Source organism: Zeus faber (assembly GCF_960531495.2).
Source record: "Zeus faber genome assembly, chromosome: 22".
Classification (NCBI taxonomy): Eukaryota; Metazoa; Chordata; class Actinopteri; order Zeiformes; family Zeidae; genus Zeus; species Zeus faber.
The window spans coordinates 14,107,809-14,179,096 of record NC_137209.1 but is presented as its reverse complement, the minus strand read 5'-3'; the positions used below and the strand labels follow the sequence as shown (position 1 = coordinate 14,179,096).

Here is a 71,288-nt window from a genome sequence, read left to right as displayed (position 1 = left end):
AATAATAATAATACCAATGGCGGTGATCAGTGGCAACGATCGTCGCGGTCGATGGCGGCGGCGTCGTTGATCGTCGGTTTCCTGGAGCGTACGCCGACTCGTGCCGGTTCGCGCTGATCCCGCGGGCGAAGGCGCAGACCCAGGCTTCTGAGTAAACAGGGCCGTGCTCCGGTTATAACCTGGCGATGCGTTCTGCTCGTCCCGTCCGCCCTCGTAGGGGCTCGGGCGTGACAGTGAGGAGGCTCCTCTGATTGCTGTTGACTTCTCCGTTTATTGTGCATTGACGTTTTTTAATAGGATTTAATGGGGTTTTTTCAAGTTTTTTTTTTAAGATTTTTGTGTGCCATCGTGTATGTCGTTTTCCTTTTTTACGTTATTAATGTTATTGCCTATTATTATTGCTGCGATCTGTCTATCTATCTATCTATCTATCTATCTATCTATCTATCTATCTATCTATCTCTAACTGTCGATCTATCGCATATTTAAGTATATTCTGTATTTTAGATGTATCTAGACTATCTGTTTTGTATTTTGTACTTTTTCGTATTTGTATATATTGGACAATTTCGTGGTCTGTAGTGAAATGCACCATATCTATCTATCTATCTATCTATCTATCTGTCTATCTGTCTATCTATCTATCTATCTATCTATCTATCTATCTATCTATCTATCTATCTATCTATCTATCTATCTATCTATCTATCTCTAACTGTCGATCTATCGCATATTTAAGTATATTCTGTATTTTAGATATATCTAGACTATATCTGTTTTGTATTTTGTACTTTTTCGTATTTGAATATATTGGACAATTTCGTGGTCTGTAGTGAAATGCACCATATCTATCTATCTATCTATCTATCTATCTATCTGTCTATCTGTCTGTCTATCTGTCTGTCTGTCTGTCTGTCTATCTTTTGTATATTTTTATATGACTTTCTGTTTTGTCATTTTTTTATGTTCGTCTATTTGTACGTATTTGACAATTTGTATTTCTTATGTTATTCGCGTCACTTTTTATTCAATCTCTATTTGATCTGTTTATCTATCTTTTTAAATGCAAAAAAACCCACTACTAACAGTCACTCCTAATTGTCGTGTTTTTAGTAACACTTGTCACGTGGACTAGAAACGACTTACAAGGGCCATATCATTTAGTTTTGTTTTTCAGGCTGTTTTTATTTGTTGATCATATCTTCTCTAGGGTCCGCCGCCTTCGAGAGGTTCTGTGGGGCCCCCCGGCAAAAACAATTAAATTTCACTGTTAGTTCATTTATAATAGCACCATCGGCTGTTTTGATCCCGTTTTTCACTGTTCTCACTAGCATGACAGGCGTGGGAATTTGGACTTAATCATATCCAACAACAACAAAAAAATATATATATATGTGGGGGGGGGGCTGTGTGCCTCACTTGCATCAAATCCAGGGGTCCTCGGTGGCGTTGAGCCCAACACAAAGGCATCAAAGGGAACGTCCGCGCTCCACCGCTCTCCGCTCGGAGGCAGGAACCGGGCGTGTGGAGACTTGGGAAGTTGTCTTTGAGCACTTTTTTTGGGGGCGGGGGGGGGGTTTCTTCTCCCCCTTCGAACCAACACATCCTAATAGATCCCGCCTGGAGGTCTGACCGGCCAGGCGTGATCCTTATCACTCCCAACAAATCACAGACTTGGAACAGCCTGAAACTGGAACATCCGGGACGCTCTATTGAACAACTCTGCGCCCAGTGGGGGGAAAGGATAGGTTGTTTAACAATAAGGGGGTAACGTAACACCTGTATTACACCCTCTTACCCTATTGTTTACCGGGGTTTCATTCTCTCCCCTTTCTCCCTTGCGAGCTCGCCGGGCCATTTATGATGGGAAAGCTATATTTAGCATGGGAAGGCCCTTGTCCCTCTATTCCTTTATGACCTTTTTGGAAGCAACAATGTCCAGTAGCTTTCCATCGCCGGCGCAGCCACAGCCGGGAATTTTTTCCCCCGGCCACAAATATGTGCTGAAGCACGTTTATTTTTCCCCTCCGATCGGTTCCAGCTGTATCGAGCGGGCCCGTGGCGACGCGTATCAACACCTTGAAAAACACAACTGGAAAACTGTCAGTTTTCACTCTGATATTATATGTATTTTTTTTTTTCTCTTGTATCTGTAGGACACTATGCATGGGGGCAGACCTTGCTGAACCAAGGTGAGGAACACACTGTTTTGCCAAATGTATATTGAATACAACACAGAAAATGGTTTGTATTATATGATTATAGAACCCGGAATCGCGATCGTGGCGCCACCCATGGCGACCGCCCGCGCGGATTATGCACATTTTAGTATTTTTAGAGCTTATGTATTGTGCGTATTCACCGGGTGTCATGACATTTCACTGCATATATGTACAACCGTATGTACTGTATATATGTATGTGACAAATAACCACTTGAACTTGAACGTCATTACCATACAGCGGAGAGATTCTACACTTTTTTTTTGAAAGAGCATGACACAAAATATCACGGTGAGATATTGCATCACTTAATGAGTAAATATTTCGACATACCCTTGTAGTCATGAAAAAACTATGTTACAATGACACAGCAGCACCGGTTAGTTACAGTAGGTTTTTCCATTTTTGAACCGGTGCCTTGAAAACAACATTCACTTTGTGATTGAGAAACTTGAAGAAACAGGCAAAGAGTCAGACTGCCTATGCTATACTGGGGAAAGAAAGGTCAACCCATGCATTTTTCTTCTGGTTTTACCGGGTTTTATTGACTTTTGCACTTCCGCGAAAACCGAGACTAGAACCAAGAGGTGACACAGAAAAAGTCACACGAGTCTCAATATCATCACACTGTGCTGAAAGCCACTTTTCCCACTTGCCGCGCTGCCTCCAAAGAGTAACGATCGCTACAGTAGGAAGTGTCGCAACTTCCTGTTTCTAGTCTGTTGCACTGGCACGGATGTCGCCGAAAGAGCCGATTTACAGAAGCGCAGAAGTCCGTTAAATCCTCGAAATTGGATCAAATGCAGGGTTTGAAAACAATATGTTTTTTTCTTGATATAAGATTCAAGATTCAAGAGGTTTATTTGTCACATACATATACATACTTTCATACATACTATATGCAGTGAAATGTAATGCAACGCACCCGGTGATAACACACAATATGTCCTAGGAAAGATTTCTTTCTAATAGACCAACTAACTGACTCCTCAAACGTAATACAGTAAGTCGAATACTTATAAAATAATTTTTTTAGAATGAAATAAAATAAAATAAAATACAAATAAATACAAATAAAATAAATAAATACATACATAATATAACGTAAAAAGACTGTCTGACCATAATGTGAAAGGGAGGTTTGACGGTCTTTCTAAGGCTTAAACGTTTGCCCCACTGTTACTGCATTGACGCACGGTGAGAGGCTGCAGCAGAGCGGTACGTTTCTCAGCAGTAAAGCGTATGAAGTTATAAATGATTGGAAACCGACATTTCAATAAGGCCTGGGTTGCACAAAACCAATCCCTTAAATTTACACTGTCTATACAAACAGGACAACAGTTGCGACGCCGGTATAAGTGATTGATAATATGACTGTACCTTGAGTGCACCGCTATGCTGTTGACAGCAGAATGGCATTGTCAAGGTTCACTTGTGTATCAAATCAGTTTTTTATGCTCGGCATTTCATCAAAGTCAAACATGTAAATTGGGGCCAACTACATTACAGTTTTTCCCCGTAACATAAGCAAAATTTTATAGTTAACTGCAATACAACATCTTGGAATATGAGGGAAAAGGGCCGGAGGCAGGGTGGTCCTTCCGAAACCTATCGGGCAATTTTACAGTCAGGACCGAACTGCCTGTTATGCCTCCGAACATCATCCATGGCATTTTTGGGTTCATCTTCCAAAGTGGAACTTTTTTAGCACTCGACAACAAGCAACAAGAAAGTCTGTGACAGAGGGAGAGTTCTCTTCCGCCACAAAGAGGCCCTTCTCTCTCGCGCCAGGGGGGATCTTGAGACGTTACGAAACGAGACGCATGTGCAATTTCTTGTTTTCTCCCTCGCTTCGTTTTTCGACGTCCACTTTGCAAAGGGCTGTGTATCCCGGCACGTACTCGTTCCAGCCTTATCTTGCCCAATCGACACGTAGGCGCACACAGTGTCGATGCTCAGTCTCGCCGCTCTTGAGAAAACAACAAGCGGCCTTTTGACGGGTTTAAGCACGATATTGATTGACTGTCTCGCTCACGGTGTCCCGTCTGTTTCCCTGTGGGTTTGACCGCAGGCAAGCCCTTCATCGAGATCATCGAGCAGCCCAAGCAGAGGGGCATGCGCTTCAGGTACAAGTGTGAGGGCCGCTCGGCGGGCAGCATCCCGGGGGAGAAAAGCAACGACACCACCAAGACGCACCCCGCCGTCAAGGTGAGCCGAACGACAGATTCACCTGGATGTCTGAGTGGGCCCACCTGGATGTGGGTTGTCTTCTTCGCTATCCACGACGGGTGACGTTTTATTTTTAATCCCTCTTATGATTCAACTGGTTGCCGGTAGGAGGTGGAACGACTTCCTGTTTCTGGTCTTCTACATTATCAGATGTGGTCAAAGCAGCTGATTTATGAGAGTCAACAAAGCCTTGAAGACTGTGACTGTTCTGACAATTATATGAGCTTCCTGGTTTCGAAAAAGGGAATCGGACAGTCCTGCCTGCCGCGCCGCCCAAGTGGCGTTTTCAGGGACCTAAGGCACAGAGACACAGACGACGGCGTTGACACCAGTTTATTGTAGCGAGTGGGCTAGTTGGAATAAGCCCAGGAGCAGATGGACACACGTCATGACAAAGGCTCCTCTCTCCTGAGTGAGTGTGGGGATGGGGGTTTTAGCTGTTGCTCATTAGACCAACCAACGAGCAACAGGTATGCAGCCACCCTGATCCTGGGTCCCCAATTACCTAGACCCAGGACAGGTGTGGCTGCTCAAACCACACCATCCCCCCACCACACAAAGTTATTGTTTGTTTTTTTTTAAAGGCTAAAGCCTTAAACGTCTGCCCAGTTGGACTGCATTTAAGCACAGTGAGAAGTTGCAGAGTGCTAACTTTCTCAATAGTAAAGCGTTCAGTGAGGTTACGGTATTAAGTTAAAAATTATGGGAACCAACCTTTTAATTAGGCCTAGGTTGGAAACCAATCCTTAAAATGGCCACTATCTATCTAGAATAAATAGTTAGTCATTTATTCACTCTCGGTACTCCTTTTCCCGTAACCTCAGCCACCCTCCCAGTGTTTCCTACCAGGAACTGTTTTCCAGCCTTTATAACGGTGACATCATGAGATGGTTGGAATGAAAGAAAGAAAGAAAGAAAGAAAGAAAGAAAGAAAGAGAGAGAGAGAAAATAGCCATAAGTAAGCTTGTGCAGCCGCGTCGCGTTGTAGGTGTCCTTGCAGCGCAGTAAGTGTTCAGCGATTAGGGAGATAAGCACAGTCCAAAGAAAGGACTTCCTTGAGAAAACACTTCAATATTTGGATGGACCCCAACATTTGAGCATGGACACACCTATTCCGAAATGTATTACCGTTCATACAGGGAAGATTGTAAGGGTGAAATGGCTCTGGCAATGTACAACGACTGTCTGGCTGCATTGCACATGTTGGCAGGGAGGTTTTCTGTAAAGTTGTGATGCATCCCTATGATAAAGGAGCTTGTTTATCCCAATCACGCCTCCACAAGACATTTCTGATGATGATGATGATGATGATGATTATTTTTATAATTATTATTTCTTACAATCTAACGATCGTAAGTGAAGGTTGTGGTATTGATACGACTGCCGATACCAATTGCGAGAGATTCCAGAACATCCGAAACCCGACCCAGTTAAATCCTAGTTTAAGCGGTAACAATTTTACGACTGCATCCCCGGCATTCCGGGAAAGGTTTATTGATCCTATTTTGCATTTCATGCCGATCGCGTCCCCTCCGGCTTCGGAAAGGCTTCCAGATATCCAGAAATGTTGGAAAAAAAAATGACACGTCCAACGGCAAAGTCATAAGAACAAACCAAAGGGCGCCGTGTTGCTGTCGCTATGCAGTCACGGGTAGAACACTCAGTAACCGACGCCCTTACACTGCGCCAAAATGGCGCCAAACCACGGACAAGGGAGTTTTTTGAGTTTGCGACTAAGAACCCCTGTCCCGCCTCGCAGGTGCACAACTGCAACGGCCCGCTGCGCGTGCGAATCTCGCTGGTGACCAAGAACACGCCGCACAAGCCGCACCCCCACGAGTTGGTGGGGAAGGACTGCAAACACGGCTACTATGAAGCGGACCTGCAGGAGAGACGGATCCACAGGTAGACCAGATGACCGGTAGACCAGATGCACACACTACAAGACTGCAGACTTGTTGTGTGTGTGTGTGTGTGTGTGTGTGTGTGTGTGTGTGTGTGTGTGTGTGTGTGTGTGTGTGTGTGTGTGTGTGTGTGTGTGTGTGTGTGTGTGTGTGTGTGTGTGTGTGTGTGTGTGTGTGTGCGCGCGCGTGTGTTCCAGTGCAACGCTGGCACTGGGATAATAATGAGTAAGCGGACGGGTTTTCATTAGCCACGTTTTTATCGAAGAGTAGATGACGCATCACAATGGTATTGCATTTGTGGCCTCGAGCCAAGATTGGATTGGAGATTAAGAGGTTAATATTGGAAGAACTGGATTCCGGCGAAAGTATGAGCAAGTAAGATATGCACTGTAGCTGTAACCCAACTGTGTTAGAAACACAGTTGGGTTACTTTTTATTTCAGGATTTATGCATACATATACAGTATATTATATATATATATTTTCAAAAAAATAATATATAAATACGTTTGGCTCTGGTAATTACATTTTTTTTTGCCTGGCAAAATTTATAATAAAAAAAACAATTAATTATAAACTTACCAGTCAAAATGTCTGGGAATAATGCTCATAGAAAACGCAGCCCGACGGCACAGGCGAGATGGGACAGGGGTGCGCCTCGCACCTGCACCCCAGCCTGCGTGCACCTGTCCTCACTTTTTAAAACATTTTTCATTCATTTATTTTATTGTATTGTTTGTTTTGTATTATTTATTTAATGAATTATTGTAATTTATTTGTTTGTTGTTTATTTATTTGTTCATTTATTTTATTATTATTATACATCTTTATCGATTTATTTATTTATCTATTTATTTATTTATTTGTTTATTTATATTTTATCTTTTTATCATATATTTAGATTTTTTTCTATATTATATATTATATATGCCGGCCCTCACTCTCATTGCACCACAGGGTTTGTTTCACCCTCTGATCATCCGTGCGTGCCGATCTGCCAGGCTGAGCACATCCGGTACCTACACCGATAGCAGTGGGCTCCGTCCCTCCCTTCCCAGACTGTTATTTGAAACTTGACCGACAAATTGAAATTATTTTTGCAATTGCACTCAGAAACCATAGGGGCACCAAATCCCAAATATCATATTTATATTGCATATGTATTTATTTATTTATTTAAGTATATAAGTAAATATAACTAAGTAATGTATGTGCAAGTAAGCATTTTTTTGTAAATTGCAATTAGGTTATGCATGACCTTTTTCCTTTATACCGCATCATAGGCTCTATTTAAGACTGCTAGATACTAGATTGTTGCAGTGCTTTCACTTTCATGAGCGTTTTTGTCTGGGGATAGTTGTACGTTTACATTAAGTTGAAAGTCCGAGCACTTTTCCCACCACTGCCAAAATAGGAAACTCCTGGAGATGAGGGGCTGACATTTTGTGCTTTCAGTTTCCAGAACCTGGGCATCCAGTGTGTGAAAAAGAAGGACGTCATCGAGGCCATGAACTGCAGGCTGCAGACCAACAACAACCCCTTCAACAGTGAGTAGACACTAGGGCTAGGGCTGCAGGTATTCCTCTATAATTATATAGAGGATATTATATAATGGAGGATATATAATATTATTCGTTGTTTATTCTCATTTTGTCTGGTTTATTTTCTTATTCATTACTTAGGTTATTGTGTGTTGATAAAGTTGGTGTATATTGCCGTTTATTCTTGCTTTTTGTTCATTTCAAGGGCTTATTTTATTGTTTTTGTTCATTCTAGGTTTGTCTTTAGGTTTGTATTGTTTATTTCGAATTCCCTACCTTGTATCTTGTATCTTGTTTCTTCTGTTTATGCTCATTGTTGTTATTTTTGTTTGTCATTCTGTCTATTGTACACTGCAGATTTAGTCATTGTTGAATATTTATAGAGCTCGACGGCGACCGGGCACGTTTAGAACGGCTCCGTTTCCCCGAAGTGAATTCCCCATTCAGTCATTCATCCATCCATTCATTCATTCATTCATTCGTTCATCCACACATCCATTCATCCATTCGCCTATTTATTCATGCATTCATCCATTCATTCCCTCCAAAATCCTTCTATCAAGAGTTTAAAGCCTGGACCGAGCCAAACAGCTCCGAGATGATTCGCGACCATAAAACATTTGATTTGGTGTAAAAAAAAACAAAAACATTTGGAAAACGGAAAAAAAAAGGTAAAGGTACAAGACTGTGTACGTAATTATTTTGGGAGTGAAGTAACTACTCATCCCATGAACCCTTGTGAAGGATTCCTTTCTCACGACGTTCGACCTAATGATAGTTAAGAGCGCGTCTTCTTGAATTGAACATTTCACTTTGTCATTATTACTCTGGTTATATTGTTGATATTAGTGTTGACCTCATGGTTGCTCCGAGGGAAATGTAACGTTTCCACGGTAACGCCCAGCGCCACCAATCAGAGATGTGGCTGTTCCACTTTAGGACTGTGGGTAGTGTATCAGGAATAAATCATGTTTTTCGTCAAACAAGGTTGATATCATACGGACTTGAAGCATAGTAGACATTAATGACAATAATCAAAACCTTCGATTCGGAAGGTGAACGGGATTTTCACTTGGAAAACTGGCTGTTGAGCCTCTATTCTAGGTTTGTCTTTATTTTAGTCTTTATTGTCTTTTATTCTTTATTCTTTCTATCTCCTCTTAAATGTTTGACTGTAGGTTCAGCCTATATTGCCAAATGTTCTTGCTTATTTCTTCGTTATTTTATCTGTTCAGTTTGAGGTTACATTTTTATTGTTTATTGTTCATTCGTGTCATTAAGCCTATTTTATGTCCAGTCTTTGTCCGTCTGTTCGTCTGTCAGTCTGTCTATCTATCTCTCTATCTATGTCTCTATCTGTCTGTCTGTCAGTCTGTCTATCTATCTCTCTATCTATGTCTCTATCCGTCTTATCTGTCTGTCTGTCAGTCTATCTGTCTATCCATCGATCTATCTATCTATTTGTCTGTCTGTCTGTCTGTCTGTCTGTGTCTGTCTGTCTATCTGTCTATCTGTCTGTCTGTCTGTCTGTCTGTCTGTCTGTCTAATCTGTCTGTGTGGCTGGCTGTCCATCTGTCTGTCTGTCCCTCTGTCTATCTGTGTCTGTCTATCTGTCTGTCTGTCTGTCTGTCTTGCTGGCTGTGTGGCTGGCTGTCCGTCTGTCTATCTGTCCATCTTTCAGAGGATGATCCATGCCGCTCCCCAAAGCATTATCTGCAGTCCAGCCCAGTTTTTTTTGGTGTCTTGTTTGTTTTGAGTCTGTAACCGGCCGGAAAGGATTTCCGCTCCCGCGCGCCCAATCCCGACTCATTGTGGGACACAGAGGGCTGCCAGACAATTCTGTCCGGCCTGACTGCGGGCCACGCCTCACCCTTTCCCCTCGCTCTCTGCTGTGTTTTTGGCGGCGTGCAGTTCCCGAGGCCAAGGTGTGGGAGGAGGAGTTTGACCTGAACTCGGTGCGGCTGTGTTTCCAGGCCTCCGTCACCCTGCCCACGGGGGAGATCGTCGCCCTGGAGCCCGTGGTGTCGCAGCCCATATACGACAATAGTGAGTTGGTGACCTTCCAACACACACACACACACGCACGCACACACATGGATATTATGGTGGTGTAACCGCTCACGGTTTCGGCACCTTTATTTGAGCCTAATTCAATTTAACATAAAATAATAAGAACGATTTTTGTCAGGAATTGGGCTCGGGAAGGAATTTAAGTCTAAAAGCCAAGAAGTATTCTCCACTCTGGAGTAGGGTGTGGGGTGGGTGGACGTTCCTCATGAGTATGCGTAAAAAAGGGCACTACAAGGGCCCATGGGGCATCAAGGGGTAAAGGGGCCTCCTGCACTTACCTGGGATTTTGTTATTGTTTTTATTTTGACATTTTTGCATATTCAGTCTTTCTACCGTACAAACGTGATTCAGCCGTTGGATTGGATTCTATTTGGACGAAAGTCCCGCGGGCAGGATTAAATTGCTCCGCCGGACCCTTACTTTGCCTGGTTGCCGGAGGAGGGTCTCGTCTCCGCAGGCAGAAATGTACAAATGTGTGATTCAATCTGTGATAAACGTTTAATGTTACGACGACTTTCTTTTGTCGAGAAAGTGAATCAAACAAATGGTTCGAGTTTCGTGGCAAACGGTTCAGTATTTAGATAGATAGTATATAGACACACACATATACGTATACATGTATATATACTGTATATGTCACTGAGCGAGACATGAGACTACTATTAGTGGAGCCCATGTACCTGTCAATGTGTTTATTAAAAACAGAAACGCCATTTCCCCTCATGCACTCTGCAGTCTTACTTTATTTTAATTTTGACAATTTTACTCAGTGGCCGTTTTGTCTCTCGCAGGGGCGCCCAACACCGCCGAGCTGAAGATCTGCCGCGTCAACAGGAACTCCGGGAGCTGCAAAGGGGGCGACGAAATCTTCCTGCTGTGCGACAAAGTGCAGAAAGGTGTGCAGGTTTGCCTCTCACCTAAACCGCCCAGAAGCTGAGCGGAGCGTCTGCCACTGCAGGACTTCCTGTGTTTCTTTTGCCTCGATCTTCCGTCCCTTGAGTTTCACTTAATGCGGCTTTGAGCTTTGATGACTTCAATGAGGTCGATTGTGTGGAGTTGTGTGTGAGTGCGCTTAAAGGAACGCGGCCAAATAACAAGAGCAATTGCACGATAAGGCCCGTTTGATCGCTCATTTTTGAAAAAGAAAGAGTGCGAAGCCAGAGTGTGAATTATACGCTGACAATTGGGGGGGCTGGGGGGGGGGGGGATCAAACCTTTTTCTCCAGCGGGGGGGACTGAGAGCGTCCCCATTACCCACGTTAACACCTGGGGCCTTTTTTTTTTTTGCTCCATTCAATTAGTAGTCAGAGGAAAATAAAGTACAATAAAAACACACTGTTTTTATTTGCTTTGTTTGGCAAAAAGATCGCTCTGATCCGAGCTGCGGTGCTCAGTGTGATGGTTTGGTCCACCTTGGGGGTGTCCGAAATCGTATTATAGGATTCTTCCAGGCATGAATATGGGAAGTACTGTATATTGTAATGTTTACAATTTACAGATAATGTTTACACGTTTTCACCTTGGCCTTTTTTTTTTTGTTCCATTCAATTAGAAGACAGAGGAAAAGAAAGTGCAATAAAAACACACTGTTTTTATTTGCTTTGTTTGGCAAAAAGGTCGCTCTGATCCGAGCTGCGGAGCGCGGTGCTCAGTGTGATGGTATGGTCCACCTCGGGGGTGTCCAAAATTGTATTACAAGATTCTTCCAGGCATGAATATGGGAAATACTGTATTCAATCCCCTAATCCCTCCCCCCTGTAATTCGAACCCTGCCCCTCTCTGCCGCTCTTCCGCCTTCACCAGAGGACATCGAGGTGCGCTTCTTCCAAGACTCCTGGGAGGGGAAGGGCACCTTCTCCCAGGCGGACGTCCACAGGCAGGTGGCCATCGTGTTCCGCACGCCGCCCTACCGCGACGCCAACCTCACCGAGCCCGTCCGGGTGAAGATGCAGCTCCGCAGGCCGTCGGACCGCGAGGTCAGCGAGCCCATGGACTTCCAGTTCCTGCCCTCCGATCCAGGTAGCCACCATGGCCGATTCCTCTCCTTTGTGTGTTAACAATAACCAATTGGACAATATTGCCAATTGGCAGAATTTATGAGCTTTGGCGTTGTTTTAACCCGTATTTTATTTATTTTCTATTCAGATGAATACAGGCTGATAGACAAGAGGAAACGCACGGGGGACATATTCCAGAGTTTGAAGATAGGGACCATTACATCGAGCGGTGGGTCACCTGACGAGAACGTCATTCGCTTTCCAACACTTGACGACATTCTTTCGGGTCGTCCTCACGCGATCGTTTCTTTGTCTTTTGAATTTCAGTGGCCATTCCCACCGAGAGGAGGCCAATGAACACGGCGAGGAGAACGGTGACGCCCAAGCCTCCATCCATGATCGTACAAGCCGGTGAGTTTTTCCCTTGTTATTGCTCGGTTATAGTTTTGGGGAATTGGTGATCGCCGATGCATAAAGCGCGTACCGAATCATAGAGAATGGAGCGAGCTTAAATGTAATGAGGGGTTGTGTTCTCTTCAGCGGGCGTGAACGCGGTGGTGCCCCCCAGCGGCATCGCAATGAAGCCCCAGCACTCCTATGCCTACATCCAGCAAGGCCAGCTCTTCACCGTCCAGCCCAAGGTGGAGTCCTCCCCGGCGGTCTCCACCGCCGCCGCCGCCGCCGCCGCCGCCAGCCAAACATGGAAGTTCATGGAGAGCTTGGATTCCCAGCCTAAAGCCACCCCGGTGCCCAGATACACCCTGAATCAAGCCCCCGCCTTCTCCGTCGCCACCCCAAACCAGGAATACTCTACCGTCGACCTGACGGACATCTCCTTCCACTGCTTCTCTTCGGTCGCCGCCGCCGCCGCCACCCAGGAGGCGGGGGCGTCCCAGGGGAACGCAAGCTCCTCCTTCAGCCTCCAGGGCTCCCAGTTCCGGGTGGACACCCCGCTGGGAGACGGCGATATCCCAGACTTTCCGAGCTTCTCCGACGCCCCGAACGCGGGTCCCCTGGATAACATCATCATGGACGACTTCGAGGCGCTGCTGAGCCAGCGTCTCGCGGTCGAAGGCGGGAGCGGTTCCTCCATCCTGGCTCAGGCTTCCTGCCATCTCGCCGGCTCCGCGGGCGTCCCCAACGCCGGCCAGAACAATGCCGCCTCCCAGAGCCAGGCGGAGGCGGCCAACCACCCGGGGAGCACCTGGATGAACTACCCCAACAGCATCGTCAACCTGCTCCAGAGCGAGAACATGATAGACAGCCCCCCCAGCAATTCCAACCAGAACATCGCCCTGGACGAATTCGACGAGCTGATGTCGGCGGACGACGATCGCCTCATGTCGATTTTGAATAGCGGGAGCCAGGTGGCTTTCGTGTCCGGGCACCCGGCTTAAGGCGTCGTCGGTGTGATGAACCTACTCATCAGACAGCTAGGTGTCAGTCTTCGCCCCTTTGGGGTGAAACTTGTCTCGGATTTTCCTTGTTTCTGTAGGACACAAATAAGAAAATATGGTGTCTATGAAGGGCTTTCTGAGAATGCGTCGTAGCTCCCGAATGTGGACCTGCCTGTCGCAATATCGTGCAGAATATTGGTGGTTGATGCCCCCCGAACGCTTTTATCTATACTGTATTCACCCCCGGAGGGAGATTGCGCAGCACTTAATGTTCAGCACACATCCCTTACAGGTTGTCAATGTGAAAATGTGTTTTACCGCGGAAAATTTGATTTTCTGATGTGGAGGGAAAAAAAAACAACGAATCATTAATTTGCATTGTACTGTTCGCTTGTTTTTATTTTATTTTTTTTATTTTATTTTTTAAGATCAGTATCCTTATTAAATCCTGGAACATGCTGTGTATGTTTTGGTCACATATTTTCCTCCACTTTGAAAAGATTTAGCCAATGAAAAAGAAATGTCGTTGCCTTAATGATAAGAGGTGTGAATGTCTCAGTTGTGTGGGTATATGTTTTTTGGTTTTTTTTATGCGCCCGCACCTAATCAGACAGAACTTTCTATTTTTTTAGTGAAATTCTACCACACAATGCACAGGTAACTCGCTTGAGATAATCAAATTCAAAAAATGTATTTCATCACCTTTTTCAAGGTTAAGTATGATGCATGGTGGATGGGGTACGTTTCTGATGTAACAAGTAGAGAAATGTTTGTACAATACACACCTAGTTAGTATTCTGTGTTGTCTTAAATTGCCCGACTGATTTTTACCGTTATCCATCCGGTCTCACTTCACCTGTAGCTTTTAGCTGTGATCTAGAGGACGGATTCAGAGCTTCCTTGTGGAAAACGGGCGAATGTTTGTAGCTAATATTTTATACAAATAAAACAAGAAAATTAAGTTTGTCGCAATGGATAACTTTTTTTTTTTTTTATATAAAAGTGTTGAAAGTATGCAATGCAACTGCTTCAAATCGATCTTTAATCAACAGTTTTGTCATGCACAAACCACAAAATTAAAGCCAAAAGAATTGCATACACAAGCAAAAAGGAAAACATTTCCAAGTTGCCGTGCATCTTTTGATTTTTGTCTAAATGAACATCCTCAGTTCTTTAATGTCAGTGCATGTTGAACAGAAGCCCAATATCCAAGCTCATCGATTGGTAAAAAAACAAAACAAACAAAAGAAAAGCGAATTTCAATTTGCCATACACAAACTCGTTCAATACTTTTACATGGTCAGAAAAATTTGAAAAATGGGAACGTGGGGTTTCTCGACCAAACACAAGAGACGTGAGAGCGATGTGACAAAACCACAATTCCCTTACAAAAAAATAATAATAATCCAACAATGGCACGATTTGGATTTGGAAGTGTTCCAAACTATGTCACGACTACGTTGGTGACTTTGTTTGTGATGTGCGATCGCCTCGGGACGCACTCCAGGTCAAACTTGCTCTCGTAAATAGTCGGGCAGAGCTTCCAGCGGTTGCCGCGGTAGATCCCCAGGTAGGTGTACACGTCCGGCTTGTAGAACAGCGGACACTTGACCCCCGTGGAGCGGATGACGGTGTCCAGCTCCATCACCTCGCTCTCGTCGGTGAAGTCCCGGTTGTAGACGCAGATGATCTGCTTGCCGTCCGTTTTGGGCTCGTAGGTGCTCACTTTGACCAGGGAGATCCGGCCCTCGAGGGCGGCCCTGGCCACGCACTCCCAGGCGCGCTCCAGCTTGAAACCCGGGTCCAAGCTCATCAGCCACTTCCCGGTGAGCACCCGGTGGTTCAGCGCCAGCTCCCTCACCGTCTGGAAGTTGACGGGCCGCCCGCTGGCAACCAGCTTGTCCCAGCTCTCCTGGAGGCCCGCGACGTCGCCGGTGGCGGGGCCGTGGTCGGGGCCCAGCACGGCGATCCACCCCACGGGGCCCCGGCCGCCCTCCTCGTCGCCGAGCCGGGACACCTGCGACGGCCTGTTGCTCTCCAGCCAGCCGTCAAACTCGGCCCTGGGGGTCCGCCGGGAGTCGAACACGATCCAGGGGTCCATGTCGGCGGCCATCGCCTCGGCGGCGTAGCTGTCGGCGGGGTAGGAGGTGGGGTCGGGCTTCTCTGCCGTGTCCCTGTCGGGTGCCCTTTCCTCCTCCATCGTGGCGCGAAGGCGGGGGACCTTGAAAGCCGTTGGCCGAGATTTTCCTCCTGTGGGAATCAAGTTGAAATAAAGGTTTCAATACCCAAACGGAATAGAATAGTCGGGCGTTATCTTCAAATGTGAAAAGCTCTTGACAGAAATCTCCCGTTATTAGCCATGAAATTATTTCACAGCTAACAGAATAAAAATAATTAGAAATAATTATTATATTTTGCCAATTTTTAGCTTCATTGTATACTGCCGTTTGTTATTTTTTAGGTTTATTGTAGATTGCCATTTTTTCTATTCAATACATTTTTAGGTTTATTGTATACTGTATTGCCAATTTTCTTTGTTACTTTTTGGTTCATTGTAAATTGCCACGGTTTTCTATTTCTTTTGTTACTTTTTAGATATATTGTATATTGTTATTTGTTTCTGTTTTTTTAGTTAACTTTTAGGTTTGTTTAGTGCCAATTTTGCATATTAGCATTGTTACATGTTGCCATGTTTTTTCTATTATTTTTTTCCTCATTACTTTGTTATTATTGCATATCGTTTTGATCTGAGCTACTGTAACACCGCCTTCCTTCCGCAGATGAATAAAGTAAAAGTATCTATGTTATATAGTATCTTCAGTATCTGTAGTCTCTATATTATATAGTATCTGTGGTAGTCAGGTTTGCCCAATAGGTCAATCGCAAAGGTAGTGCGGGTAGATCGCGCACTTGATTGAGATTTCGAGAGCTCTGTCCGGAGATAAAGGAGTTTCTCCTCGTCAGTAAAAATGCAGAATACAAGCAACTTAATGACGATCAGTGGCTGATGAACTTGGCATTTTTAACCGATCTGACCAACATGTCGAATGAGCTTAATTTAGCGCTGCAAGGAAAAGATAAAACCGTGGTCAACATGATCAGTTCAGTTAATGCCTTCAAATGACAAAATGCAACTCCTGTCCTCAAAGCTGCAGCGCCACGATTTGGGGAACTTTCAAAACCTGGCATCAGAGCTGGAGAGCCAAGGGAAGGCGTGTGCATAACTTGACAGTGGGCGCTACACAGAGCAGATTGAAAACTGTCTGTCACACTTTGACAAACGGTTTCAAGACTCTGCTTCACTCGAGCCCATCGCTACATTTATGTGCTGCCCATTTATGTGCTGCCCATTTAGGGAAGATGTTGAGGTTGATTTACTCGCATCAAAAATTACAACACTGGGATGTTGACACTACAGGCTGACAGTGAGCTGAAGTACAGGCCTCATGGACAGTTTTGGAACTTACTCACGGAGGAAAAGTACTCAAACATGAGGAAATGTGCTCCCTCCTTGACTGCATTATTCGACTCTACTTATTTATGTGAGTCAGCCTTTTCCCACATGAAGATTATTAAGTCCAAATAGCGTTCCACCATGACTGATTTGGAAGCTGCCTGAGGCTGGCTACCAGCAGCTACTGTCTGGACCATGCAACCCTGACCGACTCCATTCAGTGCAAGTCATCAGAGTAAGGTAGTGACCATGAATCTATTTTATTGTATTGTGCCGTAAAGACTCATGCAGTGATGCAAGGTACACCGACATATATTGTATATATAAATTATACTCAGTATCATCTTCTTCTTTCGGCTGCTCCTGGTAGTATACTCAGTATATATATAAATAAATATATTTAGTATTTTTTAATGCAGGTAGATCGTTTTGACCTGGTCATTTTAAAAGTAGCTTGCAAGCCAAAAAAGTGTGGGTACCCCTGATCTATATTATAAAGACTCGGTAGTATGTATATTATATAGTATCTGTAGTAGCTGTAGTATCTATATTGTATAGTATCTGTAGTAGCTGTAGTATCTTTATTGTATAGTATCTGTAGCATCTATATTATATAGTATTTGGAGTATCTATATGATCTAGTATCTGTAGCATCTGTAGTATCTATATTATATAGTATCTGTAGTATCCGTAGTATCTATATTATATCAAATCTGTAGTATCTATATTATATTATAAATAGTACTGTCCTATTTTACATTTATGTTTCCTCTTTACACCGAACACCAAAACAAATTCCTTGTACATGTAAACTTACTTGGCAATAAAGAAAATTCTGATTATATAGTATCTGTAGTATGGCGTATCTGTAATGAATGTAGTATCTGTACAGTATGTTGTATCTGTAGTGTCTGTATTGTATGTAGAATCTGTAGTATCCGTAGTGTCTGCAGTGTATGTAGTATATGTAGTATGTGTAGCAGCTGCTGGGTTCTGGTGGTGTTAGCCTCCTAGCATCACAGGCTGCTGCCGTTCATGCCTTTTCCTCCGGAGTGACCCAACGGCATCAATTACTCAACGGGTTTTCATCTCGGCCAGAACGTACAACACACGCACTTCAAATACTTTGTTTGTGTCCCTGTCCGGGCGGAGCAAGCGAAGGTGTCGGTGTCGAAGGACCCTGCAAATCAACTCCGCCGACGCGTCTATTGTCGTCAGCGCGCCCGCTCCACGCCGAAACGCGCGCTCGCCGAAATGACCGTCGGACGCCGAAAAGCAGGAGCCGTCGGTCAAAAGCGCCGACTTACCCCGCGGCGACGAGCCGTCTTCGGCGCTGAACCCGGCTCGGCCCCGCCAACAGAAGAGGCCCAGGCGCCGTGGTCACCCGCGGTGCTGGCGGAACCCATTGACCCGGCGGAACCAAAGTCAGCCGGCCGGCGGGGCGGGGGGGAAAGCTGACGGCCACGTACCCGCGCGCTAACGAGCTAGCCAGGTAGCTAGCCGCCGCTATCTGACGTGCGCGCCGCGGCAGCTGCTTTCCGAAGGACACGTCCCGGTTTTTTTTTTTTTTTTTTTTTTTTCAAAGTCAGCGCCCCGCGTCACGGAGTCATGCCCAGCAAGAAGAAGAAATACAACGCCCGGTTCCCGCCGGTAAGTCCCGCAGCCCCGTGCCGTCGTTGCGATTTGTAGCCGACCGTGCGCTAGCCGGCTAACCTGGCTTGCTAGCGACGCACCGTGAGTGTTGCTCGGCCTGTCCAGTTGTTTAAGATGGAAGGATAATAGAGCGACACGCGTGAGGAGACTTAAATTGCGGTGTTATAGCAGCTCACGTCAACATAATGGGCGACAATAATAATAATAATAATAATTAAAAAAAAAAAAGGCGTAAGAACAGTAAATAGCAAAGGAAACGGGAGGCGTAAAATAAACGTAAACATTAGCACAAAAGAGCAAAATAATGGGCAATCCACAATGAGGTAAAAGGTAGAGAAATTGGCAATGGACAGAAAACAAACAAACAAACAACCCCAAAACATTCGCAATATTCAACAAACCTAATAAATAACAATGTCCAGCTATCAACAAACCACACTATTAAAAAAAAATAAAAATAAAATAAAATTGTTCAAGTTTGCATCGAAATATCAAATCAAATCTGGTGCTCACAGTGGTGGAAAACAACACGGCGATAATAATAATAATAATAATAATAATAATAATAACAACAGTGATGATGATGATGACAACGATATTAACAAGCTAACTTAGAAGTCAACGTTGAGTCTTGTGTCACAAAAGGCTGAGTTGTGATCGCGAAGCATGTGTTTGTGACTGCGTTGCAACGGACTGATTGGTTTCCCAGCCAAAGCGCAGTCATTCAGGTATGCAGAGAGTCGAACCGGTGGTGTTTTTTAGGAAGGCGGGTCCGGTTAGGGGGGGGGGGGGGGACAGGGCTGTCATGGTCACGATATTAAAGTTGATGATTAATTGTCCATTGCTATCAGCTCATTTTATCTGACAGATAAGACTGGTGATAATGCACGTCTACCTATGGCAACGACCCTTTATTGACATTGACAAAAAAACAACAACAACATGCCGGTCGATTTGATCGGTGGATGGAAACAGACTTAGTTCCGCAGCGTTTCCAACATTGGCTCGAAATCCCCCTTCGACTTGGGTGGGAACGTGCGACTGTGGAATTGCGATTACGTGTGTGAGCGCTCCAGGTGAGTGTGCGGCCAGTCGATAAACACACACACACACACACCGCACCTCATCTTAACCTGTTTTTCCATTGCAGGCGAGGATTAAGAAGATTATGCAGACTGATGAAGAAATAGGAAAAGTGGCCGCGGCCGTGCCTGTAATAATATGTATCCTTTTTCGGGGGGCATCGCACTTTGTTGCACTATGTATTAGTTCGTTCATTGTTGAATATAATTTGTACATCACCCTTGAATCCATTCATTCTTCTTCCAAGTCACAAGTGGGTTATTTATATTTGGAGGCTGGTATGTTCAGTGAAAGGGAATGAATGCAATGGTTTTGATGTCATTTGGTCCGTTATCATTCTATTTGACTCATACAGTTTCTACGATTGTGATTTATTATTGTGAACAAGGTGTGAATATAGCCTGATGCTCCTTAATTTCACCAATTTGCACGTCAGCGAGAGCCCTAGAGCTTTTCTTGGAATCGCTGCTCACCAAAGCCTGTCAAGTCACCCAGTCTCGGAATGCAAAGACAATGACGACATCGCACCTGTAAGTGTGTGTGTGTGTGTGTGTGTGTGTGTGTGTGTGTGTGTGAAATTAAATGCTGCGTTATTGGGCTCCAGAAGAACTTGACCAGTGCTCAATGGATGACGTGAATTATCTGTAAATTCATTAAGTTCCCTGTCCTTATCACGTGTCATTCCTCATGATTTGGTATTGAAACTAATCCTACAACCATACAGTCGTTAACAGCGTTCGTTAACATCAAATCAAGCCTATTTGTAATCGTGACAACCCTCTGAACAACCGCAATAAACGCAATCGGGTAACGACAAAATCAAGGCCGTCAAAACTGAGCCGTCGATAAAAGACTTTTACCGAGAATCAACCTATTAAACGTGTCGTCATGGTAGCAGCAAAAGTAAAAACAAGTCTTTTTTTTGTGCTGCTAAGTCCTGGTTGTATGTTAAAGGAAACACAGAGCTCGACAGTAACGGTAGCGACTGTCGCTATCCACGCGTCGAGTCACTGGCTGTTTTAGCCTTCGGCAGACCGTGTTGTCGATAACTTATATTGACGAATTCTTCTTTACCTTTGCAAGGCTTCACCTGGAGATATTTTGTATATTACATCATAACCATTAGGAGTACCCTGTAACCTTAACCTGTTAAATATTTCATTATCATATAATTTCCGTGATGATTTTGACAGCTCTTGTGTTTGTGAGTGTTCAAATCGTGTGTGTGTGTGTGTGTGTGTGTGTGTGTGTGTGTGTGTGTGTGTGTGTGTGTGTGTGTGTGTGTGTGTGTGTGTGTGTGTGTGTGTGTGTGTGTGTGTGTGTGTGTGTGTGTGTGTGTGTGTGTGTGTGTGTGCGTGTGTGTGTGTGTGTGTGTGTGCGCATGCCCGCGCGCGCAGAAAACAGTGTATAGAGCTGGAGCAGCAGTTTGACTTCCTGAAGGATCTGGTTGCCACGGTGCCAGACATGCAGGGTGAAGGGGAGGAGAATCATACGGAGGGCGGAGGTGACAAAGTTCCCCGCAGGTACACACATGCTGCTAACTGTTTTTTTTAATGACTATTCTATTTGTTAACAATGTTGCCAAAACGTTGCATCGATGAAAAGCTCCACAAAGCAGGAGTTTGTGTAAAAAAATAAATAATGTGAAAGTCAAGAGGTTATTTGTCACATACACATCTGCAGTGAAATGTCATGACACCTGGTGGTTACGCACAATAAGCTCTAAAAATACTAAAATGTGCGTAACCGACACGAGGCGCTCACGCAGGCGGCCGCAAGGGGCGGCGCCACAATCGCGATTCTGGATTCTATAATTATATATATGACTATATGATCATATATACTGTATTTATGCAATCTTACATGGGGGTATGTTGGAGTCGAGCTGACTGTCTGTGCTTTTTCTGGCTCATCCGAAGCCGCCTCAGCAGAGTAGACTGTGGGACTCTTAACAGCAGTAATACTAGAGCAATACAAGGTCCACCTCTTATCACAAGAGGCGGGCTGAATTAAAAATAAATAAAAAATGGGAATCTCCGAACATTTCTCACTGTTGTGTCGTGGCTCAGCGTTTTCCGGTTCTTAAAATCCCATTCGAACTTGTATGCTTTTATATTGTAATATTCTAATATATTCTAATTTTTAAATGTTTTTAAATTCTCAAATTTTGTACTATGGGGGGGGGGTGCGCATCGTTCCGCAGCTCCGATCAGAGACATCTTTTCTCCAAACAGAGCAAATAAAAACTCTCGATGTTTCATTGACTCTGTTTCCTGCTGCTGCTCTGCTGCGGAACAGATCTCTTCTGAAAAAATTCCCACCGCGTTCTCACGGCTCAGTGGCAAGTGCCCCGCGATTTAATCAAAGGAACCCCGTGGATTTAACTTGGAATTGACAACCGTTTCAGATAGGTCCACATTAATATGTATCTAATACTATGTCGTCCAACTCATTAAATCATACAAACGTGTGTGTGTGTGTGTGTGTGTGTGTGTGTGTGTGTGTGTGTGTGTGTGTGTGTGTGTGTGTGTGTGTGTGTGTGTGTGTGTGTGTTCGCTCGACAGTAGCAGTTGCCCTCGGCAACCACTGAATCATTTGCAATTGTGTGTCCTCTGGTTTCCCCCTTTGGCAACCACTGAATCATTTGCCATTTTTTGGCCCCTGGTTGCCCGCTTTGGCAAGCACTTTTTAACATGAAAAAATGTGGACGGCAAAACTTGTCAATTATATCACTAATGAAACACATTTGCTGCATTAGTGATATTTAAATATTGCTAACACAAGAACTCTTTTGGACGTGCGGGCTGTTGCACTCTGTTCACGTTTTAATGCCTTTTTCATCACCTGTCACATGAAAACATAGTCAGAAAAAGTAAAATCGTGCGTCCTGCTCATAGATCAATTATAAAATCCTGTCGCACCACGGAGTGTCTCTCCTGCCGGGCTGCTGGCAGAGCTGTCATCCCAAGATCCAGTCACAGTGGACGGCAGTGGAGGTTATTACAGCCAGGGATGCAAACAACTTGCTGTCCGGGCCAATGTTGTTTTTTTTGTTTTTAGTTTTTTTTTTTTGGACTTAATTGTGTGAATCATCCAAACTGATCCGAACGGGGGGTGGCAAACCATTTTAGCCTTTTTTTGTTTTTTTTTAATCCGTACGGTTTCAGTATCTTTATATTTAAGAAAGAAAAAAAAAAGTTACAAGGTGTTAAAAGTGTTTATAGTAGTCCTCCATGAATAACTAGTGTTAACACTGTGGGTTTGACTGTGGGTACGGTAGTGGGTAATTGGCCCAGGTGACCAGGGGGGAGGTTACCGGCGGAGAGTTTTCCGACTGGAAACCTTGATTTATTGCACTCTCTACAAAACATTTCTATGTTATTATATCTGGTGTTTATATTGAAAAGGCTTGTGTAGCCACGCACCGTTGGGAAAAAAAAAAATATATATATATATATTGACCTCTCGCTTCAAAGTAGCTCCAACACTGGATTTAATAGGAAGCTTGTGCTTACGGCACGCCGTGCTGCACCAACGCGTCCCGTGGACTTCTACCGCAATACAGCGGTTCAAGTGTGTGTATTGAACCGTAGGGGGTGTACCGAACGGTTCGATAACATACCGTGTATTTTGGATTTATTATTGATTATTTTGTTCAATGTGTAAGTGTTATGTTGCGTGTAAAAAATAAATAAGCAAATAAATTATATATATATATATATATATATATATATATATATATATAATATTTTCCGCAGTGGAAAAGAGGTATCAGAGAATTCGAGTGGAGTTTTATTTTATTTTTTTATTTCTCCTCCGGACAGTGGTTCTCCAGTTTCCAACTCATGTGTCGGTTTTTCCTGCGGTTTTATTTCTGTTTATTTATTGTTTGTGTCCTTCTTGTATGAAACTAAATTTTTTTTAAACACAACTTATTTAAGGGACTATCCCATTCAAAAAAAACAACCCTATGTGTCCCCACTGTCCTGCTCCGTGTCACGCATGTCTCATTGCTTTCAGTTGCTATGGGACGCAATTTAATTTAATTCATGTTTTGTGTAAATACTTTACTTGTTAATAACAAATGCTACACTTCTTTAACGGGGAGACCGCTTCTGCTGCATCACATTATGTTCTGTGCGCGAGATAGAATTGTAAATTGGCAATCGCTGCCCCCCAGCCATCGCCCATTTGAATTTTGCACGATCGGCCAAGCCTACATCCCTGTACATTTAACTAAAGCTAAAAACTAAAACGAGGTGTCAAAAAAAAAAACATTTGGTTAAAACTACATAGAAAAAGCAGGGGGTTTTTTTTCTAGTGAATTTAGTCAAATTTGTCAACATATAGTCGTTGCAATACAGTAACCAGTTCTTATCTTATCCTACGGATAACATTAATAATGAGCATGACTCAGACCTCATGTGGTGTAGAGCTACTTTTAAATGGAAAGATAAAGATTAGAATTTACCATAGTTGACAATGAGGGGACCGACAGGACTGTTGAGATTCTTACTGTCTGTGTGTATATATCTGTATATACTGTACACGTGGGTGGAAAAGAGAGACAGACAGGCTGTGACCAGAGGAGTGTTGGCACAGCTCTTGTCTGTCTTACCTTCCCCTCTCAAGATTGATGTGTGTCGGATAAAACACAAACTACAAATAATTTTGGTTCGGTTACTATGATAAAGCTTTTAAACATTATTATTTTTTTTATCACATTTTCATTCTTAAGCTGACGTTTAACCGCATAGTATCTTAATTACTCAAAATATAAGGTGGCTAAAAATGAAAATGGCAACCATATTTTCAGCCTGGTGGCCAGCCTGGCAACCACTTTTAAAAGTAAGTTTTTGAGCCCTGGTGTGCGCACGCAACCATGTCATGATGTCTGTTACGTCTGGCTTCCTTCAAGGGGTCGGAAACCAGGCTCTGGCCGCAAGAACGGAGGCGCCAGCTCCAAGGGCAAAGACAAAAAGCTGTCGGGAACCGAGTCGGAGCAAGAGGTGCGTATCTCGACGCAAACGTAAGGCGCCAAGAGGTCGGGAGCAATGAGCCGCCCGGCCCTTTCGTTTACCGCCGCTGTTCTGCTGTCATGGCAACAGGAGGACTCGGACGACAGCGAGACGGACGGGGACGAGGAGGACGGTTCTCGCTCAAGCACAAACCAGCAACCGGCCTCCAGGTTCCAAAGGTGAGGACGCGCGCATCAGCGGAACCACTCGGTGCCTCTAGGGGACGGACACACACACACACACACACACACACACACACTCTCTCTCTCTCTCTCTCTCTCTCTCTCTCTCTTTCAGACTGCAGTAACGGAGTTAAAGCACATTTTAAAGGACTTCATGTGAAACAAATTTAATACATTTTCAATGTGATATTAAATACAGGTACCCCTCACTTAACGACCAAGTTCCGTTCCGAGGACCAGGTAGTTAAGCAAATTGGTTGATAAGCGAGGACCCGTGTTATTTCACGGTAAGAAGGCGTGGCCACACTGAACACTAGTGTAGTGAATACTGACACACTGCGGGAATGAGACTGGGACCGGTGATGAGATGTATATAGTATATACAGTGGTGTATATACTGTAGTGTATAGAGTATATAAAGGATGATGCGCGATTAGACGCTTGACGCCGAGACGCCGTGGTATTGTACGCAGCGTACAATACAGACTGGTCAGAGAGCTGGTCCAGTCGTTAAACAGGTCGTTAAGTGAGGAGGACCTATAATTCACATGTAATATAATCCAATATAACCTAATAAGTTAGGGATATTTGGCTTTCGGGTGAAATTTATGGAAAATGTAAAAAGTTTACGCGACAGTGATATTATATCATGAAAGTAGGGCATTTAAGTAGAAGCATGCAATGGTGATTTCCTCATCTCAAACAATTTATTGAAACAAAAGCCAACAACAGTGGTGGGTTTACCACAACAAAAAATGTCAGTGTCTCAATAACTTGTCATGTGCCCTTGAGCATCAATTACAGCTTGACAACCACGTCTCATGCTGCTCACAAGTCGACTTATTGTCTGCTGAGGCTTGGCCCCCCACTCTTCTTGAAGGGTGGTCCTCAGGTCATTGAGCTTCTGGGGTACAGAGTTACGAGCCTCTACACGGCGACTCAGCTGTTCCCTAATGATGCCACCTCCATGAGCTGGAGCATTGTCGTCCATGAAGATGAAATGAGGCCTGTGTTGTTCATGCAGGGGCACAATGACTGGATTAATGATGTCATTCAGGTAGTATGGGCTTGTCACTGTACCATTCACAAAGTGTAGGGCAGTTCTGTATTGACTAGACACAACTGCCCACACTAACACCACCACCAAAGGCTCGTTTGGTGACAACAGTGGCTGATGTATAGCGCTCTCCTTGACGTCTCCAACATCGTTGGCGGCCATCATTTCTGATCAACGTGAATCGACTTTCATCAGAGAACAGCACTGAGGCCACTGGTCCCTTGTCCAGCGTAAATGCTCCCTGGCCCGTGCAAGACGATGATGGCTGTGCCTGGTGGTGTGGTCAGGTACCCTTGCAGGTCGTCTTCCGCAGGGCACTGTTCACAATGAAGCGCTCATCAGTGTGGGATGTGGCCAAAGGACGTCCACTTCTATGCCTTTCTGTGACTCTTCCTGTCTCTGTATCTCTGTTGCAACCTGCTGATGACTCTCTATGACACTCTAAGCTCAGTGGCCACTTCCCTCTGAGAACATCAGAGGGAAGTGGACATGTGGAAGAACATTGAAGCCTCGGTACTGTTGATCAATTGTAAGGTGTCGTCTTGGTCTCATGATGTCAAAATGTGAACAGCATGATGGAGAGGACTGTTTAAATACTAATTCTAATTGAACCAGGAAATGTATTGGTCGATTCATGGATCAAACACCTGTTGTGAATTTTCCGTTCAGCTCCTTGTTAGAGAACAGCAAGTTGTGCAAAAAGTACTGAAACATTGAACAGTTGGACATGTGCATTCAAAGGTTTAGAGAAGGTCAAATTAAGTTCACCTGTAAAGGTTATAGTGCATTTTAGGTTCATCCTGAAATTTCACCCGAAAGCCGAATATCCCTTACTTTTTGTGTGTGTGTGTGTGTGTGTGTGTGTGTGTGTGTGTGTGTGTGTGTGTGTGTGTGTGTGTGTGTGTGTGTGTGTGTGTGTGTGTGTGTGTGTGTGTGTGTGTGTGTGTGTGTACGTACAGTGGGGCAAAAAAGTATTTAGTCAGCCACCAATTGTGCAAGTTCTCCCACTTAAAAAGATGAGAGAGGCCTGTAATTTTCATCATAGGTACACTTCGACTATGAGAGACAGAATGGGGGGAAAGAATCCAGGAAATCACATTGTCTGATTTTTAATGAATATATATATATATATATATATATATATATATATATATATATATATATATATATATATATATATATATATATATATATACACACACACACACACACACGTTCATGCTTGGTCGGTGTAGCAGGGAGAGTCGGGGCGAGATGAGGGACACAAGAGGGCGGGGGAAGCGATAATGGAAAAATGGCTTAAATTTAGGAAGGATCAAATTCAAGCTCTTCAAGCACCTTTTACGGTATATTTTGTGGTTTGGAGATCTGGGGTCATCGGTTTTTTACATTTATTTATATGTTTTTTTTTTTTTTCATCATTAAACAGCGGTAAAAAAATAAATAATAATTATGTACATTTTAAAAAGAGTAATGTTGGAATCGGTAGCATTGCGAGACCTTATTTAGTAGGTAACCCTTAAAATATAATGTAGTTCACGACACAATTCTAAGGTAATCCACCATCGCTGGGAGCCTGACATTGTGTTATTATAGATGTAATATTATATAGATAATCATCATAACATATGACCTAATAATGGTAGTTATTCATTTCAATGATACCCTTTTCAGAGTCAAATAACCAATATTTCTCAGGTTCCTTTCACCACTGTTGATTTATTGGCTAGGCCTAATAAATTGCAAATTCATGTAAAACAAGGGAGTTGATTCTAAAGTCTCCTTGAATACATCCTATATATGCCATTTGTGCTGTTAATTTATTTTAAAAATAAATAAAAAATGAAATAAAATGTAAAACATGTCTAAATGCAGTATCTGTGAAGAAGGGTCGTTCTGTGGGGAATTGCTTTACTCTAGACTATAAATATGAATCATCTGAATGCCTGTCAGCCAGTGTGCTTGGTCCTTCAGTTCTCAATATTAATATTATATAATTTAGTCAATATTAAAACCATATATAATTTGTGTATTTCCAAACTTAAAATATTGTTAAGCCATATTTTGTGTGACAACAAATGATTTTGATTTAAAGTTGATGGTCCCCAGACCCTTCTGATGGGAATACTGATAATCAACTGTGGCAGATTACATCACACCAGAACTAAACAATATTGTTTAATTGATGGAGAGATTTTAAAATTTTCTTTAAATATTAAGATCATGATCAACAGAAGCTCCTTTATTCCGGCGCCGCCAGTTGTCGGGAACCTTGTGTAAGTGATGTCTTTCGCACATCAGGAAATCGAGCAGTGCAATGCGTAAAGAGAAGTTACAACAATTAAACTATAGGCCTGGCTCTAACCCCGCTATCCCGATTCCATCCCATAGTTAAGATCACACAAGAACGTCCCATTCCCAAACCCACTGACAGAGGTTTGTGGGGGAATTATTTGACAAAAAAGTTAGCGAAGCTCAAAGACGGTACCGCTTTGAACGACCGTTGGTGCAATATTTGAACGTTCACATATCAACTGAAACACTTTCATTATCACAGAAAAGAGTTCTGTAATGAGGCAGAGTGAGGTGTGTGGCTGCAACCACGGGAAATCGATAAAGGAAATTCTTCTAGGAACTTGGCATTGTCCAGAACACTTATTCAAATCATGTGCAAATCTATTTTTGTAATGTAAGCGACCAAGCCCCTTTTTCCAACTACGCGCTGCATTAACTGCACTCTGATTGTCAGTTTTTGAGTGAAGAATGGGGAGGGCCAACCCCTCTCGCTCCCTTTCTCACCCTGTTTGGCTCCTTGGTGCAGTGAGCGTTGGGGTTTATGAGGTGGGCGCGGTCCCTATACTGTACACAAAAACAAACCGATAGGAAAAACAAGTTTGGAACAGCGTAACGTGCCAGGAATCGACGCGGCAATTAATCCGGGGTTAGCGGAAAAACCTGCAAAGGTGGGAAATCCGGGCCCAGAAAGTAAATTCCGCCCTGGGATTTATGGCCAACCAGGTGGATTATCAGCTGCCATGGCTGGAGCAAAAACCGGGGAGGACTTTTGCTTTCTACACCGGGAATTTTCCACTGACAGAAAGGGCTGGGGAAACTCAGCCCTGGAGCAGCACGACGCGCCGGCAAGGAACCAGCAGAGGCGAACAGAGGCGCCCGTTTAGATTTCACCGGAGTGTCTTAGCACGCACCCAAGCTTACCCTGACCTAACCCCACCCCTTGTGTCCTCAGCTCAGAAGCTCCGCCCCACTACCTGCACATGGGCAGCATGGGCGCCATGGCCCCAGCGCAGGCGACGGGGGGCGTGGCCTTGCCGCTGGGCTCCTTCGCCCCGCACCCCTCCATGCTGGGCGCCACGCCGCCGGCCGCCGCCGCCCCGCACAAAGACGACGAGGAGGACGAGGACGACGATGAGGACTATGACTCTTAGCTCCCGCCGCACACACAGTCCCCCCCCACACACGCACACACACACACACACATACACACACACACTCTTTTACCTTTCATTTTCCCTTCTTTAGTTGTTCTTATCGCGGCTCTTTTTTAAAAAGGGGCGAGAACGCCTCTTTCACTGCAGCCCACCGACAACTCCCACGGCCGTGGCTAAAACGACGCAGCGCCCGCTTACAGGAGTCAACCGGTTGTATAGTATTGTTTTAATTTCTCATTTTTAAAACCAACAAAGTTCTTATTTTATTGTAGAAGTGGAAAAAAAAAAAGATCCAGGGTGTTTTTTTTATTTTTTATTTTTATTTAATTTTATTTTTTTTGTGTTTTTTTTTTTAAGAAGTCGGTTCTTCTATAACATTTTGACTTTTACATGCCAAGCCACCTCCTCCTCCACTCCTCAGACAGGATAGATTTGATTTTCGGGAGTTTTTATTTGACTTATGTTTTGTATTTTTGTTTGGTTTTTTTTGGGCACTTTGCTTAGGTCTCGTCTTTCTCAGTTTTTCTGTATATTAGACATTAGACGTCGACACAAACATATCACTCCTTGTGACTCAAACCCTCAGGTTGGTTGGAAAAAAAACAAACAAAAAAAAAAAAGAGAAGGATCGTAGTTAAAGCCTTATAACCTTTGATACCGTAGACGCGAAGGCGACTGCTGAGGACCGACATTAGGGGCAAAAAGTTCGACTCATAAGTATTTGCAAAGTGATGAGCGATCGTCTTAAGGGAAAGTAATACGAGGTCAGTGTCTCGCGAATGAAGTGTTAGGAGGCTCCATCGCAACTTGCTGCTGGTCTGGTCGTCCTGTCACATGAATTAGGAAGCAGGTGTGTGTTGCGTTTTTACTGTAGGATGGTTTCTCTGTGGCTTTCTTCAGCTTATGAAAAGAAAAAAAATAATAATTTTTTTCATTTTAATTCCCATTTTTACGAGGACTGAACCCTTCATAGACTCCTCTCCCCGCCCCCCTGCCCCCCCGAAAACGAAATCCAACGACATTGGCATGCTGATTATTCAGATTTCATGTTTCTGTATTTTTTACATTTTTGGAAATGTCAGCTATCGCTCATGCTTTCTACAGAACGACAGGTTGTGTCATATCTCCGTGCGTAGAACGACCTACCCGCACTTGGAAACCCAGACGTCTCGTGCTTGGGGGCGGAAAAACACCTGTGACTTCTCAAAACCACCGCTTTGGTTTTAAAAGATTTCTCCTTTCACCTTCTTCGCCATCTTCCAATTCCCACCTTTTTTTCTTTTTTTTTATTAGTTTCTAGCCTTTCAACCGCATTGGGTCACCCGCCCTTTTTACTTTTTTGAATAAATTCCTCCGTTGTATTCGTTGTTGATCTTTTTTGTCTTTTTAGATCGTTTTTAAATTGAATCCATGGAGATAGTGCTTCCATTTCCGCGACTGTCTCGACACAAGATGTTATGATATAAAGCAGTGGGAAATTGACGCTGTATTGTAAAACTTTTAACATTCTTTTTATTTTGTATGGGTGAAATAAAGTTTGGGTTTCAATTAAGATACAACTTCGTCAACAGCTTGACAGCTTGTTTTTTTTTTTTTTGTTTATTTATTCGCTTATCTCCCGTCGCTGCCTTCGCCCACTGATACCGATGACCTCTTCGGACACACGTGCCCGCGCTAGTATCAAATGAACATGAACCACGGCGGAGGTGGTGTGTGTGTGTGTGACTTGAAAAAAAAAATTATAATAATAATAGTCATAAGGGCAAGGCAGCTTCTGCCATTTGTCTCCTTGAAGGCAGAAGATCAGATCGGTGTAAGACGGTGCAGACGTGCCGCGTGGGAGAGCCTCTCCTCACAGAGAGACGATTGTTCCGAGACCCCTCCACCCTGTACAAATGCCCCACGCCCCATCGCCAACCCCCTCCTCCCTCCACCACAAAAACAACTGCATCCTTCCTGCAAAAAGTGATGACTCAGCGGGCCGCCGGGGAGGGACGGGTGGATTCGGAAGGTGGGTGCACCGCACGGGAGGACTGGGGAGGCGGGCGGGCATCAAAGAGCTTTCAGGAGGAAGCACACTGTTTCCCCAATCGCAGCCGGGCCAAGAGGTGACTCCCCGAATCCCACCCGCCCGTCCCATTCGTAGCACTGGGACTCCCTTGGGCCGTTCACACACACACACACACACACACACAGGCGGCGGTGGAGGATCGCATGGGAGGGCCCGCCGGAGACCTACATTAAAAAAATAATAATAATAGTAATAACTCAAGTGTGATTCTACGCCGGTCTCCAAGTCTTTTTACTTTTATTCAATGCTACTGTTTTATTTTTCTTTACTTCATCTAATAAACTTTTTTTTTTTAAATAAATAAAATAAATGAATTAAACCGAAAACGTTTTTTCAACAAAACGTGTCGTTCATGCAATTTTCAATTTTTTATCAAATTTTTAATCGCAGATTTTTTTTTTTTTTTTTTTGTGGCAACTTTTTTTTTTTTTTTATGACTTTTTTTTGCTCTGTCTTATTTGTTTTATTTTATTCTTTTCTTCAATTTTTTTTCAATTTGTATTTATTTATTTTTTTTTTTATTTCGTCCTTGTCACCTGATTCTTTTCCTGTCGACAAGCCCCGCCCCCTCCGCGGGAAGCCCCGCCCCCTTCGCCGAGACGCGGAGTGGTTGGAGAGCCCGGCCGCCGGACGCCGCCGAGCAGCACGGAAAGTCGACCGCGGCGTTGTTGCGCTACTCGACGACGACGACGACGGCGGCAGCAGCAGCAGCCGCGGCCACAGCGACGGACTTGCACCCGGCAGCGGCAAAACAAGGCGGAGGCGCGGTCGTCAGCCTCGGACTTGGCGACACTTTGGGAAGCGCCCCCCCCCCCCCCCCCCGTCGCTGTTTGAACCGAACTCTCTCGGCGACGACAACAAGCTCTCGTCGGGAGTTACTCTTCACGGACACGGAAATCGCGGATGTCATCGCGGGACTTTGGCGGAGAGCCGGGGGACGCCGTTACCCGAGACGCGCGGAGCGCGACGGGCTTTTCGCGTCGGAAGTTCGGGCTGCCCCGAAGCCCCTGCGGCGGAGAAACGCGGGGCCGGGCTGGACTTGAATGCCCCCTTTTCCTGCTATTCTTCTCCGCTTCACGGCGCTTCCTGCTCGGCGGTGGCCACCGCGCCTAGCGGCTATAAATACAGACGGCACCAAAATGGACAGCTTGAATGCAGATAGAGACTTCACTCGGAGCCCCCGGATGGACAGATGAATGCAGGTCGAGCCTTCACGCTGAGATTTCGAGTGCTCCAACTGCCTTGACTGCTATTTTCCTGGTGCCCTGTACGTTTCCCCTTTGGCAATTCGAGCTGTTTCCTTTTCAGTACAAGACAAAATGACATGAGGGACATTGAGTCGTCCAATTCAGCGGCGGCGAGGTGACTGCGCCTCCTAGTTATCGTCCCGCAGCAAAGTTTTGTATTGTGCTCGAGTCATGTTTTGGGGAGACCACACCCCGCGTTTTTTAAAAAAAGAGAGGAGTGGAATGGAGACGCAGGCAATCCTGCCTTTCTGAGTTTTAAAACGCCCGGCAGGATGTGTGACATGAATTTCCATTGTTTGATCATGGCCGTTTTGAGTGGGTGTCCGCGCTCTCAATGTTAGGGCGAATGAAAGACACTTGCCGCCGTGCTGTCCTTGAATCCTCTCCTTGTAGCCTACGCGTCGGTCCAGCTTTTGAACGCAGTTCACTGGTCCCTGATGAACCAACAAGAAAGACCGGAAAGGGAGAGAGGCGCAATAAAGTACTCTTTTGTACTTTATTTTCACATCCGTGGGCTACAGAATCAGATCCAGACCCAGCAACCGGTTGAGGCTCCATGGAGCCGCTGAAAAACATATTCAGCCGTGGCCCGCTGTCAAACTGGAAACATTTGGAACAGTCGCAAAAAGGGAACTTCGCTAACCCGGTGTGGACGGCCTTATTTGACTATGAGGCGTCCTGTAAGGATGAGCTCACCTTGCGCAAAGGCGACCTGGTGGAAGTCCTGTCCCTGGACTCTGAGATATCCGGGGACGAGGGCTGGTGGGCTGGTAAGGTCAACAACAAGGTGGGTATCTTCCCCTCAAACTACGGCTCCTTCAAGCCAAGCGGATATGGTAAGCTGCCGGGCGGAAGTGTGGTCGGCGAGCTGGTCCCGGCCGTGGTGGGCGAGTTCGAGCCCGCGGCGGTGGACTTCAAGGAGTTGAGCCTGGAGGAGGTGATCGGGGTGGGCGGGTTCGGGAAAGTGTACCGGGGTACGTGGAGGGGCGAGCTGGTGGCGGTGAAGGCCGCCCGCCAGGACCCGGACGAGGACATCAGCGTGACGGCGCAGAACGTGCGGCAGGAGGCGCGCTTGTTCGCCATGCTCACCCACCCCAACATCATCGCCCTGAAGGGGGTGTGCCTGCAGGAGCCCAACCTGTGCCTCATCATGGAATACGCCTCAGGCGGGCCTCTGAGTCGGGCGCTGGCTGGCCGCCGCATCCCCCCGCTGGTCCTGGTCAACTGGGCCGTGCAGCTTGCCCGGGGGATGCTGTACCTGCACAATGAGGCCATCGTGCCGGTCATCCACCGGGACCTAAAGTCCAACAACAGTAAGTCAGCAGTGCTTCGGCATTACAGGCTTCAACCGGGCATCGTTGGCTTTGGTTGTATCAGTCTGCTCGGACACGGGACCGCTTCAGATCACATAACACCCAAAGACGCTCAAACAGAGAGTATACATTTCCAGACATTTTCGCAACACTTTGCATTTCAGACTTAGAGGGAAACAGGAGCTGGGCATTACCTTGATATATTTAAGTGTTAAAAATGTGTCAACACTTTATCAGTCATAGCGTTAATTGCGCTGCGATACATAATCACTGAAGCAAGAGTTCATCGTAATATCGAGTCTCACAGCCAGTTCTTATCACTAATAAATACCCCTCATAACAAGCAAACAGTGGAAGCCATTTAACAGTTGGCAACAGGCAGCCAATAGCTCAGGCAGTATCTCCACTAAATTGCTGGAATTCCCCTGGCTGTGCAGGGTGCAGAGTACTGAGTCATTCATCAATCTAACCTATCCCCAGTTTGCTCCCACAGCACTGATTACAGTAAGGAGTGCAGGCGTTGTTGTTTGGAGTCGACTCTGAGCCGATGGGTCATTAAAATAAAGGGTATACATATAACTTCTTTGAGGATCTTTCCAGCGGCAAGAACCTTGTGCTCGACAAAGGCTACTTTATTTCCCCCCCCATGAAAATGTAACATGCGGCAATAGCTTGTAAATCGGTGGATCAAATGTTCCATCAGTGAATTCTAATTTGACCTGTTGACAGTGTTTTAATAATTAATCACCTCGCCTCAGAGATTTAGAGTAGTTTCATTCGTCTTCAGTGGTTCAGGTGCACCTTTAGTTTAAGGCCATCACAAAAGAAGCAAAACGTGAACAATGAGGGGCCATCTTCTTTTGATGGCAGCAAATTGTATTATGCTGAATCATTTGAAAGTAATACTGTCAAAGCTGAGATGGAATGGCGAGTGTGACGCAATGCAGGCCGAGGAAAAAAAAAAAAAAAAAAGGCCGTTTAATGTGTCATTGATAGGAAAGAAGGTAATCTCCATGAGGCCAACAGGTCATGACTTCTACTTTCACAAATCCCTCTTTGGTGATTTCTGGGACTGTGGGAACGTCTTGTTGTGGTTGAAGCTCTGGAAAACTCACGGCCCTCGTCAGTAACATTGTGCTGTGACTAGAGACCAATCGCTGATCGCGTCCACTTTGTAGCCTACTCACTGAGCCACTTGAATCCACCATGCGTCCATAAGTTTTTATTTTTACTTTTTTTTTTTATCCCCTTTTTAATCCCTCTTCAATTCTCATCACTACGCTTCGCAAAATAGAAACAATGAGCACAAATAAAGCACAAGGTTCTACGCTTTTTTCTTTTTTTTTTTTTTTAGAATGTGGCCTTCTAACAATAAGAGCACCAGTGGTTTCCTCTCCTCGGCATTGGGGGTTCGTTTGAGGTGAAGTTCTCGTCCTGCTCTAATGATGCTCTTGTTCTGACCAAAACCCTGGCAAGGGTTTAGGATCAATACAAGAGCTTCACAGGAGTGAACGTTTCTCCGATCCCTTAGAAAGGTTTTACATATAAGGCATACACACCGATCAGCCACAACATTAAAACCACCCCCTTGTGCCGCCAAAAAACCTGTCGAGGTATGGACTCCACGAGACCAAGGTATCTGGCACCAAGACGTTAGCAGCAGATCCTTTAAGTCCTGTTAGTTGCGAGGTGGGGCCCCCATGGATCACGCTTGTTGTTCCAGCACATCCCACAGACCAGGATTGGATTGAGATCTGGGGAATTTAGAGGCCAAGTCAACACCTTGAACTCTTTGTCATGTTTCTCAAAACATTGTGTGGCAGGGTGCATTGTCCCGCTGAAAGAGGCCACTGCCACAGCCATCATCAACCTTTACAGCAATTTGTGCTACAGTAGCTCATCTGTGGGATCGGACCAGGAGGGCTGGACTTTGCTCCCCACGTGCATCAATGAGCCTATGGGCGCCCATGAACCTGTTGCTGGTTCACCGGTTGTCCTTCCTTGGACCACTTTTGGTAGGTACTAACCACTGCACACAGGGAACACCCCACAAGACCTGTCTGTTTGGAGATGCTCTGTCCCAGTCCTCTAGCCGTCACAATTTGGTCCTTGTCAAAGTGGCTCAGATTCTTACATTTGCCCATTTTTTTCTGCTTCCAACGCATCAACTTCAAGAACAGACTGTTCACTTGCTGCCTGATATATCCCACCCCTTGACAGGTGCCATTGGAACGAGATGAGTAATGTTATTCCCTTCACCTGTCAGTAGTTTCAATGTTGTGGCTGATCGGTGTATATGCAGTAAGATATAGCAAACACAATCTTTGTCTCTATGATCTAAGAGATGGTGTCGTTCACCTCTTGCCTCATGTTTGTCTATGTCACCCCCCCCCCAATTCTTCGCTGTATTCTTAAAATCCAATACAAATTTGACAATGACAATCGGCCTTCGGACTTTGACACCCGGCCTGCGAGAGGCGGTCAAAGTCGCTTTTGTTTTTCCGTCCGAAAATATCAGACATGGGATGAAAATTCCGAGAGGGGCTCCTGTTAAATGCGTGGCTGCATGAATTTAATTGGAGGGAGGGAGGGAGGGGGAGAGAGAGACCACCTTATTTTATGAAAAAAAAAAAAAAAGTGTCCTTCCATTGTTATCGTTAAGGACGACTGTTTTTGAGGCAAACGGCGTCATACAGTACCTTGGGGAATATGTATTGAGAGCCAGCAGCCTCTGTTGTTTCTGCCGACCAGCTGAGCACACTGGCCCACATGGAAGCTGCTGATTGTACAAAATGAAAGCGAGAGAAAGGGAGACGAATGTCTTTTTGTAAAGGCCGGCGGCCGTGGAATTCCACCAAAAGTAAATAGTGCTCTGGTGCAGAGCGCTGCCTCTCCCACAGCCTCTCACATGTCGTGTTGTGTGCGCGCACAAAAACATTGGTGTGTACGTGCCCACTCTTTAGGCGGCTCAAGTCGTCAAATCTCCATTGTCCTTTATCAGGCAGACGTTTGTCGTCACAAAGCCTCTATAGACGACTAAAAAAATAAAAAATAACCAATGCAGTTTTTTTTGCCGTTGACTACATATCCTATTGACAGAGGTTTCTAGATTAAGGAACCCCAGGGAAAAATGCCGAACTAAGCAGCGATAGATTCGGAAATCGGCTGCGTTGTTCCAGAGAAGAAGGGCTGGAGTTGGATCAACACGTCTCTTTTTTTTTTTTTTTTTTTTTTTCTCCTGTGCAGACAAACATCTGATACATCCCTCTATCGGCATGTTTTCATTTAGGGCCCCCAGTCCACCACACTGCAGTGCACTCAAAACATCCCGTGTGTGTGTGTGTGTGTGTGTGTGTGTGTGTGTGTGTGTGTGTGTGTGTGTGTGTGTGTGTGTGTGTGTGTGTGTGTGTGTGTGTGTGTGAGAGAGAGAGAGAGACGGAGAGAAGCACTGAAGACACTCGTTCTCACACACAGCATTTTCCCAGTTCAGCTGGCAGCACAATGGGGGCAATTTAGACATTTTAGATCCAACGCTGATAGCGCAGGAGGCATTTAGTGAAGGAAATGAGGGTATGCCGAACTCGGTGAAGTCAAAAAAATATATATTTTTTTCAACCGCGTCAATAACTGTGTTGTATAACCTTTCAACGTGTATCTGATTTGCTAACGGAAGCAACAGCCAGGCCTTCATTTTGGGAACGAGAGAGAGAACGCCGTAGAAGTAGTCACCGTCAGATGGACATTTTGTGGTGTTCGAGCTGTCAGTGATGCCCGACGCTCAGTGTTTGTCACCCGGTTTGTTTGTTTTTATGCGGCTGCTAATTATACATGTGCTTCATATTACCGTCAAGTAATTAGAGAAGTCGTTCGGCAGACTTGGGCAAAAGTTTAACGAGCAGCGACACCACTTTTGACGCGTGCGGTTTTTCTCTTCCGTGAGGATCCTTATCAAATGTCTCCGTCGGCGTAATAGGGGGCTAAAGCCACTACGAAGCATAAACCCAGACGAAAAAAAATCCCGAGGCACATATCCGGAAGTTTTTTATTTTTTAAGGGGGCGAAACGGGCCCAAGCCCGAGGAGCCTGCTGCGTGTTGACAAAAACCGCCCGGTCAGGAAACGCGCGTCTTTCACGAGTGCCCTCCTGCTGACTGGCAGGACGGAGGGAGTCGTCTCCACACCCTCGAAAGAGAGTCAGTGGGGAGGATTGCGGCGGTGAGAGCCGGGGTGCGTGCCGGTCTGCGATAAGGCCGCACCGGGACCCAGCTTAACACCTCCCCGGCGAGCCTGTCAATGCTTTCTTTATTTTCCGTCCGCTTTGGTGGCAGGGAGATCCCAGATCGGGTCGAAATTTAAAGGGGACCTATTGTGGGGAAAAACCCACTTTTTCACTGCTTGTGCGCAGACGGTCTGGCTCTCTCTGATAGGCCTACCCCGACAAACTGTAAAATAAGACGACTCAGTCGTTTTTTTTGTGGGCAGCCTTTATCAGAAAACATGCCCTGAAACAGCCCGTTCAGATTTTCGTACTCTTCGTACGTCACAGTAACTCATGTTGAGTAACTCGACACAGATACATTTCAAAAACAGAGCGATTAATAAAAAAGGATGCGGTAGGTCGATGGTAGGCAGTGGCACACGATCCTCTGTGCTTCTCCAAACAAAACCATTAAAAATAGTGTGTTTTTGTTTTTTTTTGTAGATGTATTTATTCCATTTTGTTTTCCGCCGTTTACATGAAACAAAAAAATCCCCCCCCCCCCCTCATCCGGGAGTCCCGGTGCATCCACACAAGCTTGCAGAACGGCAACCAAAGTTGGAACTAACTTTTAAATCAGACCTTGAAGATCTAATATAGTATGAGGGACCTTGAAACTGCCCATTTTGCAACAGGATGGCAAAGAATGCGTATTAGAATGGGTAGAATGCATAATCTGGGTGGTATTTTCAGCAACAAACTTCAAAACATGTTTTGGGGAACTCAGAGACCGAAATTAACCTGTGTAAAAAAAAAAGCATAATAGGTCCCCTTTAGAGAGAGAGAGAGAGAGAGAGAGAGAGAGAGAGAGAGAGAGAGAGAGAGAGAGAGAGAGAGAGAGAGAGAGAGAGAGAGAGAGAGAGAGAGAGAGAGAGAGAGAGAGAGAGAGAGAGAGAGAGAGAGAGAGAGAGAGAGAGAGAGACTACGAAAACAACTCCAGGGGAGGAAGAGGAGAGAGGAAAAAGCAGACACTGGAAGGTCAGAGCCTACAGGAAGTGGAGAGGTTTCTAAAAAACCGGCCAGGGAGAAATCCAACCTTCCAACCCCCGCCCCCCGCTACTTGGACTGTTTTCCTCCGCAGCCGTTCCCACGCACATTTTTAATACTCTGCCGATCAGCTCGGATGATAATAAAGAATAACCTGTTTTGATTACGAGGGGACTCGTGAATCAGAAAGCACCCGCAGAGGGGGAGGAACCACACATTAGGGTCTATCCACGCAGAACTGAGAAGTCAACAACAATGTTTTTTTTTTGTTGTTGTTTTTTTGTTTTTCTTTAGATGAATCGCTTATTGTGTGAGTTGTGTGCATGTGTATTTCTACCTCTCCTGCGGTTCAGTGACGTTCGGAAGGCCTGTCTTCAAAATGGCCATGACCGCAGAGGGTGGAGGGCGATGACCCTCCCAATCGGCGTTGTCCGGGTTCTGATGCCGGCGGGGGTTAAACTTCAACGGCAGAGCGTTGATAGCCTTGATAGCTGGGCACTTGTTAATAAGTGACCACTCTCAAGACCCCCCCCCCCCCGTGTTTGAGCTGGCATTGCCTACTTTACACAAGGAGTCATTTATAAACCTTATTTGGCAGCCCCGGCCAGGCTGTCGATCGCTTTTTATTTTTTTGAACTCGAGAAGGTCGAGTTTTAAAGTCTTGATTCCCATCGCGGCCGAAAAAGTGGCCTAATGAGCGGAGAGGGCGGAGTCGGTCGGGAATGGCGGGCGGTGGGGCCGTAATGCTGAAGATTCAGAGCGGCGAGTTTCAAGACAACAAGGCGTCGGCAAAAGCGGCCGAATCACGGCTCGCTTTGTGTAAATATCATGATTAGGATCCGTCAATACTACTTTCAGGTTCGGTGCGGAATGTCGTTATCTCGCTCTCGCTTTGCTTCTTTTTTTTTCGCGGATCGGAGGCGTGAACACAAGGCGTGGTGTGTAACACGGCGGCGCCAGCCTCCGTCATCAATGATGGTATGACAGCAATGATCTGGAGCGATCAATAGCTGATCACCCCGTTTACATCGGCGATGGAAGCCCTTCTTTTTATTACTGGTATTAATTGTTCATATTGAATTATATTTTTATACAAGTAATAACCTGGAGCTGCAACTTAATCACCAGACCACCTGCACCACCACGTCCAAATTCTCAGTCTTGCAACACCTAACAGGCCCCATGCAATTAATAAATAGGAAAAAAAAAACCTTTTATATCAAGCCACAGTTATTTTAGCCATTTAAGTGCCATATTCCAGAGAAAACGGGCGTCACTGCAGGGCAACACCCCGGACCGGCAGGCAGCCGCAGCAGACATGCGCGGTGGAGTCAACTCCTCGCCTAACATCCGGCTGTAATTCCGTTGCGCAGGACGGCAAAAGTTAAAATGTTTCAACTTTTCACGGCTACTGCCGTGTGCCGCTGCCGCTCTCGGTGTCCTCTGCCGGGCTGTCGTCATGCTGTCGTCCACTAACATGGCTTCCTGTTTGCCAGCTGTCCAATTGACGCGGACGTCGTTTCGGCCCAATTTCGGCGCAGCACCAGATCAACAATGTCCCCCCAATTCCGTGTTCGTACCTTTCACAAGGCGGAATAACGGCGCGCCGTTCCTGCCTTGAACAGGTGGTGTAAAAGGGCCTTTTTTTCTTTGATGCAAAGTCGGTGACCTGACGCATCACCCTGTTTCCTGCCATGTTTTCTGCACAGGATGACTAGTGGACGTGAGATGTGTGAATCAAAGTTATTTATTTATTATTTAAAGGTATTTGATCCGAGCAGTAACATCTGTTAAGCTTAGAGGGCGTGCCCCCCTCTCCATTCCCTCACCCTCCTCACCCCTGTCCCCCTCCGTAGAGGTTGCCAGACTGTCAGCCTGTGGCCTCGAGTCTCTGGTGGCAGCGGGTGGCGGTGGCGGGATGGAGGGTCGAGGGTGGGGTGGGGTGGGGGACGGACGGACAAAGCTTCCGTTCTTCCTGGGGAAAGCCCCCACCCTGTCGGAATTCTCTCCTCGCCTACAGACACGGAGCAGGACTAATCTACCCTACTCTGTGTTCTGTGTAGTAGATTAGTAAAGTAGTATTGTAGTGGTGGTGTCGTTTTCGGGGGGGTTGCGGCGCTGGATATGGGGACGAACGATTGAGACGGAACAAGAGAAAGGAAGATGCCATTTAAGAAAGAATGTGGTGGGCGATGGAGTTGGAGGATTTGGAGGGGGGGGGTTGCAAAAAACATGATTGGCCCAGGTGTTGAGTGAGGAGGGTAGAAATGGCTCCGCACAGCCGGCTTTTGTGTCTGGCGTGGAGCAGCACAACAGGTGAATTGATCTCATGCCTGGCCGCCCTACGAGGCACGCCTGGCCGCTGATTGTGCCGTAGCTATAGCCGTGTCTACTGCGTTGTGCGCCACCATTTCTGTTATGCTTTCGGTATGTTTCCTGGAATTCATTGTGGTTTATACTTCCCTCGAAATCTTACCACTTTGTTTTTCTTGGAATGTAAATTGCGTCTCACACCCCGGCCGTGGCGTTCGCACAGTATAAGTCAATGCATATCTAGGCCATGTCTATTGCAAGTCACCCCTGCAACTGATACTCTCTTGTTCCCGAACAACAAACAATACCAAACAGAGTCCAGTCGCCATGGAGACCTGCCGTTGTGTCTCCGGGTCGGCATTGTTGTTGGGAAGGTTTTTTTTTTCGTGCCCTCACTTATCATGAAAGAGTTATGTCTCAACAGGACTGGCTGAGTCAGGCTGATACTCCCAGCCAGATTCGGGAATGTGTTGTCAGTCACACTGGAGATTCCCAAATGGAGGCAGTTTCATTCACTTGAGCCTATTTTGAATGTTTGTGCTCTGCAAAAATAGTGAGTCATGTGGCATCAGGTGATGGTATTGTTTCCTTATTTTCCATCATTTGGTTTATTTTTTTATTGGCAAGCTAATTACCTTGCGAACAAGCGATATAGTGTTTGAATTGCTACCACCTTTTTTGCATGGGCACACAAAATATTCTCAGGGTGTTTTATATAGCCCAACTTAAAGCAGCACTAGGTGCCAAAGAGGTGCCGTTCTCCATATTACAAGTCAGTGCACCATCAATATGATTTTGAAGCTGTTATTTAGAAGGTAAAAAAAAAAATAGTTAGATAGTCTTGCTTTAAAACAATCAAGCTCAGTCCACTTAAAGTCAACGGAGAAAGGAGATAAAAATGACTTACTTATCTTTGCATTCACACTGTCACGTTACGTCATGTTTTGTCAAGTCACGTCAGACAATTTTAGAAATGGGTCCGGTCCAGTATGGGTATTGGGTGCCGATATTGACATCATTCCCTCATCGGGTATCAGACTGACGTCGCGGATCCACGGGCCGATCCAAATTTCATTCCCTGGTCTGCCTCCTCTATAATTCAACCCGGCAAATAATTGCCCTGTAAAGTGCAATTGAAAGCGTGCACATATAGGAATTGGCGGTTGGAGTTGGGCAAACCGTCACTGTTTGAAGCAGCCATTCAGCCGCGTTGGTCCTCAAAATAAGACGTCACGATTCCGGTGTATATAATACATACGGCCCTGGAGCTACCAGGAGTTGTAGTTCTTTTAGTGCAGCGGCACACTGAAATCAATCATCGGATGAGGATTTTAAAACTGCACAGATACGTCCTTCGACTAGCCAGTTGCGTCCGGTTTAAAACCAAAATAATCCCATACAGGGAATTTTGTATTCATTTTCGCAACAAGCTCCTCCGTGATTGCATTTGCTGAAAATCCTTGTTCCACCCGAGCGGCCCCGCACACCATAGACGCCGCATTGACCGCTTCGACTGTCGCCGCCATATTGGAACGGGCAAGACTGGCAAGTAAACAAATACAAGTAGACGGGGGAGCCATGGTTTTTCTGCATAAAAAGCACTATAACTTTACATTTCTCAACCGATTGATCTATGTGGAGTACAAAAAAAATGTTTTTGAAAAAAAAAATAAAAATGTTTTTCTACACTACATCGAAAAAAAACACCTCTGGTATTGGAAACGGTATCGGCACATATTTAACGTTATCGAATCGGAACTGAAAAAGAGTGGAACGGTGCGTCTCCAGTTGATCTGGACCACACACGTCTGTGTCAGCTGTGAACCTGCTGACTAGAGAGACAGTAGTCACTAGGCCGGTGCGTTAAGAGGAAGCCATTGCAACATTACACAAGATGCACCACAACTGTGGATGTACTATGCCTCAGCACGTAATGTGTAACTAGTGTGACTGATATTGTTCAATAGACTTCTATTCTTTAATTATTTGTAAAGCTCAACATCAATTCTCAAAATCCTGAAGATTGATCATCGCGATGTGTGTTTTTGCCATGTACTCCCTTCATCCTAGACTCATATTGACCACCGCCAACTGTAGCTGACCAAGCTTGATTCAAAGCAGATTGCTTGGTACACTTTGAACCAATCATCAATTAATCATTAATGACAAATACAAAATGTCAAGCTGTCTGCTGGCCTTGAGCCTGAACACTTGCAGCGTTAGAGGCAGTCAATTCGAACTTCCTTAGTCGCTGCGTCGTCAGTTGCAATACTCAAAGAGGAAGGATATGTGCCCTTGCAAAGGTGTTGAAAGCAATTGCCTCTCAAACGATTGAAACTGTCCATTTTACCAACGCACGGTGCTGTGGACACAAGGATTCCCTCTCTCCCTCTCTCCGCCTCCCCTCCCCCTCTCAGGCCGACTGTCTGTCTGTCTCTTCCTCTTCCCTTTATGTCCGACTATACAAAAGCACCCACGATTCTCTCTTATTCGTTTTATTGTGTGGCTGCTGCTGCATAACCCCCCCACTCCATTAATCTCTGCTTCCTAAAAAAAGTGCCCCGCTTAGTGTTCACAGTGAACGACAGGCTAGCTCAGCCCTGTATCCTGGCAGGGGGTGGTTGATTAGACTGATTGCAAGTCACTTCGTGGAAGTACGAGTTAGAGGGGTGGCTGGGTCGGGGGGCCGCAACAATGAGTGGGCATCGTGTCGCTGTTGCAGGACATATTATACCTTCCTCCTGAGGCCGCGTTGAACGGACATAAACAATGACTCAGCCGTGGTCCCCGGGGCGAAAATGTATTTGGTGCGGAAAGGTTAAACAAGTGGACGCATTCTCTCCATTTTTCTTCTCTTCTGTATATATTTCGATGTATTTGTGTGTGTGTTGACGCTGCTGTTGTTTGGGCCCTGGGCTACATTTTCTATTATTTTCGTTGTGACTGGAAATCATGAGGCAGACGCCAAAGCAATGTTTATAATGAGCATATCTCAATGCATTTATCGTTCCGTTTTTGAGTCCCTGGTACCTGAGGTGCTAAAAAAATAAAAATATCACATTTCTATTATTGTATGTGTCTTCGAACTCTGCATGCGCTATATAAGCCGTGTCTAGCAGGCATGCAGAATCACAGATACAGTGTCAGTGTGTTTATATATGGGGGTGTCTTGTACTGTATGTCTCCATCAAATAGCACTTACATTAGGCAAGACATGACTTTGCAGTAGCTTCCACAGCGCACACACACGCACACCCATACACAGACACTACACTGACATAGCGAGGCAAATCAACCTCCGGTAAAGCATTCCTTTGTGACGTCAAACACGTTGCCTCCGGCCTACCAGGGTGTGTGTGTGTGTGTGTGTGTGTGTGTGTGTGTGTGTGTGTGTGTGTGTGTGTGTGTGTGTGTGTGTGTGTGTGTGTGTGTGTGTGAGAGAGAAAGACAGAGAATTTATAATTATAATGTAATTTGGCGTGAAAGAAATTTGTATTTATATAGGATGTAAATTTATAGGAAGATAATGAAAGAGAGTGAGAATGACTCAAAGAGTCAACCTGTATTAGCTGGATGTTAGAAACAGAAAGCTGTGCTTTGAAAGTCTGACAGGGACATCACATTACATTATGTCATTTAACGCCTTTGTTCAAAGCTGCGAATAGCGAACATGACTGTACTTACCTTCGGCAACTCAGGTTCTCTCATACAGTTTTCACCCTAGTATTTTGCGCCCAGCCCCAGTCGGGGGCCTGAAGGGTAATGGCCAGGGGTGTACTAAAAGAGTACTAAAACTACCAAACTAAAACTACCAAACGAGTACTAAAAATCTTTACTGAAAGGGGACCTAGGGGTATCGGCGAGTACACCCGTCTATGCACCGATCCGATATCACGTGATGATTGCTATTTTGAATAACTGAGAGTGTAGCCGGAACTGTCAGAACTTCCTCCATTTAATCAACAAAGTTCACAACAGAAAAGCAGTCACATAGAGCAGACACCACACCAGGCAGGCAGATTTCTTTGTTTATGTTTTTATTTCTGTTATGACTATCAAACTAGGTTAGTAAGTTAGTTATATGGCATTCTTTCTCTGTATGTTCATGTTTAACAAAGGGTTCAACCTGAAGTGGGGTGCTAATGCTTTGGTAGTCTGAGATCGCCTTTGGTAGCGAGATCGCCGTGCTCACAGCAGTCGGTAAACGTCGCAGTGGAAATGTGAGGCCGTGCCAGTGTCCACTCCGATCGGAGTGTTCTTGAAATGAAATAGGGAAGAAGAATTGAGAGAGTGCAAGAAAGGAAAAAGCGAAGACTGTGTGCGCGTGCGTGTATGTGTGCGTGTGCGCATGCCTTAAGATATTAACTCATCAGGCCTGAATGATCTCAATTATTCAGGACTTGGTGAATTTAATTACATTATATTGAATGGTGACTTATTGCTTTCTTTCTCTCTATCTCTTGCCCTGAATCCTTGGACCCCCTCTTTACCTTCTTTCAATTCCTTCCTTTCTTCCCCCTCACCTTCCTTCCTTCCTTCTTTTCACTCTTTCCCTCCCTTCCTTCTATCTCCCCTCCAGTCCTGTTGGCCCAGCCCATTGAGAATGAGTGCATGGAGGGCCTGACACTGAAGATCACAGACTTCGGCCTTGCTCGTGAGTGGCACAAGACCACCAAGATGAGCACAGCAGGCACCTACGCCTGGATGGCCCCCGAGGTCATCAAGTCCTCCACCTTCTCCAAGGGGAGTGACGTCTGGAGGTACGTGTGTGTGTGTGTGTGTGTGTGTGTGTGTGTGTGTGTGTGTGTGTGCGTGTGCGTGCGTGTAGCCCAACTATAGAGTTCGAAACCATGTGTTTGCCAACAATATCGTGCAGAAATGCGTCTTGCTGAATTTACTTTGATTAAACGACGACTAATACCAACCATTTAACATTGAGATACTGCTGGGCTGTATTCATATCATATTCCGTTAATTTTTGATAGTGCAAGTGTTTCTGTGTGAGTGTTTCTGTTCCTCATTAAATTGACTGTAAATTGACCCATTCATGTTTTGGTAGCAGTCCTGCTGCCACACGCCAACCGAGTGGCGTTTTCTGTCTGGCCCTGAAAACACCACTGGGTTGGCATGTGGCAGACGGAACGGCCAAACACAGGCAGAGATGTTGCAAACACACCATTTTATTGTAGAGAGTGGCGAGATGTAGCATGCAGGGAGCATATTTCATGACAGAGAATCTCCCGTTTTACCTGATGCTTGTTGATAGCTCTGACGAGCAACAGGCGTACGGCCCCCCTGATCACCTAGACCGAAGGAAGGTGTTGCTGCTTCAACCACACCACCGTTTTCCTCTCACCTTGTCGATTGGTACCACTAAAATGTACCCGCGCTTGGAATCACGCCTCAAGGCATGCCGCTGATGTGGCCTTGACTTAAAAAAAACAACCTTGTTCTTTATGGTAAAAACAAACACGGTAATGGCAAACCTCATTTGAACAACACAGGGATTTCTGTACACTTGTAAACCTAATAAGATAAGATAGCACTTAATTAATCCCTGGGGGGGGGTTCATTACTGATTACTCCCATATTAACGAAGCTTGTTCAGCGTAATGATTGATGATAAACAAGGACAGAATAGGGTGCTGACAAACCTGACAGCAATGGTGAATTAGCTTTGGCTACTCTAACCACGGAGAGAGAGCTCGTCTTTTGGTACCTCGGTCGCTGACAGCTATAGTCCTCCCTTTTTTTGTATCTTTTCAGCGTGGCTTGTTTGCATACGACGGTAAAGTCTGCGCGCCCTTTTACAAATCAAACATTTAGGAACAACTTGACATTGTCATCCGATACACCTAAGTCAGGCACTGGGCATGTTTCATGGCTCCCACCAAGGCTGGTCTTCTCACAGCTTAAGGAAGTTTTTGCGAGGGAGTCCCACTGGAGATGGCGTGGTCTACTGGGACGCAAAGTGACCAGGTACGGCCACAGAACCTTCATCGATTGAAACAGGAAACCAGTGTCCGGTGGCTGAGAATCCCCCCGGGAAAGTACGGTTTCAGAAAGTAAAACACACAGCGTTCTAATTATTTTATTCATTCAATAAAAACACATTTTGGCAACCTGCTTTCATCAGGGTTCACAACATTACAGCAAACCGGTGGAGATTTACTACCTGTGTGCCGTGACCTCCACGGGTAAAATGGCAGCCAAATTGTCAAATAGTCAGACCAGTCAGGAAATAGGGCACCTTCTCTCTGTCCATGCAGCACGACTTAAAGACTTGACAATTTATTGTTGTCTTGTCGTATCATGAATTTCTGAAAGTCATGAATTACTGGAGCAATTTCTACTACGGTGGCTCTTCTGTGGGACCGTACCAGACGGGTTAGCCTTGGCTCCCCGCGCGCGTCAATCACCCATGACCCTTTAGCCGCATTGTCCTTCCTTGGACCATTTTTGGTAGGTACCACTTTGGTAGGGAACCACTGTATACTGGTAACACCCCCCCCCCTACAGACCTGTGGTTTTGGAGATGCTCTGACCCATTTGTCTACCCCTCACAATTTGGCCCTTGTGAAAGTAGCTCAGATCCTTACGCTTGCCCATTTTTCCTGCTTCCAACACATCAACTTCAAGAACAGCCCCTTGACAGATGCCACTGGAACGAGATGAGCAATGTTGTTCACTTCACCTGTCAGTGGTTTTAATGTTGTGGCTGATCGGTGTTCAATCCATATTGACCGCAGAGGGATCAACTACCCTAGCTCCTGTGAAATGAGTGAAAATCATGAATCACTGAAAGAAGGCAAATTGACAAAAATGTATGAACAGGAGTGGAAATAAAACACAGGAAAAAAAACAAGTGTGTGTGTGTGTGTGTGTGTGTGTGTGTGTGTGTGTGTGTGTGTGTGTGTGTGTGTGTGTGTGCGCGCTAATTCAAACCGTTCACTTGAGCAGAGAATGAAGAAACAGACCGCACTGAAGGAAGTCGCTTATGCTGTAGTTAAGGAGACACTCCCACGACCACACAAGCAAAAAAACAAGGCACTGGGTCAACCCGTACACTCGCAGTTGTTGGAGACCACCAAAGATAAAGGCCCTTCAGGACAAAGAACAATCAACCTTTTTTTTTTTTTTTATTGTCGGAAAATCCAGTAAATTTAACGATTAGAATCTGAATTGTTGTACCCTGTATTGCTATACAATGTATTTTCAATACAACCCTTTTTTTGAATGCATATGTTAACAGCACCACATACCACGCGCGTGTTTCTTTTTTTTTTTTTTTTTTCCCCAAAAATGTTTTGTCCAGTGAAGGGGGTACTCAACTGAAAAAATATCTGAACTGACAACTGTGGATGAATTACCGGCACACACTCACACAAGCTTTTCCTCTCTCATTGTCGCCCACTAAGGACGGTTCTCCGAACTTTGATATTTTCACAGGTGCCACTTGTTCTTCCACTTTGACTCCCGGCCTGCGAGAGGCGGTCGAAGTCGGCTTTTGTTTTTCCCATCCAAAAAAATGTCAGACATGGAATGAAAATTCCCAGAGGGGCTCCTGCTAAATGCGTGGCTGCATGAATTTAAGTGAAGAGTCCAGAGTGACAGACAGGTAGAGAGAGAGAGAGAGAGAGAGAGAGAGAGAGGGGGGGGGGGGGGGGGAGAGAGAGAGAGAGAGAGAGAGAGATTGCGGGAGGCCGGCAGCGGACATGTGACGGCTGACCCCTTCAAAGGGGTGCTCTGTGCTTTGTTGTGGGACTGCACACTGTCCTATTGTCTCTGGCATGGAGAGAGAGAGGGAGAGAGGGAGGGATGGGGGGAGGGAGAGAGAGAGGGAGACAGGCCACACACCGCTTCCAACCACAAGCTCTCCATCTGGGAACGGTGTGTGTGTGTGTGTGTGTGTGGATGTCTTGTTTTCGCCGCCACATATACAGTGTACAGACGATTTGCTTGGCCAAGCACCCAGTCCTATCTCTTTACCTCTCTATTTCTATCTCTCTGTCACACACACACACACACACACACACACACACACACACACACACACACACACACACACACACACACACACACACACACACATACACATACACATACTCTTTATCTCGTGTTCCAACTTCGGCAGACGACAGCTCCTTTCAGGGTCTCATTTTCCATAGCGGTCGCCACGCAATGTGGACAATAGCAGAAAACGGGGGCGAGTGATGGGTGGTGGTGGCCATTTTTAAAAGCACTATCAAAAAAAACAAGCTGTAATCTTCCACTCTGCTATTCTCTGTCATCTGTTCTCTCCGCCTGCTCGGTCGTCTGCGAGGCTTCTCTGCCAAGCAGAGCCGCCCTGGGGGCTGGACGCCAAGTGCCAACGGTGTGTGGAAGTTGTAATTAAAGAACTGTTTCGGGACTACAAGAAAAAAAAAAAATCTAACCCAGCGGTCCACTCTGCAGTCGCAGCCCCCGTGCGAAAGGCTAATTGGCAGTTTGGGAGTTCCAAGTTTCTCTACAGTACTTTAAAGGACCCAGGATCGCCCCCATTGTGTGTGTGTGTGTGTTTGTGTGTGTGTGTGTGTTTGTGTGTGTGTGTGTGTGTGTGTGTGTGTGTGTGTGTGTGTGTGTGTGTGTGTGTGTGTGTGTGTGTGTGTGTGTGTGTGTGTGTGTGTGTGTGTGTGTGTGTGTGTGTGTGTGTGTGTGTGTGTGTGTGTGTGTTTCCAACAACAACAAAAAAAAATTCGATCTGTAAAGAGATATCAGTTCTTACGGTACCATTACCATATACACATTTTGTTTTTTAAATTTCTCCGAAATGTTTCTTCAGGGCCTCACTTTGTACACAGTCGGATGGACTGATAACGACGTCACCGGCTTGTGAAACGTACTTATCGAGCCGAGGCGCTCTTCTCTATTTTCCCTCTGTCTCTCAGCCACTGGTGATTAAATGCTTGTGTTCATAACGAATGAAAAAAACATCTCATCCTTTTGTTCCGGCCGATAAACTACGGCGGCAGCAGATTCTGCCATACATTGTGTTGTAGGCTGCATTCTTCATGACTCCACCCCACCACCCCCACCCCAACAGCTATGGCGTTCTCCTGTGGGAGCTGCTGACGGGCGAGGCCCCCTACCGGGGCATCGACGGGCTGGCGGTGGCCTACGGAGTGGCCGTCAACAAGCTCACCCTGCCCATCCCCTCCACGTGTCCGGAGCCCTTCGCCCAGCTCATGTCAGGTAGGACGGACGAGCGAGCGCGAGAGAGAGAGAGAGAGAGAGAGAGAGAGAGAGGGTGGTCGAGTCAGTACACAGAAGGAGTCAGTTCAGCGTTTGGCAGGTCTTCCCACTTCAACTGGGTTTCACTTGGCCTATACCTTGCTTTCATTCAGTTTTAACTGCATCGACGGCTTATGTTTATATTCCGGTATGAAATATGTTAGAAATTCAGATATTAGAGAGAAGCGACTTTCGGAGATGGGACTCCACAATTGACGTCGGCGGCAAATAAGCGGTACGAGCCACTCCGACCCTTTTCAAAAGCCACATCCGACGCACACACCCGTGGACGTTGCGGGCGCTTTGTGCTTTCCTCAGCTGCCGCCCGTTTTGATCACCTACGCACTGGCTGACGGAACACTCGGGCGTTGTTCGAAGAAGACCAGAACGAGGTCAAAGAAAGAGCTCTCCCCCCCGCATTTTATTTTTATTTTTTTCCCATTTCCCCAAAACCCGGGGCGAGATCGAGGCGGTCGGCCGCGTCTATAAACGACTCCGTCGCAGGGGGAAGTGATAGTCTGCCATTGTTGTTGCGCAAACCTGTTTTTCCAGCCGCGCACAGCTTCCGTTGAACGAGTAAAATGTGTCCGTGCATTCGCAGTCTTATTTACGGAGCATATGTGCTGATGGATGAGGCGGTGGGGCGCTCCCGACGAGAAGATTAATTGTTAATTGAGTTGGTTTGATGAAGTGTTTGTGGTGTCTGTGAGCGGCGTCGGGGGAGAAGCACCTCGTTGTGAGGCTCATTAATGTTGTGTCTTTTCTTTGTGATTAGGCAACAAGTGCGACAGATATATCTTCATAGCCTTCCGCGTCCCTCCCCCGTTATTGTCATTATCAACGGTGGCCATGCGATCACACGTGTAGCCTAATGTGTCCGCTTGCGTTTTATGTTCCGCCGGATCAATTTGTCTTTATTAAAAAAAAATAATGAAAAATTTTGGACACAGCTGCTGAATTTTCTATTTTCCTTCCGTCCAGCCCATTACTTTCTTTTGTTGTCTGTCCGCTATCTGTGCCAGCCAGGAATGTGTTCTGCAGAATGAATTAGTGCTACATTATCGGCCCCGTGCTGCAACAAAGTGTGTGTGTGTGTGTGTGTGTGTGTGTGTGTGTGTGTGTGTGTGTGTGTGTGCGCGTGCGCGCGCGCGCAATTCCAGAGTGCTGGGACCAGGACCCCCACCGCAGACCCCACTTCGGCTCCATCCTGTCCCAGCTGATGGCCCTGGAGCAGCAGGTTCGGGACGACATGCCCCAGGACTCCTTCCACTCCCTGCAGGACAACTGGAAGCTGGAGATCCAGGACATGTTCGACGAGCTGCGGGCCAAGGAGAAGGTATCTTTATCCCTCCGTCCCCGCATCTGTCCGTCCGGCCGCAAACGCCTCTCGGCGCCGGTGAACATCTGCCCCGTCCCGTTCCGCAGGAGCTGAGGTGCCGGGAGGAGGAGCTGAAGCGGGCGGCGCTGGAGCAGAAGTCCCACGAGGAGTTCCTGCGTCAGCGCGAGCAGCAGCTGGCCCAGTGGGAGCAGGACGTCTTCGAGCGCGAGCTCAGCCTCCTCATCCTGCACATGAACCAGAACCAGGAGAAGCCCAACGTCAAGAAGCGGAAGGGCACCTTCAAGAAGCACAAGCTGAAGGGGAAGAACGGCGAGAAGATCAGCATGCCTCAAGGTGGGTGTTTTTGGGGTGACGATCGGGGGCGGTTGTCTTTTCTTCACGCGGGCCGCCTTGGCCTTCTCCGAAGTGCAGGAAACCACTCCTCCCCACCTCAAACACGTGGGACGGGTTCGAGGCGTCATTTGGCTTGGAAGCTACACTTAGCAGTGATTGGGCTACGACGACTAATTGTATTTGCTGAAATGGGTTCCTGGCATACGGTTTAGCGGCGGGAAACATATCCCAGAATGCAATTTGCTGCGAGAACGGTCGTTTGAAACCGAAACCGGCCTCAAATTGGGAGCTTTATTTGTTCGTCTCAAAGTCGTTTTAGTGGGAAGTAGTTTTTAAAAAGCAGTTGGAGATTTTTTTTTTTTTTCAGTCGGGTAAGATTAATTGCTCTTGTAGTCATTGAACCGTTCCTGTGAGAGCTCTTACCTCCGCCGCGCTCCAGCTACACGGTTGTCAAATGAGATTGATTTGGAGACGAGATTTCAAAATGACATTTGTAGGCCGAAATCCTAATGTGGGCCTACAAATGTCAAAATAGTCGGCCCCGCGGCGCGCAGGAGATCCACTCGGTGCGCGGGGTATGTATCTCACGTATATAGCTAACGTCAGTCTTTACGGACACAGCCTGCCGCTATTCCCGTCCAAACTGTGAGTCGTGTGTGTGTGTGTGTGTGTGTGTGTGTGTGTGTGTGTGTGTGTGTGTGTGTGTGTGTGTGTGTGTGTGTGTGTGTGTGTGTGTGTGTGTGTGTGTGTGTGTGTGTGTGTGTGTGTGTGCGTTCTGGTGGGAGCGTGATTTTGAGCCGTGCAAGCATGCGTGAATACACTGTGTGTGTGTGCGTGTGCATTACATGTTGTGTGCAGACATTTCTGTGTGTTGTGTTGGTAGGCCTTTTATGCAGTGTGAGTGTGTACGCCCTGTGGTCAAGCCTTTTTCCCAGCAGCAGCAGCAGGACGGTGATGTGGCGGGGCGGGGGGGTGTTTGATGAGAGGGAGCCAAACACGCCTCAGAACTTCCTGTCCGTAGACAAGCTGCCGCTTGGCAGCTCTCTCTCTCTCTCTCTCTCTCTCTCTCTTTCTCTATCGCTATCTTTTAACCTCTTTCCCCCCGTATTTCCCCATCCGTTTCTCACTTTTGCTGCGTTTCTCTTCTTTCACCCCCTCCCCGTCGCCTTCTTGGCTCGATCTGCGTGCACCTCCTCTCCTCCCTTTCCTCCCATTATTCCTTTCGAAACTCCCGTTTTTTTGTCATTTCTGCCGGTCACCTGCCGGGGATCCTTGGCCCTTGGAGGGAATATTTTTTTGAAAAACTCAGTTCGGAAACACCCTGCCTATGATGCCCACGAACATTCCGGAATCACTTTTATGAAAAACCGAAACAATTAAAAAATAAACATGGTTGGAAAACGACACTTATAATATTAGATGACTGAGATAAATAAAATATGAATATACTGTGTATTTATACATAATAGATATACTAATATAAATAATAGACGATGAGAATAAGATTATATTATATTTGAATGAATAAAGATCACATTGAAAATTAAATTTCTTTACCAACATTGTCTTGATTTTGTGACAATATATCGCCGCTATAAAATAAAATATGTCATGTGTGGAATATATGTAAATAACTAATATAAAAGGATTTGGTGCGTAGCGTCAGAGCAAACTGAGCTCGCTACTGTGGCCCCCTCGCCTGTTTCAACAAGGGAAATCTAACACACACACAACCACACAGATGAGCGTCCGCTTCACAGCTCAGGGGTGTGTTATTCCATCTATATTCAGATATTCTGAGCCCTCTGCCATCTGGGCGGTCTAGCCTTGCATCTGTCTCATGTGTGTGTGTGTGTGTGTGTGTGTGTGTGTGTGTGTGTGTGTGTTTTCCAGATTTCATCCATAAGATTACAGTACAGGCGTCTCCAGGCCTGGAAAAGAGGCGGAACTCTCCGGATCTGGGATCGGGCTCCTCGCCCTCCTTTGGCCCGCGCTTCCGAGCAATCCAACGTAAGATTAAACAATTTATGCTTTATGTGTACACGCACAAACGTAGTCTCTCGCTCTATCTATCTATCTATCTATCTATCTATCTATCTATCTATCTATCTATCTATCTATCTATCTATCTATCTATCTATCTATCTATCTATCTATCTATCTATCTATCTATCTATCTATCTATCTATCTGCCTGGCTGTCCGTCCATCCATCTTTCAGAGGATGATCCATGCCGCTCCCCAAACCATTATCTTCCGTCCAGCCCAGTTTTTTTTTTGGTGTTTGTTTGTCTTGTTTTGTTTGTCTGTCTGTTCCTCAGAAATGCAAGTGTATATTTGTTTTGGATGAAGTTGTTGGAAATGATAAGTAGTACTTAGAAAAGTATTTGAATTTCATTTTGTAATGACAGAGTGAATCCAGATATCCGCACCCACGCACGCACGCACGCACGCATAGTTTCTTCTTATCCACTGTTTCAGCTTCACAATGCTGCAGTTCCCAAATTCTTTCTTTTCATGTGCGTTTCATCCGCCCACTCTTCCTTTTTTCTCCCCCTTGGTTCCCCACTGCCCCCCCCTCCCCCCCACCTCTTTGCCGCTCTCCCTCTTTCTCTCCCTCTCGCACGCACGCACACACACACACACACACACACACACACACACACACACACACACACACACACACACACACACACACACACACACACACTCACTCAACAATACACTATTCCAGTCCAAATACGATCTGACTTCCTCTCAGTGTTGCCGTTCCACTCCCTCTGCCCACTGCCGTTCCCCATGTGTTTCAGCAGGGGGAGCCATTGAGCTGTGCTTTATTTTCCGTGTCGCCCGCCCCCAACAAATGCCACTGCACATATAGTGACGTGCATACAGCGGCTACTGCGCAGAATACTGAATAAAGAATAAAGCCAGAAATGTGTTGCTCAATGAGGTTGGGATGGGGAGGGATATGCAGTGATTTTTACTCACAGTACAGTTTTTCTTTTAGGATCCGACGCCCAGAAACCGCTCCCCTCATCACGCGGTTTCTTTTTTTTTTTTTTTTTATTAAACCGGGAGGAAATTTGTGGTGTGTTAACAGGCAGTAAAAAAAAAAAAAAATTAACAAAAAAAAAAAAAAAAAGGCTTGTTTTGGTTCATCCTACAACAATTACTGCTCGGGGTTGACATAAAAGCTCAAACCGCGGTAAGAGATTTATCTGTAAAAGCAGTTGGTTAAGCCGAAACATCTGCCGGCCTCATTTATTCATTAAGCGGAGGGCTGCGTTCACTCGCAGTGCTAATGACTCGCCATAATGGCAGTTAACCGAGCTCCGAGTGTTCCTGTCATCAAAATGCATTCGGTGCGGTTCAGCGACACTCAACAAACTCTGGCGCGGTCGAGCTGAAAAGTATTCCTTCTTGAAGCATTTTGGTCATTTTTCCAGGGTCCTTACCGGGTCCTTGAGGTGCTTGAAGTGCTTGGATTCTGTCCTCAGTAATGTGAGCGGGAGAATGCCTTGAAAATAATCACTTTTTGTGTCAAAGTGCTTGAAAAGCCCTTGGTGGGAAAAAAAAATAAAAAAGGTGATAATTGAAAACCTGGGATATTCCCGCCGGTTTTGTAATTCAAGTCGTAACGGAATAAAACACTTTCAAAAACGCTTTCACAACATGATGTCAGCAAAATGTGAGTTCAATCCGGCATGGTTGGAGGTGGACACTCTTATCGTGGAGGACAGTGAGAGTGAGAGTAAATATATATATATATATATAGATGCATATAATATAAATAATGAGGTTAATAATAAGATTATATTATATTTGAGAAAATGTATTATATTTGTTTTTGTGTCATGATCTTGAAAAGGAAAAAATTGTGTTTTTTTTTGTTTTTTTTTTAAAGTACTTAAGTCCTTGAATTTCGTGTTGTTATGCCAGAATGAACACTGATATATTGTTTGTGTCAAAGCGCCGAGAAGGGCTATTTATCCGTTTTGGGCCGATTTAGTTCATTGCAGCGTTGAGGACGTAATGACAAACGGTACTGGACCCGTGCCGGGATTTGCCTACATTTTAAATATTAAAGAAAACTGCCCGTCGCACATCATGAGTGACGGTGGCTTGAGCGAGGAGCTGCGGACGTTGCTTGCTTCCTAAGCAGGTCTCCCTCCCTAGCAGTAGCAGTGCGCTTAAAAAAAATCCCAGGGTTCCTACGCAGTATGGAAAAGTATGGAATTCGATTTTAGTGGATAAGGTGAATAATTATGGTGGGGGGTATGGAAAAAATATTTTTGTTTCCAGGCTATTGCCTCGATTATGTTTTCTAAAATATAAAATTCTGAATCTCTAAAAAAAGAAATCGCCCACACAAGTGTCTTTCACGCCGTGCGGCGCCGGCAGCCGGCGCAGCCTAAATGTTAACCACCGTGCGAGAGAGCGGGGGGGCCAGGGTTGAGCTTGGATGTTGTGGAAAGCAAGGCGAGGAGGTACGGCGTGCGTCTGAACGCACACTCCCACGCAGAGCCGCCTGTACGTCACAGCCTGCACAGCAGCTCTGCCCCGCGCGGTGGTCCGCCAGACCGGACCAAATGAGTTTGATAGAAAAAACCCGGCCCCCTCTTTGAATTGCATATATACGCAGCATCACAAATAAGCAAACGTGAAGCTGGTCTGAGCGTTGGGAGTCACGCGGTGATGTAGTTGTCAGAAACGTAAACTGAGCGCCTTGTCCGCGTAAGGAAACCGTACCTTTTATGGCTGCGGTCACCATCGTCGTTTCCATGGAAACGGTGAACAAACAAGGCTCCACAGACGCGTGGAAATTGAATCATTGAACCTTTTTCAACTCATTTTCGGTTCTTATTTATAAAAGTGACTAAAAAATATGGGCCAGGGCAATAATATAATATTTGTTCAATACAGATGCAGGCACCTAGAATGAGCTGGTCCGTGCTAAAATAAATGGAATGATGAGGTATCCAGCTGGGGCGGTCATTCAAGTGGCTGGTACTGTATGTTAAGGGGAAATAACATGAGTAGAGGTAGCACCGGTTAGTTTACTTGCTCTTTGGCCAGAGATGTTTGACATCTCTAACTTTCTGCGTAGGAGTGTGGACTGAACGGCCACAATGGGTAAATGCCAGTGTTCCGGCGGCTGGCTTGACAATCCCTGGTTGAACTTGTCAGGGTTTGGTGTTGATTGATTTGTTTGAGGTACGGTACCTCACTACAATCTTCAGGCAATTATATGGTGACGTAATAGCATGCGTAGTCAGAATGTATCACACATGATGGATTTCGAAACGATTTATTACCATAATAAACCTCTCGCTATTTGTACTCAGATGTCAAATATCATCTGAAAAATCAGGCGATAAGTCAGGAAATTTGATTCTGAAAAAGTGTGATGACATTTTGAAATTAAAAATGTGAAGGAAACACTGAAAACCTCTTCTCATAATCATTTTAGCGGTCCAGGATTTTGAAGATGATTTTGTGTGTGTGTGTGTGTGTGTGTGTGTGTGTGTGTGTGTGTGTGTGTGTGTGTGTGTGTGTGTGTGTGTGTGTGTGTGTGTGTGTGTGTGTGTGTGTGTGTGCGCGCTCGCGCACAATTTGTAGTTGCGTGTGACAAGGTGTGGTGCTGAACAGCTCCTCTATTCAAGGCGCCTCTTGTCGGAACAGCCGCCGTAAAGGTGGCAAAGCCGAGTGCCAAAGCGTGTCTGTCATGTGTATTGGCCAACTAGCACCTCCACCTACTTTGCACCCCCCCCACCACCACCACCGACTTGCCATCTTCCCCCTTCCCCTCGCTGTATCGAAGAGAAAGAGCCGCAAGCTGGTTTAGCCTCCGGAGGTAATCTTAACAGACGGGGGAGCTAAACCTGCACTGAGCAAATCTCACCAAGAAAGAAAATTGGAACTTAAAATTAGGCACGACAGCCCCCCGTCTGGGAGGCAAGTCGCTGCAGTCGTTCCGGGGCAATTCGGTCTCCTGGGTCAGTCGGGGGTCAGTGTGGGGGGAAGTGGATGTTCTTTTGGGTGGGAGAGCCCCTTCTTAGGAATATCTGGCTCATAGTAGTTATCATAAATATAGCTGCAGGCAGCGATACGCTGGCCAGTGGGTGTGGCGTGCCTGAGGTAATGATGTGCAAGGCCTATCTGCTATGCTGTAGATGAGATGCAACCATTACCAGAAATTGTTAATAAGCATGCATCGTCATTTAGCAGTCATCTCTGAATTGCCTCTCCAATTGTGCATGGCTATATTCTGTAATGCAGAGTCATAGTGCTCAACACCAATACAGCCAGTAAACATGTCAACATACGTTAATTCAAATGTTGTCTTGCGCAACGTTTATGTGTGTCTTTGGCAATTCTGGTAATGCAATATAATCTCTTCCTCAAACATTGTCTTTTATTCTACCAGACGATTTTGTGTCCTGATAAAGTGCCTTTTATCAAAGCATAATCTAGGTCACTTACTGTCCATGTCAAAACATTCTGGGTCTTGCTCTTAAGGACTGTTGCGTCCACCTGACAGCTGCACACCGCTCGTTCCTGGAGCCTCCACACCGTGCGTCACCCTGATGAATTGAGCCTCTTAACACAGAGATGTGTAGAGACTCAACGGGTAAATTTAAAGGCACTTCATCTGCATTAATTTTTGTCGGCGATGTCGCAACTTATTTTTTAGGTGTTTTTGTAGTCGGTACTTCGGAGCTTCTTGCGGTCCCTGTTTTTTTGTGAGGGTTTCAGAGAGTGTTTACGTCTTTTTTTTAAAGGGCACTTATTATGCTCCTTAATACAAGTCAATAAACACAGTTGAACCACAACATAAAAAACACTGACAGGGGAAGTGAATAACATTGCTCATCTCATTCCAATGGCACCTGTCAAAGGGTCGGATGTATCAGGCAGCAAGTGAACAGTCAGTTCTCGAAGTTGATGTGTTGGAAGCAGGAAAAATGGACAAGCGTAAGGATCTGAGCGACATTGACAAGGACCAAATTGTGATGGCTGGACGACTGGATCAGAGCATCTCCAAAACGACAGGTCTTGTGGTGTGTTCCCGGTGTGCAGCGGTTAGTACCTACCAAAAGTGCTCCAAAGAAGGGCAAGCGGCGACAGGGTCATGGGCACCCATTGGCTCATTGACGAGCGTGGGGAACAAAGTCCAGCCCGTCTGGTCCGATCCCACAGAAGAGCTACTGTAGCACAAATTGCTGAAAAAGTTAATAAAAGTAAAAAGGCGTCAGAACACACGGTGCATCACAGCTTGCTGCGTATGGGGCTGTGTAGCTGCAGACAGGTCAGAGTGTCCACGCTGACCCCTGTCCACCACCGTACGCGCCTACAATGGACACGTGAGCGTCAGAAATTGACCATGGAGCAATGGAAGGACCAATAAAGAATGGGGCCTGGTCTGATAAATCATCTTTTCTTCTACATCATGGTGGATGGCCGGGGTTAGGGTCTGATCGAGCAGTGAGAAGTGGAGCATCTCTTGGAGGTGCTCAAACAACAAGCCCGTTCCATGGCATGACAATATTAGTCGTTATTAGTGGTGATTTTAATGTTGTGGCTGATCGTTGTTGGGCTCTGAGGTCCCCAAAAAAATGTTCTTGAAGTTTTTTGCTGAAAATTCTGCTCAGATTATGCATTCAAGCCATTGTAACATACCTCTATACCAAAGTGTTCGAAAACAGGTTGTTTTTCTGTGTGTGTAGCTTTAATTGAAAATGAGCAGCCAATCCCCTGGTTCTGAGCTGGTGGGGTTTGAACACAGGTTGTTCCAGGTTCTGTGAGCCAATGGGCTTAGTTACTCAGTAAACTTTCCCTGATTTCACCTTATCAGTCCACTAAAATCTGTTTCTGAACAAATTTGAGAAATAAGTAATACAGCTGCTGAGTCTTCAGTCATATTAGATCTACAAGGCCTCATTTAAGAGGTTGTTCTGACTTTCACCGCGGTGTCAAGAGCAGTGTGGAGCTTGAAGCACCGCTGGTTACCGAGGGGTTTACAATAATACGTCTACAATTTTGTTTGGAGAAACGCTGCGTTAGTTCAGTTTTGTCCAGTTTTGCAAACAGAGCAATTCCCATGATTAGCTCTTAGCTTGGATGCTAGCGGGTCCGGTCGCGCTCCAGCCGTGCGTGTAGTTACTCAGATGGGGGGGGCGGCTCTGATTCTAGTCACGTATATGACTGAAATTACGTTTATCGGGGGGGCAGCAAAGCTGAACAGATCATTTGACCAGATGTTCCTGAAATGGCAGCTCACAAAAAACGGACTGGGTTGTTTTATATTAAAGTTTGTCGGTCCCCTTTAAGAGGAGAGGGGCTGAGCTGTAAAGCAGCACCTTCTGCCCACCGCTTCTCTGCTGCCTTGGAATGTGGGCTTCTTAGAGGCATCTGGAACCCAAACACACAAAAGTGATTTCATAACACAGACACAATAATACATGTTCCTTGCACTGTGATTGCTTATGGTTAGTGTTCCAACTAACTACAATTCAGGAAGATTGTATACGTTAATATCTCTGCAATGTCTATAAATTCTGAAGGTAATGTTATTGCGTGTCAGCTGTCCTCAATACGCATCAATTGTCAATCCAATTATCTTCTGGTAATACTTTAACCAAATTATTTTCAAAAATAATAAATATTGATAGTAATACCCATCACTGTGTCATTTTGTATGGTTTATATTACAAGTAACTACAATTTCGGAAGACTGTGAACTACATTATCTGCGTTCCAAACGCAACACCCATCTCATTTTTAAGGGTGATTATCTCTGTGCTTCTGCATATGTACAGTCTGTCAGAGTTCATGTCTTATATTCCTGTAGTAGAAATCCAAGCAAATAGTCTAGTGAGCAGAGTAAATATCTACAAATGGCAGATTTAATGTCAGGCAGTCGTTGTGCGCCGCGATTTTGCACATGCACAAAGTGATCGTGACCAGTGACGCAATGACACGCTTGTCTGTGACCAATCAGAGGTCTGCAGTGCTATCATGCGATCATGTGTCCACCCCCTTCAGGGCTGGACCGCTAAGAGAAAATTGAAATATTTACCAATGAGAGTAAAAGGGAGAATAAAGGTGCCAGTTATCACAATAATGCACATGCTTTTTTTGTAAAAAAAAAATAAAAATAATAATTGTAACTTTTAAGAACTGATTAAAAGGATAATACTGGACAATACTCGTGGCATGGTTTTCCAAATCTGAGCGGCAACAATGGCACGGGAAGAGCTGTCTGTTGATGGTGTGTTCACTCTGACTAATTAACTCTTTCTTCATTTCTCTCTCTCGCTCTCTCTCTCTCTAGTTAGTCCCAGTGACAACAACAGGGCGTTTGGACTGAGCCCAGCGTGGCCCCTAGAAGCCCAGTCCCTCAAGCAGGCTAATGGAGACCTGAGGCTGGGCCCCCACTGGCGGCCCCAGAGCCCCAAGAGCCCAAAGAGCCCCAAAGTTCTGCGCCTCAGCCCCCAGGAGAGCAGGTAGGAGACTGATGACTCCACCATTCTGAAGGAGCGGAAAGTTTCTTTAAGATATATATCTCAGAATTGTATTTTACCCCCCCCCCCGTTGACGCTTTCAGTCTGTCAATGAGAGCCAAGCTCCTGGGGGTGGACAGCAACGAGAACGGGGACACTAGGGACGACTTTGAGGAGTACAGGCCTTCCACTCCGACCCCCCCGCCTACCCCTGCTCAAAACGGTAGCAAAGAAAATTATATATATCTTTTTTTTTTTTTTTTTTTTTTTTTTTGGAAAAATGACACAATACAAGTTGCATGAAAGTACCATGTGCCAATAGGTTCAAAAACCATTTGGAACCATGCAAATCCTGGATCTCTGAGTCCTGGTTATGAAAAAAAAAAAAAAAATTCCGTACACTTGGCTTTTGGAATTTAATCTCCAGCGCTTAATATATATATTGTTCCTCCTCTGCACGCAGGCTCCTCAGTGAAAGAAAGCCTTCGTCTGCCTCTACCTCAGGGAGACTCAGGCAGTGAGGAAGGGGGCTCCTCCCCAGCCGGCTCCCCCAGACCAGAGAGGGGTTTCCTGGGTGGCCTGTTCAAGAACACCCACCAGGCCTTTCTGGGCGGGGGCTCCCTCCTGGCCTCCGTCGCCCTGGGGCGCTGCCTGGACGTGCCCCCCAGGGTGCCCCCACGGACTAACCACCCCACGCCCCCGGCGGAACCCTTCCGCGCCTCCTGGGCGCCGGATATCCCCCCGGCCAGACCCCCGCCATCCGATCCCCCGGTGGTGGACGACCTCATCACCTTCTCCGCCTCCGAGGCCATCCCCAGAGAGCTGTTGGACTTAGCCCTCCGAACGGCCTCTCCCTCGGTCCCGCCCATGCCCCTGACGCCGCCGCCACCTCTCCCCCGGGAGAGGAGCAGGGACAGGACCCCGCAGACGCCGCTCAGTCCCCTGACTCCCAGGACTCCGCAGCGTCGCGGCCGGGCCAGTCCCGGGGAGGCGGCGTCCATTCCCCAGCCCACCAACAGGGATCCGGGCTGCGAGGCCTGGGACCACGGCGCGGACAGGAGGCGGCGGTCCAGCCACGGATTGCACTCTTCACAGCTCGGTTAGTCAGCCCATCACCATTTCACGCCTCGTGCCTAAAAATACTTGATCACTTGAACATAAAGAAATTAGCTTAGCTTTGATGTAAAGCAAACAGTTTAGAGCGAGCAATTATGGTGGAGCGCTTTTGACCACAAGCAATGTTTTTTTTTGCAAAAGTTTTGTCATTAGCGCCAGTTTGTAAAGTCTTGATTGCGAGACAGTTGGATAGTTTACCTCTTTACTCTAGAAATGACAGAACCCTCTACTTCCTACACCTGCCAGCTTGGTGCCGGGCCACCAAAGTCCATTTTGCCCTGGGACGACTGTCAAAAGTGTCGCGGGACAACGTATAACATTCACGCTTCGCGGTGACACAATGCGGCACGGCGCCCCAGAACCAGCGCGGATCCGCACAGCTTCATTTGATTTCGCAACACCGTTTTAGATGGCGGGGGAGGCCTCGGCTCGCGGGGAAAGTTCTTTGTTTTGGACTTCAAAGCTTCCATCCTCACCCTTTTTGCGCGGCGTAGGCAACAGCTGGTCCTCCCTACTTCAGCTCTTGTTCTGTCGGGCTCATTAGAGGCCGTTCTTTTTTTTTTTTTTTTTTTTTTTTTTTTTTTTTGGCTACCGCACATCAGAATATTTTCCCTTTTTGATGCGAAGATGAGGAATACACCAGGCAGCAAAGCCTGCAGAGAGAAGACGTACACTGGTGATATGTCGCAGGATGTTAGGGACGACCTCGGCATTGACGTTAAGCACTCTTATGACATCAGCAGTCTCCGTGGCTGCGCAAAGAATTCGGGTCCAAATTGCCTCGCGTTCGCCGCTTATTTTGAGATCAGAGGTGGGACGTTGGCGGCGAGCGCTCACGTCGTAGTATCAAAGGAACCGCCGCGACCCGCCATTTAACAATTTCTAGGAGTGGCCGTCTGCGCCCCGCAATAAATGCCCATCACACCACAGAGGGATCGAACTTGATTCTTTTGATTCTTTCGAAATTACATCCGCGAGTGGGCTGAGGAACGTTTCTGGGGCTTCCGGGGCAACGTTTACAAATTTGCGCGGATTCAACTCGCGGCACCCTGCCGACGCCACCAACCTTTATCTGCATAGGCTGATCTCCTGGCGCGTGACACACACACACACACACACACACACACACACACACACACACACACACACACACACACACACACACACACTTACGCGCGCACACGCAGATGCTTGCATGCTTGTGTGTGTGAAAACGAGCACTCAAGGCCCACTTCATAATATGCTTTTCTGCCATGCCTATTAAACAAGCCAATAACACAGTTTAGAGTCACACCGTTTAGAATTACGGTGGAAAGGGTATTGGGTTCATTTGTTTGAGTGTGTGCGTCTGTGTTTTTTATTTTTTTATTTTTTATTTTTTATTTTTTTTAAAGAGCAGGCGGGTTTAAGAGGGCTTTGAGAATGCCCTCTGGTAACATTTCATTCTCTATATTGGGTCCATTCGACTCACAAAGCCTCGCATTCTCCACTTACGGCACTAACGGTCATGCCCCAGGTGCTAACCAGACGCTCCGTTGCTAAACAAGCGCGATCTTGACAAACCGCATGCGCTCATTACACGAGAGGCACGGCGAGTCCACAAAACAATCCTGGCGCCGTTCTAAGCTGAACATCTTATTACATATGTTTACCGAGTGTAATGACTCCGACCCCAGACGCGAACACAAGCTTTGCCGCGAGGACGCCGGCGGGGGTTACTGTGGGCTCTCAAAAGAAGAGAGAGAGAGAGAGAGAGAGAGAGAGGGAACCTCGACTTAGGCTTCAGCCTCCCCCCCCCGTGGCCTCACCTGACTCCCGATCGCTCTCGCTCATTGGCCGAGTGGTTCAGCCCCCTCCCCCCACGGCGGAGCCCCCACCGATGTCGATGTTTTCAAAGCGCCAGCGACGGAGCTAATTTCGTGCCAGGTCTGGAGTCGCTATTCCGGCGCTTGTTTACAGTTGCCGCGTGTCGCTGTTTCGGTCGTGCTGTCAGCTAGTGACGCCTTCGCTTGTTATGCCTAATTGCGTGAAATTCAAAATCAGCACGGGCGTCCTGTTTTGTTTAAGATGTTTGTTCTCTAGCTGTTGGGGATATATAACCGTGTTTATTGTCTATAGTTCTGCTGCCTTTCAAAGGCAGCTTCATTCCTGAATGAGTCAAATTGATTAGAACAACAAATGACGTGTGTGTGTGTGTGTGTGTGTGTGTGTGTGTGTGTGTGTGTGTGTGTGTGTGTGTGTGCATGTGCGTGTGCGTCTCAGGTGAAAGCACACAAATCAAACATTCCGGCAGTGTAACAAAACATAGACAAGCAGGGATATTTTTAAATGTTCAGTCGTTATTTGAAAATTGTTCTTGCACCGATCACTCGCTTTACTTTACGTGTGTTGGACATACCGAGCAAACTAAGAACTGGTAATATACTTATATACTGGTAATATTCTTTAGAAGAGCACAAGGCAATCTAGCAAGACAGTAGTGAAGAAGAGCTGGGTTTAAAAAAAAAAAAAAAAAAATCAATACTTTTAATTTAAAAAATATATACAGAATTCACCGTTTGGATTCCATTGTATGTTGTATTCTGTTCCATTCATGTTTCAATTTCTGAATTGATTAGGATTTTTTTACTTTAATACTTAGTAAGGCACCCATGCATAGTGAATGGAATTGTTTGATTTCTGTATTCGACTCAATCTGTTCAGTGAAACACGATTGTTGGTAGCAATTCTCATGACGTATTAAGTGTCAAAATAGAATATATGATATCCAATATACAGAATGACGACATCAATATTGGAGCGAATTGAATCAATATCGAATCGTGACCCTCACCTACAGTACCCGTCTAAATGAACTTTTGTTGCACGGATGCCTTTTAAACACTCACACATGTTCAGGGTCCAGTACTCTTCCTAAAGTCTGATTGTTCCGTCTTCTTTTTGTGCCAGTTCTGGACCTCCCGTTGTGCCAGGACACTTTGGATGCCGAGGACAAGCCCGCAGCCCCCTTCTCCCTCCAGCCCAACCCTTCCCTCTGGAGCCCAAAATCCCGCCGCCTGGAGCTGGAGGTCAACGTCATTCCCCGGCCCCGCCCCTCGGCCGTCCGGCCCCGCATCGACCCCTGGAGCTTCATCTCGGCGGGCGGCGGGCGCGGCCCCCAGCGCCCGGCCGCCCACCCCCAGCGCGGGTTGCAGCCCTCGCCGACCAACCCCTTCGCCAGCTGCGACCCCTTCCCTTCCCCGGACTGCGACCCCTTCGCCATTCGGGCCAGCCCCGCCTGGGCCCCGGACGCCGGCTCGCCCCACGACCCCTTCTCGGCGCCCTTCCCCGCGTCCCGCTCGGCGCCGTGCTCCGCCAACGGCTCGCCCACGCTGCCCAGCTTCCGCGTGGCGCCCCTCAACCCGGCCGACTCCCCCCTCATCGACCTGGGCTGGGCAGCCTGCAGCCTGCCGCTGGAGGGCACCAAAGAGAAGGCGAGGCCCCGCAGGACTCTGGGGCTCAAGCCCTTCAAGTCTCCCACACAGCTCAGAGACGACAGGTTCTAGGCGCAGCCAAGCCGCCGCCCTGCCCCGCTCATTTAGGGAATTTAATGAAAGAAAAAGAAGTGCTGTTTTTTTTAACTAAGGAGAGCGATCCGGGAGCCCAATGTGCACTACTACGTTCCATAAAGCTGAGAAGGATTCGGCCCACCCAGCGCTCATCCAACCCTGCGCCAAGCTGGGAGTTCATCTCGGTCGGTCGTTGGATGGTGAAATAGGGGCCCGGGATTAGCCGAGTCCCCGGCGACGGTTTGATTCTCCCCGCCCTCTCTCTCTCGCTCGCTCCCTGTCGCTCTGGGGCAGCAGATCAGAGTCGTCTTGGTTATCAGGACGCTCATATCTTTGGGTTCCATCGCTCCTCTACCTTCTGAAGTGCCGTGACAATGCAGAGGCGGCCCGCATGCCACTCGCTCGGCGGGATCTCGCCTGTAACTCTTGGCAGACTCGGAAGGCAGCCAGGAGGAACAGAAAATCCGGAGCGGCCTATTTCCAAGTCTTTTGTGAAAAAAAAAAAAAAAAAAATTCTGGGTATTTCTTTTTTTTTTTTTTTTTTTGGGGTTTCCTCCTTGAGTGGTTAACCTGGCGTACAGGGAAGACACTATGAAATTGGCTTAAATGGTTAAAGCGGCTTAACTTTGCTTTGCAAGAAAACTTGTGGTGTGTGTGTGTGTGTGTGTGTGCGCGCGCGCGCAGCGTGTGTGTGTGTGTGGGTGTGCGCGCCTGTGCAGACAAGAGTTTGTTTGTACGTGTGCGTGTGACTCCCAAACACCCCCCCTGTTTCAAAGATCGGTGTCCCCACGGTGCATTCTGGGAGAAAGAACGCCGCGCTTGTATCATGCCAACACTGTCCTCAGAATTCCACCGCACACTGAATTCAAGGCATTCCACTTTGAAACCGATAACATTCCAGTCACATTTCAGGGCGGGGGGGCGGGGGGTGCACGCCAGGCAGGGATCGAGACGGATTAATTCTGCCGGCAGGCGACATGAGCCTTCATGTGCCAAAGAGTGTGCGACTGTAAGAGTGTCACAGGCCCCGCACGGTATTTGAATATCACCGCCCTTCGGGATTGTCCGGGCCTCAAAGCGTCCGACATGACACTTTGTTCAAGCTCCCGTTTCCAATACGGCGTGACCCGGATCCGGACGCTCCCTACGCACGGTTCAGCCAAGAGGTAACGGGGGCTCCCGGCCGCCTTTGCCTTCGGTCGATCCCGGAACCGCCCCCCCCCCCCCCCCGCGGCAGCGCGGCTATCGACCAACGAGCCAAATTGGAATCGGCTGAGCTTTTAGCAACTGAAAGAGACCCAGCTTAAAACGTGACGCAAAAGAAACACCCGCACCTTACCCCCCGACGCTCGTTATTGTGAGGCACAATCACTCACACGGGAGTTCCGGGCGGAGGCCGCGTCGCCGGGAACACAACGGGAGATTTTTTTTTTTCCGGGGAAGAGCGAGAACCTCGTCTCCGGAGGGGGCCGGAGCGTTGTGATTCCAGCAATAATCCCTCTCAACCAAAAAGGAGGGAGCCGATAATGATAATTAGCCCTTGCGATAAGAACGGAGTGCATTAGCCAGCCATTCAGAGGTTTGGCTAATTAATTAGGGTCCGGCATCACAGGAAAAACCCACATTACCCTCCCCCTCTCCCCTTCAATGGGGGCGTGTAACACTCAATACAACTTAATGGAACAAGTTTCTCTGACCTACATTTCAAATGCCAAAGACAGATTTGGGTCCGGCTCTCTTTTGTCTGCCACCGGCTACACCGCCGCTGACTTGATTGAGTCTTTGACCGCCAAGTGCCCCCCGTCTCTCTCCATCCTCGCCTGCAGGTGTAGCAGACACCCTCCCCCCTCTGTTAAAATGGCACAATTTGTCTTTTTTTTTTTTTTTTTTTTTTTTTTTTCGAAATAGCATTTCTGCATGAAGAGGGAAAAAAAAAAAAAAAAAAAAGCGGGCTTACTTCCCCAAAACACGTCTCGGAAGGATTGCGAGACGCTCTTATTACATAACGATAAAGCTTTATCGACAAACACGCGAAAAAGCGCCAAAGTGGCTAGTCCGAGTCCAACCGTGTGACCGAGTCATATGACCGGTGTCTCCCATGGTTGTTTTTTTTTTGTTGTTTTTTTTTTGCAAGGCATATTCACACGTACGAGGAAGTTGACGCGGCCGACGGGTATCAAAGGTTTGCGAAATAGTGAAGGCAATCAGGTTCCTTTTGGTCACACTCCAACAGACCAGGTGTTCGATTGCGATAGTCCCCCATGTTAATTGGTGACTTCCATCCCAGCCATCAAAAAAGTACATTTTAAATTGTATGTACAGTACAGTCTGCTGTTTATTATTGCCTTGCTAAAAGTATGTTAACAAAGGAGACCTGGTGTTGACCTTGCGTCCTCTTGGACCGTCGCAGGGGAGCGCAAGACATGCAAGTTGCGGGGGGGAACCCAATCCGATCTCGGCGCAGATCTCCAAAAGGGAACTCATGAGCCTCGATACCTGTTTTTTTGTTGGGATTTGGGAGGAAACGGCCGCAACGTTGCAAATATACTTTAAATTTGAGTCTACTACGCCCCCCCCCCCCCCAAATCCCACCTCTAATATGACACCCCAAGCAATGATTTAGATGGATGTCGGTTTGCTAGCTCTGTCGTAGCCCTCTCTCTTTCAGGCGTCTCCTCATCCGTCACTGCAAATCAGCGTCCTGACTCCACGCTGACGGAGCGAGAGAGAGAGAGAGAGAGGGAGAGGGAAACAGTTCTCTCGCATGTCGGCGCTGCCAAAATGGCGCCGTAGCAGATGGTGGCTTGAGGTGGGAGTCATTTGAGAGTTCCGTTTCTAGAAACGCGATTGCGTTGAATCAACGGGAGCGATCCATTACTCACATGAGCAGAGGGAGGGGACAAAAGTGAGGTGGCAGAATCGCCGCCCGGGCAGTGCGAGGCTTCTAGGTCGCGGGTTCCCAAACCGGTGCCCTCGCGGCCCCCCCCTAGGGGTCCTCGAAGGAAGGCGCTTATTCCCGCCCAAGGGGGACTTCTTCATCGAACGTTCGGGAACCCCTGTTTCTGTTTGGCCGGGCGCTGAATCAACTTCACACTGAACGTGTTTATATCCAAAACCCCTCAAGTCTGGTGTTAATGCTGCTTAATACAATGTCCCGAGAATAGAACCGGCGGCATTCGAAACGGCCGTTTTATTCGGCGGCGCGCGGCTGGCTTCCAAGCTTAGCCAGCAGCTTTACCCCGAACGCCTCCAAGGCTACCTCTGGGGGAAGGGGGGGGGGGGGGGATCGTGTTGTCGCAGCCCGTCAACTTCCTCTTAAGATTCTGCAACCTCGCCCGAGGCGCGCTCTCTCTCTCTCCTTCATGGTCGATGAAGAGAGAATGGGGGGGGGGGGGTGTGTGGACGTGGGCGAGGGAAGCAGGGGGCCTCTAGGATGGCCCCCCCCGACATCTCATTCGCTTTCCGCGATTTGGGTCCCATCCCCGGCAGCTCGGCGAGAGAGGGCCTTTTCCCCCCCCTCCTACCTCTTCAGCTCGTCCGTGGTTTGGCGGGAGTGAAACCTCTGCCCAACCCTTCATCCGGGCGTTAACAACAAGGCCCCCCCCCCCCAAAAAAAACCCAAAAAACCCCAAAACAAAGCACAAACAAAACAAAAAGTGCAGGCAAAGCCACGACGGCTAAAGACTGCGCCGGGCGCTTTAGGCTAATTCACCCTTTCTCACTTTAAGTGCGAATATTATTCCTCATTCATTTTCGCCCGGCGTATCCAAGGTCACCATCTGCCGTCCTCTCCCGCCTATGATAACATTTACGCCGCAAATTGAATGAATGGGAGCCGCGAGAAAGGAGGGCCGACCGGTTTCCACGGCAACAGGGACGGAGGAGACGGGCTGGTCGCTCTGTTTACAAATAAGCATGGATTTTTATCTGCGAGGTTATTAAGTCCTGAGGGGCGGGCAGGGGGGTGGGTGGCTGTGTGTGTGTGTGTGTGTGTGTGTGGAGGAGGGGGGTGCCAGGACACCGGGCGTTCTCGCCCTCCGCTCCTCCGCCTCTCGCCGCAGTTATTGTTCTGCCGGGCTGTTGTCACTCCATTACCTCGCGATCTTCCCAGAATAGGGGACTCGCTCTCACTCTGTTCGTTTTGCTCCCAGCGAGGCAAATGAGTGCGCTCTGAGCAAATTACCACGGCAACGAGGTCCCCTTCCAACGTCTGGAACGATCAACGCGGGGTCGTGGTTGTTTTTTTTTGTTTTTGTTTTTTTTTTTTAAAGTACCCGAGGTCATCAATATGCATAACCTCTGCGGACGTCCTTCCGATCGGGGGCGTGTTTGGAGGTCACTCTGGAAATCAATCAACCGCCGCCTTGTAAATCCGCGTACGGTGCGGCTGCGAGGTGAACGGTGTCGGTCTCTTTCAGTTGCTTGTATTCACTCCTTGGTCTCCGTGGTCCGGCGAGGCAGATTGAGGTTTGGGACGGCGGTCTGAAGGGCTTAGCGGCCAGATCCCCTCCTCTCCTGACATCAAAGTACTGTAAAAAAAACAAAACAAAAAAAAACAACCCCAAACTTTTTCCCCCTGTGTCGGCTTGCTCCGAGCCAGCTTAGGACATTATACCTATAAATAAATATATATATTATATAGTGACAAAATACAGAAGAGGAAAACTATTTATGAATGGCCATTTTTATGACACACTGGACTAAAGGTTTTCTATTCGGAGATGGCCGTCGACA

General features: G+C 46.5%; 4 protein-coding genes across 4 annotated transcripts in view; 3 read left to right on the top strand and 1 right to left on the bottom strand.

Moving 5' to 3' along the window:
• The window catches only part of rela (v-rel avian reticuloendotheliosis viral oncogene homolog A), a 14,649-nt gene extending 351 nt beyond the window's left edge, over positions 1-14,298 (top strand). Inside the window, exons 2-11 of the mRNA XM_080023644.1 lie at positions 2,157-2,192; positions 4,294-4,430; positions 6,211-6,356; positions 7,810-7,901; positions 9,807-9,941; positions 10,757-10,861; positions 11,769-11,984; positions 12,111-12,191; positions 12,290-12,373; positions 12,503-14,298. Of these exons, the coding sequence (XP_079879770.1) occupies positions 2,157-2,192; positions 4,294-4,430; positions 6,211-6,356; positions 7,810-7,901; positions 9,807-9,941; positions 10,757-10,861; positions 11,769-11,984; positions 12,111-12,191; positions 12,290-12,373; positions 12,503-13,359 (1,889 nt within the window). The 3' untranslated portion in view covers positions 13,360-14,298. The remainder of the gene's footprint in view (positions 1-2,156; positions 2,193-4,293; positions 4,431-6,210; positions 6,357-7,809; positions 7,902-9,806; positions 9,942-10,756; positions 10,862-11,768; positions 11,985-12,110; positions 12,192-12,289; positions 12,374-12,502) is intronic.
• A 196-nt stretch (positions 14,299-14,494) lies between these two features.
• cUnh11orf68 (chromosome Un C11orf68 homolog) lies at positions 14,495-18,354 on the bottom strand. The gene is made up of 2 exons (XM_080023645.1): positions 18,121-18,354; positions 14,495-15,609 (listed from the first exon to the last, which is right to left on the bottom strand). Exon 2 carries the CDS (start codon positions 15,557-15,559, stop codon positions 14,804-14,806), a length of 756 nt encoding a protein of 251 aa, XP_079879771.1. The 5' UTR covers positions 15,560-15,609; positions 18,121-18,354; the 3' UTR covers positions 14,495-14,803.
• Positions 18,355-18,421: 67 nt separating this feature from the next.
• Positions 18,422-30,751, top strand: drap1 (DR1-associated protein 1 (negative cofactor 2 alpha); the record flags this gene model as incomplete). Its single annotated transcript, XM_080023202.1, has 7 exons — positions 18,422-18,463; positions 19,617-19,689; positions 19,986-20,079; positions 20,947-21,072; positions 24,468-24,558; positions 24,658-24,746; positions 29,054-30,751. 7 exons carry the CDS (start codon positions 18,422-18,424, stop codon positions 29,250-29,252), a joined length of 714 nt encoding a protein of 237 aa, XP_079879328.1. The 3' UTR covers positions 29,253-30,751.
• Positions 30,752-33,129: 2,378 nt separating this feature from the next.
• Positions 33,130-66,551, top strand: LOC307247290 (mitogen-activated protein kinase kinase kinase 11; the record flags this gene model as incomplete). Its single annotated transcript, XM_080023415.1, has 10 exons — positions 33,130-33,886; positions 46,023-46,203; positions 50,526-50,674; positions 51,874-52,049; positions 52,139-52,385; positions 54,279-54,395; positions 61,722-61,893; positions 61,995-62,113; positions 62,354-62,989; positions 65,956-66,551. The coding sequence occupies 10 exons, from the start codon at positions 33,130-33,132 to the stop codon at positions 66,549-66,551; spliced, it is 3,150 nt and encodes a 1,049-aa protein (XP_079879541.1).
• Positions 66,552-71,288: the final 4,737 nt, after the last annotated feature.

Bases quoted from the DNA above. Each gene is read 5' to 3' on its own strand.
- cUnh11orf68 (XM_080023645.1), bottom strand. From the start codon at position 15,559: ATGGAGGAGGAAAGGGCACCCGACAGGGACACGGCAGAGAAGCCCGAC.